At 47.8% G+C, this 71,765-nt stretch overlaps 2 protein-coding genes across 2 annotated transcripts; one reads left to right on the top strand and one right to left on the bottom strand.

The window, feature by feature from the left end:
• Positions 1-13,931: 13,931 nt before the first annotated feature.
• On the bottom strand, positions 13,932-53,451 carry Rpn9 (regulatory particle non-ATPase 9). The gene is made up of 11 exons (XM_077672869.1): positions 53,213-53,451; positions 47,968-48,046; positions 45,240-45,274; positions 43,861-43,916; positions 41,368-41,411; positions 39,367-39,453; positions 35,152-35,403; positions 29,754-29,879; positions 24,482-24,619; positions 19,163-19,279; positions 13,932-14,060 (listed from the first exon to the last, which is right to left on the bottom strand). The coding sequence occupies exons 1-11, from the start codon at positions 53,311-53,313 to the stop codon at positions 13,962-13,964; spliced, it is 1,134 nt and encodes a 377-aa protein (XP_077528995.1). The 5' UTR covers positions 53,314-53,451; the 3' UTR covers positions 13,932-13,961.
• A 646-nt stretch (positions 53,452-54,097) lies between these two features.
• On the top strand, positions 54,098-62,590 carry LOC144141291 (mitochondrial inner membrane protease subunit 2). Its single transcript, XM_077672868.1, has 3 exons — positions 54,098-54,526; positions 58,683-59,018; positions 62,450-62,590. The coding sequence occupies exons 1-2, from the start codon at positions 54,306-54,308 to the stop codon at positions 58,984-58,986; spliced, it is 525 nt and encodes a 174-aa protein (XP_077528994.1). The 5' UTR covers positions 54,098-54,305; the 3' UTR covers positions 58,987-59,018; positions 62,450-62,590.
• The last annotated feature ends 9,175 nt before the right edge of the window (positions 62,591-71,765 follow it).

Raw genomic sequence — 71,765 nt, 5'->3', positions numbered from 1 at the left:
GCAGATGGCGAACCGTGTCTCGAACAGCTCACAGATATATATATATATATATATATATATATATATATATATATATATATATATATATATATATATATATATATATATGTATATATATATATATATATATATATATATATATACGATAGAGAAGTCAAACTGAAAAGCATAACAACATTTATTCTAACGTTTCGACCGGGGGCCGGTCGACCGGCCCCCGGTCGAAACGTTAGAATAAATGTTGTTATGTTTTTCAGTTTGACTTCTCTATCGTACAGCTAACCTCATAGCCAGGAACCTTTTCTCTTAACTATATATATATATATATATATATATGTGTGTGTGTGTGTGTGTGTGTGTGTGTGTGTGTGTGTGTGTGTGTGTGTGTGTGTGTGTGTGTGTGTGTAAGAAGCTCCTGAACCGGGGTTAGAGTTCAGCACAGGAGTTCGGAATTTCTGGTTTTTAATGGCGACACCCGTAACAAATTGGTATTCGTTCAACAAGCAACAATACCGTGGATAACGAAATACAATTTTCCGGCCATATAGTTAAACGAAGGTCAGGCCTATCTAAAAAATCATGAGGAGCACTTAAGAATGAAAAGAAAAAGAAACGCCTCTACCATGAAGCACCGAAGCACCAAGCGTCGAAGTTAATGGGTCATCAATGGAGTCTTTCAGTCTATACGCTGACATGTGAGCCGTAAATTGTGGGAGGAAGGTGTGGCGAAAGTTCGAGGTGGAGGGCGGTGCGGCCGAGCAGAAGCGCAGCACGCCTGGGTGCTGCACTTGGTTCGTCGGCGTCCTCCCCGTTGCGTGGTTCATCCTAATCACGTGACATTTGCACCGGAGGTACGAACACGACTTTCAACAACATGCTCGGTGGCGGTGACGCGCTGTGGGATAACGGCAGGGTAGCGCGCGCCGCCGTGCGTTCGCTGACCACACCACGCCATGACCGAGAAGACTGCAGTTTGTGCTGCGCACAACTTTCGCATGAGGGAATATTGTGATCGTCAGCTATTATTTTAGATGCGAAGAATCTCATGGTCGGGTCTATGTCCCTCCCTTGTCGTTGTCGTTGTTGCGACGTCCACACCCCCACTGCGCATGCTCGGCTTGCTGAACGTCTGGTGGTGTCTTACCCTTCTATGGCTCCTGGAGCTACAGTGTTGCCGGTGTCTTCCTTGGCCGGCACGAGACGAGCACGCTTCACGCGCCTTCGACGTTTCATCGTCGTCGGCAGCGGCATGCGTCGGCGAGTCTCGGCGGGCCGTGATTACAAGCAGCCCACAACCATCTGGGGAACGTGCATCGCCTCATCTTCAGCAACTTTAGGGTTCATCCACAACAGCCCCTGACTTTACATTTCACAGACCATAAGGCGGTCATAATCAAAGCGGAACGCCCACCACAGCTCGACGTCACCTACGTTTAACATGATGATTATAACACTTAAATAAAGACAAACTCACACCACATACAACGTCTCTCTCTCTCTCTCTCTTTAATGCCTCTCAACTCTAACACCCCCACCCCCCTCCAATAAAATTACACCATCTTCCCGTAGGAAAACCCTGAGTAGTATGCGAAACAGCCATGGGGTTGTAGGAAACAGATCGTTAGGGTGCGGTGGCCTCCTAGATTTTATTGGAGAGAGCGTAGGCCCGGCCAGGAGCGGGAGCGGTGCAGACATGCGGCCGCCCAAGCGCTCCGTCGTGTTCGGTCGGTTGGCGCGTGTCAGTGCTGACGCCACCGGGCAAGCACCGCTGATGATTATCGTGGCGCTCATGATGATGATGGCGGTGTCGCTACAGGGTCACGCAACTTCCCATTTCGTAGTTCTGGTAAGTGAAAAGTGTGGTAGCTACCATGCAAATCAAACGGTAAATATAACGGTAGCTACGCACGTCAATCTCACGGAAACGACGAACTGAAAACTAATGGGCACTTGAATCGACCGTATGCCTGCTTCGCATACTACTCAGGGTTCCCCTAGGGGAAGATGGTGTAATTTTTTTCTTAATCTTTTTGTATTCATTTCTTTTTCTAGCGTATTATCGGTGCATAAGTTTCGTACCCCTTTCGTGCTACCTGGGCACCGAGACCTAGCGCACATGCACTTCTTCTGGCGCTATAAAAGAAAATTGCCCGTCATGAGTAAAAAAAGCCGCCCGCATCTTCCCACGGGGGGAGCTCGAGTAAATGCGTCGCATCTACTCGAGTCAAGCAAAGCGTCACGTCAAGCGTAAGCCATGCAAAGACGCCCTTGACTGAATTCCGAACGCGCGCTCCGCCGCTTATATACGTTGAGGGGACTGCGTAAGCCGGTCCCAGTCGACGACGTTGGCGTACTTGTAAAGCGGCGTGGACTCTAGGTGTTTGAGCCAACCGCGGATGTTGCTTGGCCGGAGAACGGCACACCGGTTATATGCGCAGCGCACCCGAAGGAGAGGAAACCGCGGTAGAGAGAGTACTGCACATGCGCCGGCCCAAGCGCGTCTGCCGCGGCTATGACGCAACGTGCCGCGGCTATGACGCAACACAATCCAACACAATCCACTTTAATCCAATCCAATCCAATCCAAATCCAATCCAAGCCAATCCAATCCAATCCAATCCAATCCAATCCAATCCAATCCAATGCCCCTCGCGAGAGAGTGTTCGAATCCAATCCAATGCCCCTCGCGAGAGATGTGTTCGCTTTCGCCTCGACTCGACGCGCATGCGCAGTGAGCGTGCGGACTACGGACGCCAACGCGGGTGACATCGTGAGTTACTGAAATGCTCTGCATTTAAAAAGCAGGAACACCCGGCGCTCGGCGCATAGCCCGCCTTCATGAGTGCGCACGCGTTGCTGGCCGCCTATTCCCCGGCGCATATATAGCCCGCAATCATGAGCGCTGCGCGTGTAGCGGGCCGCCTATTCGCCGGACCCCATGCCAGGCCCGGCGCTCGGCGCATAGCCCGCTTTCATCAGCGCGCGCCGCAGGGCGTCTATTCACCGGGTCGCGCGTCAGCTGCGCCCCTGGTGTTGTAGGGCGGGGCGGCCTCAGAGTCATTCAAACTGAACTCTATTGTATACTAGTCGTTTAAACGCTCCTTTTAAAGATGCGCAAATGTTGTGGTTGGGTGCCCCATTGGCCTCTGTCTCCATTGGGGGATGGGCAGAGGGATCCACATTTTTGTTGTGCCGAGAAGGGGAGGGATCCGCTACCGCTTTGAAGAGCCGATTTAGAACTCCCGTTTTCCAATCCTGCACAGCTGTCAATGATGTCGATGACGGTGGCACTCCCCGTAATATATGCATACGTGCATATACGAAAAACGTTATTCTTTTGTCTGAAGAAATAATCATGAATATATCGGATACGTCGAATGCAAAGGAAGCGCACTAGTTCGAGCAGTGGCGTAAACCATGACGGGTCAGAGGGTTTTGACCCCGGATTGTGTTAGAGAAAGGGGGGGGGGGGTGGTGGCACCCTTTGCAAATGTCCCCCCTAGTGATTTGTGTTTCACACATCGTATTTGAATTACTTGAGAGTTAAGGATTACGCACTGTCCATAGAACGAACTCTAAAATCTGAAGCCCTTCAAAGTAGCCGAAACGAAATCTGAAAGTGAAAGCTCTTTTCTCTTCAAAAGGCACTGTAAAGCAAGAGCTTTCTCAAATGCTACAGGTTATACTTCTGACGTGCCGCAAATGTTTATTAGGCTGGGCTTTCGATTGCAAAGTAAATGAAGAATCCCTGATCAGCTACCATTATTTATGTCGACGAATTTGTGAAAGCAATTCGATTTCATTATTATAAGAAAATCACCCGTGAATGCATAATATGCCTCACAAGAAGAAAGTTTCCTGAAGTTAACAAAAGCTGTACCTACACGCGTGTTAGCAGAAAATAGCTGGCATTTTTATCTGATAGTTTAACCCGAACGGCACAAAAATATCGTACAACGTCAATGAGTTACATCTTGAAACTAAGTTCACCAACGCACGTTTCTGCTATTGGCTTTTGTCAGAGCTATTATGTTAGGCTCCTCTATCGGCGCCGAGGCTACGTGCAGTGCTGATAATTATTACCGTAAGGCAAACGCGCGTGTACAAGATTGGACCAGTCAGACCTCCATAAGCCAGTCTACATACTGCAAAATACCAGGATTCTTGAAATACAAAGCGAGCGGCAACACCCCCTTCTCGACGAGGGAAATTTGATGTCGGACTCCGCTGTGAAGCTCCCCATTGCAATGGAGACCGCAAAGAATGATCCAAGCTTTTTAATGTAGACATCGATACTGGAGCAGGCTCAAGAAATTCATAAAGAAGACGCCCCAGCAACAGGCTGTGACTTGCTACCGCTCTGGAGAAGCGCAATACGCAACTGCGTGTCAGAATGCGTAGACATGAGGCAACGCATGCGGCAAGGTGGAGGCATTCAGCGAAAGTATGCCGTTCAAGGAAAGCATCTGACGCAGGCAGCAAAAATCACTCGAACAAACATCACTCGATCCGAGGATGCACGAAAAGAGGACATCCAGTGAGTACTGCAGGGAACGCGGAAATCGCTTCGCCGTGTCAGACACTGACATACAAAACGTGGTCAGTGGAAAGTTCCGGAACAGTTCTGCCGTCTTTGGCAATTGTTGAGTCCGCCACAAAATCCTTCCGGATAAAGCTCGACTATGGGGTGGAAACTCGCCTGGTGCTTCCAGGGAGCGCAAAGCCCTCCGGCGATGCTTACCGCCCCCCCCCCCCCCCCTTACACACACACACACCTACCCCACAAAGCAGCTGCATTACCAGTTCAAGTTTCTTTCGATTGCCTCTACCTTTGCACTTCAAATTTTGATGTGGCTAAAAGCCTACTTCATTGCTGTTGGCGCACACATGTACGTACGACTTACTTCCTCAATTTCAATTCATTCCTTCAGATACATATACCCTCGGAGGACACGCGCCGAAGCAGCAGCGACGGTTGCGTCATTCGTATTTTTCGACTGTGAACGCCGTGTACACACAATATACATTTAAATATACATACAGGAATAAATGTTTCAAAGAGTTATGTCACTGGCTTCAGCGTCGTTGAGTTTTGTGTTGCCGAGTGTGTGATGTCGTGAAACAGACACGCACACTATTTTTCTTCCCCTGTAGGCTACCCTGCAGCCTATAGTACATGAAATAAGCCGTATATTACAGCTATTTACACCAAGCTCATTTAAACAAGAGGCTAGTGCTTTGCATAAATGCTAGAACGACCTTTTTCTAGGGATAAAACAATAGCAGTCTTGTACTAAACTGATTTCATATAATGACCTGTATTGAGGTGGAGGAGGCCACATGGCCGTAATTGCGGAGATGGAAAGAGGGAAGAGGGCATCTATAGAAACGTTAATGTTTAGGAAGAGAAGGTGGCGATCACTCAGTCATGACTACGGCTTGTTGGGGATGATGCGTGGCATCTTGGGACGGGGAGCGCAGACCCCCCCGCCCCCTATCCCTGACGGGTTATTCTTAATAAAAAAAAAACTAATGCAGGAAACTAGTGTCCCCGTAAGGGGGACCAAAATATGAAGGAAGGAGCTACATTTACTTTGAGATGAGAAACCGCGGAGCGCCTGCAGATTGATCGTGGGGTTTAACGCGCCGACGCAACGCAGGCGATGAGGCGCGCCGTAGTGGAGGGCTCCGGATTACTTTCGACCACCTGGGGATCTTTATCGTGCGCCGAAATCTCGTACACACGGGCGTTTTTGCTTTTCGCCTCCATCAGAAAAGCGGCCGCCGCGGCCGGGAATTGAACCCGCGACCTCGTGCTCAGCAGCGCAATTGACGCCTTAGCCACTGAGCTACCGCGGCGGGTAGCGCCTGCAGATTAGCGGTACGGTACGGTACGACAACTTTATTGATAGGGCCTGTAGACGGCTGGTCGCGCTGGTCTTGTTAGGGTACTCCGCCCGCAGAGCAGCGAAGACGTGTCCCGTCCTGAGTGCCAAGGCCACGCGTTGTTGTCGATGTAGGAGCGGCCCCTGATGATGATTGTGGGCGCTTTCCGTTGACGAGGAAGTGGCCTTTACAGCCCTAAAACATTACTCTTCGCCCGCCCGGAATAACCTCCCGTTCTGCAAACGATTTTGGATGAAAGTTTCTGGTCACGCTATCTGGTTATCTATGGACACCGCATGTTTTGCTATGGTGCTCAAATCGCTCCCCAGACATTTTTAATTCTAAAACTTTAATTTATACTATTTCTTAAGTCAGTTACTCTGTTTTGTTCGTACGAGTTTCCCCAGGTGATAAGATGAATGGTACCAAAGCGGCAGCCACTGTAAAAAGAAAATTAATCATTGTGAGATTTGAACCGGGGTTGCCGGAGCAGTAGCCAAGCGCTCTCAGCGCAGCGTTAACCCCAATTTTTTTTCTAGAATACGCTCAAACAGAAAGACAGTACGAGGGTCAAGCAAAAGTGCAATACGCTATGGTTTGGGCAAGCACAAATACATCAGGCTTCCGGCAAACACACACACAAGTGCTCAAAACAGAGAACCAGTCAGGTTGTTGGTCGAAAGAATTATACGCACTATATATGTACAAACGCCACAGTCATTCAGAAATACGACTTCGTTGATCTCGGTGGCTCGGAATTGCGACACTGCCACAGACTGCATGACCAATTAAACGAACATGTCATAGCGTGGCTCACCAGGATCGACAGCTGTATGGCAAAAATCGGATGGAGAACGGCGTGGTATCCATATCTTTTCTAAATGTTCACTGCAAATGCCCCAGCAAAAGACAGCATCCCTGTGATGTACAAAACAATATCTGCAAAACAGGTCATGAACAGAGGCGGCAATCTGTCGACCAAACTATAGAAAGACCACGGGACGTCCTTCATCGAAGTTTTTACAGCGAGCACACTAGTGTGTAATGCAAAGAAAGATGTTTTAACACCACGCGGAACGCACATTTTACACACTCTATCAGTGGCGTAGCCAAGGGGGGGGGGGGTGTTGGGGGTTCAAACCCCCCCCCCCCCGAAATGTTCACTGAACCCCGCCCCCTCCTCACTCCGTAGTTTTTAAGGAATCATATTTGCCCCGCAGCGCCGCGCATAGTGCCTCCTTTTCACCAAATTGGCGAACTAGCCTCGTAGCAAGAGATAATTATGAATGACGGCGATTTTCTTGGGACTTTCGGGGCACCCGAAAAAGAGAGAAAAAAAAAAGAATGGAAGCAAAATGCTTCATTCTGCGGCGGCTCTCTACCGGGGTGTACGTGAATGAGTCACCTGAAGGCACGCGGCGTAGGCGAGAGAGGGGGGGGGGGTGCTGAGCCCTCACCCCCTCCCAGAAATTTTTCCAGCCCGCGCCGTGCTGCCTGTTATGCCTAAAGCCCTATAAATACATGCTTTAGTTATGCCTAGTACGTCGCCTGTGAACCTTCGTCGCAAAACCTTCGGATGTGCCACTATTAAAAAATTCCCTCGCACTTCCCCGAGGGGGAGAGTGTGTAATGTGCGAATGCACGGTTGTTGATTGCGCGATTACGGTGGATATCGTGATCTTGGAGTGGAGAGGAGGCGCCCAACACCCGCAGTCACTGAGCGGAGAGAGGAGGAGGAGAGTAGCGCCCGCCGTTACGGCGAGGGCTACACGAGCGCCCTCACGCGTCGCAATGCGGAGCGCCCGCTACGCGAGCGAGAGCTCTCCCGCCCGAAGTGGAGAGGAGGCGCCCAACACCCGCATTCACTGAGCGGAGAGAGGAGGAGGAGAGTAGCGCGCGCCCATCTCCCCCCGTTGCTAGGGAAGACGAGGAGGAAGACGAGGAGCGCGCGCACCCGCAGCTGTTGCTATGCGGACGACGGCGGCGGACGATTCAGGCTCGCTTAAGAAGTGCATTCGCACTTAAAACATTCACGACTCAATACCTGTCCTAACGCATTGGTGCTTACAGAAACGAAGTGCCCGCGTCAGGATAATTGCGGAGGGGTGCAGCTCCAAAAGCAATGGCGCCCTCGATTAAGCTCAGCCCATGGGACGCTAAAGGCGTGCGTTGTGTCCCTTTGTATGTGGCATATGTCACCACACAAAGAATAATTGGCCGGCTGAGTCGTTCTCAGCAGAGGAGATTTACTCGTCACGGTATGGCCGAGGAACCAAGGAGTGGTCCGCACTAACTAGAAGCGTAGAAAAAGAAAGACTAATAGCCATTGATGGGTGAAGACTGGTACGGTGAAGGCAGGTAAGAGAAAATATATTTGTGTGTGTAAGCAGAACCACGTGCAAGCCACGGTGGCAGACAAAACTGAAGAAAGCGATGGGTCAGGGGCGAAATGTGTGCTTTAGCTGGATGCGGCAAAGTATGCCTTTCTTCCGTGCGTCTTCCCTTCCCTCTTTCGTTTTCACGTTTCTGTGGAGCACGGGAGGGTGCTGACGTGGGATAATTCCTTGGTCTCAACTTGCGCGCACTGCGTGTCCCCTTCTGAAAGCGGTGTTGCAGACAGTCATTTTCTGCGGCACGCTGCAGCTCGCTGCGGCTCCCCGCCCGAGTTCCCGGCTTAATCCTAAACGTGAAGGCGCGACGATCACCAGCCCTGCAGACGACGGTCGCGACAGTAACAAATACCCGATGGTCATCTTCGACCTCAGTCACAACTAAAGCCCCTCCATTGCGTCCACGGTCGCTTTTTCCCTGAGTGGCGGGTGCCCAGAGCAGTGTATATTCAGGGGCTGGAGTCACAACGGCAATATGACAGAACGGCACAATTGACAGCAGCGCCCTGGCTTTGCGAAGTGCCAACGCACAACAGAGACCCCAATTGTAAGTCATTTTCTTCCCATGACCATTGATTTATCCTTGCGTTATCCCTGCAGTCATTTAATATTTAAATAATCACTTCCTAATATTTACACGATGTCACAGTACCTTTATGTCTGCGAGCCAAAAAAGTTGTATCTCGTTTTATTTCAAATGCAATATTTGCGTTTGAATTGGTTGTTGAAAGGAGCGCCCACGATGAAGCGGGGGAGAACGTAAATTCAACTCATTCAACTCATTCAACTTTGAACGAGGGAGAACGTAAATTCAACTCATATCCGCCTGATTATCCATGATGCACAAAGTTGGCGAGGGTTACTCAGAGCGTATCGGGACAGCGTTACGTACATGAAGAGTTACCGATGTCCATGAAGTACATGAAGAATTAAAATATATATTTGTTCTCGCTGCAGTTCTAGTAGTTTGCTTCATTTACAGGCATGCGACTCCATGTAACGTAGCCGCTGTTGCATGGTACGTGCCCGTCATCGCGACTTTTGTTGCCCCGTTACATACCGATGCGTGCATCCACTGCTACACCCAATTTTAAAATCATCACAGCAGTGTGCGCAAGTGAAGGGCCTTCGTACTGGTGGCGACGAAACGAATGTGCCTTTCTAGTAGAATTTTCCTTGCCCCCTTTATGACCTTTCTTTGAAGTTTTGTGGGCTCAAGAGCATCGTTCTGCTCAATCGATTTGGCATGATGAACGAATGTAGACATTTTAAAAAAACAGGCTACAGACCACAGGCCATCTCAAGAACACCCGCACACTTCCGCGCTCCCCTCCCCCTTCCCCCACATACGGGTGTGCGCTGATGTATTTCTGCCTGGATTTTGAGCAACAGTCAGCATTACTTAAGTAACCAAAATGACCGAGGAATCATCACCGTAAACAGGAATTATCTCCGCAAACTTTGCAATTTTTTGACTAGTATATTATGTCGTAGCCTGAAACCATGCTTTAGCATCACGGTCGCTGTCAACCAAGCGATTGCCTTAACTCTACTATTACTGTTCGTTTCGTGCTGAAACACGGTAGTCTGTAGCATTTATGTACGCGAGGCCATGCCGTTACGCATGTTTTCTTGGTGCACTGCTGGCAACAAAATGCTAACTTGTTTCGAGCATCGACCCACGCCCAAAGGTCATGCTGGCTCTGTACAACTGCCCAATGCTCCGTTTTCTGGTGGACCAAGGAGCTTCCCCAACATAGTGTCCATTTCCCGTGTCGTTAACGAAAACTACAAAATTCCTATGAGCCCTTTACATTCCCGCCCTTGCTGTTTTATCGTTTAGCTCTAAAACCGACAGTGCGTACTCGACCGAACAAAGCAGCACACGCGTCCTCTAAAAAGTATGTTCTTTCATTAATGTTTCAAACCATAATGGTAGGACCTCATTATAATTCTTTCCTCAGATCTCACAACGAAATTTCAAACGCAGCAAGATTTTGCTCAACTTGCGTAGAACATGACAACCGCAACAGTATGGTCAGACAATGCCGTCTTTGCATTATTATTTATTCTTGCTAAATTTAAAGTTCTATTAGCATTGAATAGTGAAATTTGCAGCGACTTTCTCTACTTTTACAACTAGAGGGGATGGCCGCCCCAGAAAAGTTGCTGGATAGTACCCGCCTTCAGGCAGACTATGGAGCAAATTTATTCACGAAGCATTGAAAACTTGACAAAGAATAAAGCAAGCATTTTAAAACACCAAGGAGGAGCTCATTACAGTAGAGTCTACATTTGGGCTATACCGAAATGTTAACCAGATTGATGTTGTTACAAAGCACCAGCTTCTCATGTCCGCCCTGCGTCTTTAGAAGCTAGAGGTGGACTGCGTCACAGAATCAAAACAGAAGCGAAAATTTCAACTGACAAGGCTTGACAATACCGATGGCTGAATTATTCTGCTTTGCGTGAGGGCTAATCCTACCATGTTCGTGCAATCAGACCAGCGCTACACATAACGTAAGTGCATAGATTCAATGTGGGCTGCACAAAATGAGCTCCATTGGCCTTACACTGAAAGCTGCTGTACGCGCGTAAAATGCTCATAAAAAAAAAATTTTCTTCTGCATTTTGGACAACAGTAACTAAATAAAAAAAAACTAATTCTCAAGGCCTAGCCGTTTTATTGCGGATACCACACTCATCATACCACACACGTTGAAATAAAGCAAGTAATCACATGAAACTATGGTCCTTCAATGCAATGTCTGCACAAGGTGTCCCTGCGTGCAGTATATGTCCCGTTTCACGGGCGCAGATTTGCATCACGTTGTCTGCGGATTTTTTCCCCGTTTACAACTTCACCTGGCCCTAAAATAACATCATAATCAACACCAATATCATGAGCGAGACCTTACACAGCCCACTTGAAGACAGAATACAACCTTGTTGAATTTGAAAGAACTAACCTTTGGTGACTCACTCAACTCCATTCCAGTCACAGACGTTTTTCAACCGAAGCAAGGCAACACATAAAAAAAATTTGCAAATTTCTTGCTGCAGTGACGTAATATCGGCAGCAGTGATGTAGTTTAGGCCAGCACTAAGATGTAGTTATAAGTTAGCAGCAAGGTAAAATTCACATGATAGGATCAATTGAACAGAGGTCCTTCAACAATCGCGCGATCATGTTTTGTGGCGGTGGTTTAGGTCGTTGGGCGCCAATCGTACCAACAGGACCCTGCGACGTCATAAAGAAATTGCCGGAAAGTGGCTGGCTGGGGATTCGCCACTGCTTCTTCAGTTTTCTTTAATATCTCGACTATTCCTTTGAAGCTTGCGATAAGATTGATAACATTGCTATCCGGACAATGGAGTCTATTTAATGAACCAACCATGTATTTTGTCTTAGCCTTTAGGGACGCTTACAAACTACCGCGATTTTTGTTCTGTCAGGGGGGGGGGGGGGTGCTTGAGAACAACTTTAACCCCCCCCCCCCCCCCCCGAAAAAAATCCTGGCTACGCGCCTGCACTCTATTGGACGTGTCCCAGCTGATATGAGCACTGGAGGTACGGTACACGATATGACGGCTTGGGAAAAAGCTTAGAAACAAGGGCATCGGAATTAGACTCGCACGAAGCATTAAATATGTACTCAAGGCTAAATCCAGCCTGTGAGCATGGCATCTCCACCACTTCTTTGAGAAAACTCCGTGGACTTCAAGTGCTTCCACTAACGCCGCCGACGCTACAATAGGGAGAAATTTGGGCAAGGCGTGTTTGCAGTACAGCTTTCACAAACGGATGTTAAACATCTCGAAAACAGAATAAACGAGAAACCAGATGCCAAACAAAAAGGTGAACAAGCCCAAGACGCCCTCGCACGAACAGAAGAAAAGGCAATCACGATGCATAAGCTCACTACGCAAACACTGAAACTACACGTGGTCTACGAGGTACGCCGTAGTGGAGGGCTCCGGGTTATTTTGAACACATGGAGATAGTCACCAAACTCTCGACTCGCGCGCATTTCCACTTTCCGCTCCATCTGAAAAGCAGTATAGATCTCCTGTGCTCTCTTATAAGCAGAATGAGCACTCCAAGGGAAAGAAAAGTGTTCCGAACAAGAGCCTGAGGAAGTGTCGGTGAAACCGAAGGCCATTGAAGTGATGGATGCCATCGACATTCTGCGGAGGCACGCAGGCGCACGCGAATGTTGAAGAGCAAGCCTTGTTAGCGCTGTCAGCATACGAGCGTCACGTAAAGCCCACCGTGGTCAAGAAACGCCAAGCACTGCTTACGGACTTCTTCACTACGGCTTGAACATCGAGAGCTGGTGGCAATAAATTGCTCTCCGAACGTGGTCAAAACGTGTCCACTAGACAGCTGCGATGCGGAGAAATCGGTTTCTTTAGGGCTCAGCGGGCATAAAAGTAAGTGCTTAATCAAATTTGGCCAGAAGATATTTAATGTAAGCTTTCCGCTCTAGCGGGAGCACGTATGCGCTGCTCCACAAGGTGAAGCGGTCCGTGTGTACTCCGCTGAACCCTCAATCATGGCTTTATCTCGAGTGTCACGGTTGCATCACGCCCCCACACTGCAGAGCCTTTGTGCATGAAAAAAGTCTTTCGAAAGCTTTATAGCACCCTTTCGCTGTTGGCCCGCCGCGCCCCTCAACACCGCGCCTAAGCCTACCACTGAATGGACGAAAAGAGGCGTAACTTCGAACCAGCACCTCGCCGGGGTGAAGTTCACGGGGCATGGATGCTGGTTCAATTGACTAACAGTGGCGTTTAGTAGTGACCGAAATGAAAAAAAAAAAAAAAAAAAGTGGAAACCTAGTATGCTACCATATATAATGTAGCATTGTGAAAAAAGCATCGATTTTACGACGACACAAACAACCGTCGGCTATCCGAATTCCATTGCTTTTAATTCACGCAATTTTCGCGGCCAGATTTAGTACAAATTTCGGCTATGGAGAGGTAACTACATAGCAGTTGTTTCTGAGTGACTGGCAAGGTTTTGAAACCTCAATAACTGGTTAAATTAACTGTAAAATCGAAACCTCAATTTTACGAAATTCTCGATTTAACGAAATTTTCGGCCGCAAGTACGACTTCGTTACATCGAGGTTTAACTGTATAATGGATCAAGCTTCTCGCGGTGGGTAGATGGTGACGCATTGGAAGATACATAAATACTGACCAGTTCTTGCTTTGGACCACTTATACGTCACAGTTACGACAATAGGGGGCAGTCCTTGCGAGTCGACTTGAAACGCACTCTGCCTGAAATCACTTCAACGGCAATTTTGGCACAAGCTAATTCCTCGATTGACTGTAGGGTTTAATGCACCGACATAACGCACGCGATGAGGTGCACTGTAATGGAGGGCTCCGGATTAATTTTGACCCCCTGGGGATCTTTAACGTGCGCCAAAATCTCGTACACACGAACGATTTTGCTTTTTGCCTCCAACAGAAAAGCGGCGGTGGCGGCCGGGAATCGAACCCAACAAGCTAATTCCTCATCCCAAAGGATCGATCTATCACCGCGTTGGTAGACCCAGCTTGGTAAAGTAGACCCAGACACCTCCCCGATGCACTGTGGTCGAGCAGCCAGAGTGGGTTGTACTATGAAGAAGCAGAGGCAAGAGAGAGAGAGTGTCTTTTTATTGCAAATCAGATGGCGATGATCTCGTGCGCCTTGGTCTCCAGCAGCTTCTCCATGGAGGCCACGTCGGCATTCCATGCGTCCAGTCGCTTCTTCATGGCCGCAATCTGCAACAGCGCACGTGGTGGCATCAGGGTTTGCACGTGAGGTACGGTAAACCGTAAGAGCCCTACTGTGCTCTTGCGTGAGAAGAAATCCATATCTAAACTCAGGTACACGTTAAAGGGGCTGTAAAGACAAAATACAAGCTTGGTTCATCAAAAAGGCTACTCTGATCCAATAAGAATCATACCAATACAGTCTATGCTTGATTGACTGATGGTAGGGTTTAACGTGCTGACACAACGCAGGCAATGAGGGGTGCCGTAGTGGAGGCCTCCGGATTAATTTTGACCACTTGGGGATCTTTAATGTGCACCGAAATGACGGACACGTGGGAGTTGTTGCTTTTCGCCTCCATCAGAAAAGCGGCCGCCACGGCCTACAGTCTACGCTTGTTATAGCGGATCCGGCAACAACAGACTTCCGGTTGCAACAGACCATTGTTGTTGGTTTGTCTGGTCCCCATGCTAAATTTTAAATGGAGTTCACTCTGCTCATAACGGATGATAATGATGATTGTAGGGTTTAACGCGCTGACACAACGCAGGCGATGAGGCGCGCCGTAGTGGAGGGCTCCGGATTAATTTTGACCACCGGGGATCTTTAACGTGCGCCGAAATCTCGTACACACGGGCGTTTTTGCTTTTCGCCTCCATCAGAAAAGCGGCCGCTGCGGCCGGGAATCGAACCCGCGACCTCGTGCTCAGCAGCGCAACGCCTTAGCCACTGAGCCACCGCGGCGGGTCTGCTCATAACGGACCTGGCTACAGCAGACTATCAGCTACGACAGACTAAATCTTAGGGCGAAAATTGTTTCGACTGAATGTTTATAGCGGACTTCCACGGGGGTGGCACCCGATATGCTTTTTCTTCATTTAGTTTGGCAAAAAAACCTCATGTCTGGCAACATTGCTGGAAATTGGGTTGTTTGCGCAACCAAGCCAGTGCACAGTGGCCTTGTTTATTTTTGCGTGTGTGTGCGACCAGCGGCATGAGTGGCAGGGTAGCTGATTTCACAAACATAATTAACGCTGTCGAACATGGGGGGTTCGACAGCAGGTGGTGACATGGCCAGAAGTACAGGCCTGTCTAAGCAGACGGTCCACTTGACTGTCAAGAACAAGGCCGCTGCCAATAAACGCAACTCTGGTAAGATTAAACAACAGTGCTATCGAATACGTGAACTGGCGCACCTGAAAGCGAGTCTGCCCCTCCCGCCACACCTTTTTTTTTACGTAACAAAGAACTCAAGTACAGTGAAGTTCATTCTTTATTATTCCTACGCATGCCATGCGTAAAGCAAGGGGGTTGGTTACCATCCATTGCGTGCAATCTGCCGATGGCCGTGCACAGTCCAACTGGTCTAACTTTCTATTTAACCAGAGTTACTCAATATAGACAGTTGCGAAACTCCGCTTCAGAATCCGGGCGGCGCTAGCCCCCCCACTCCGTGGGAGCTGAGGGGCAAGTCGACGCGCGTGGCACCTAGGAGATAAAAACGGAACTTTGCTAAACAATTATTATTCAAAATTCTTCTGTAAAATAAAGATTGCTTTTTAAATTAAAACGCAATAATTACGTAAAATTTATTTGTGCTTTTGCGGCTTGTCTTTTTATGACTTACGGCAGCAGCTGCAAGCACTAGAATTCTGCTTCAACGTCCTGCCGACAGACGACAGGCTAGTCAACTTGCCCCGTGCTTGCCCCGGCGCAGGGGGGCAACCGAAGACCGGCTTTCGATACATGGGGCCTATGGGGAGTTTCGCAACTGTCTATATCCAGTAACTCTGTATTTAACAGCTGTCCTTCATCAGATTATTTTGTATCAGCTGTTTCAATGACCAGGCTAAAATCATGAAAAATGTGGAAGCTGTCTTGGGGGAATGTCACGCAACGATCCAATTTGTTTGACGAACGGTTTGGGGTAAGCCTGTTTCGTCACGAAGGGATTTAATGGAGCCTAGCTAATTCTGATGGCGACGACTGATTTTTATAGCTGGTTAATAACTGCTCCCAGTTATATTCCTGCTTTACTTGCTCAGCTTATAATGCGTCTTTACACGAAGGGCATTGGGCATTGGATTGGATTCGATTGGATTGGCTTGGCTTGGCTTGGCTTGGATTGGATTAAAGTGGATTGTGTTGGATTGTGTTGCGTCATAGCCGCGCCACGTTGCGTCGTAGCCTCTCCACGTTGCGTAATAGCCGCGGCAGGGGGTTCACGGCACGTTTCACGTTTCACCATCGACTTCATCGACAATGTCTACGCTGGAAGACAACAATTACAACAACAACAGGTTTCGACTGCATGCACTAGGCCTTTTCCAAGTGCCGGTGCTAGGCTTTGGAAACGGTGTTTAGGCGATTCTTTGCCCACGCACGAACACTGTGCAGAGGTGCTGCAGGCGTGTGGAAAGAACAAAGTGTCTGTACTATGTGTAAGCAATATCGGTCAAAGTACCCACTTCTGCACTCATACCTCCCCTCCCCCACCCCCAGGTCGATACTGCATACTTTGGCTACGGTGGACGTTTTTTTCCAGATTAAGAGGGTCCGTCGTAAGGGGTGTAGACTGTACCATCACAGACTTCAAACAATTAACCGTGAGATTACGTAAACATACGCACCAGTGCAGACTCCCAAGGCACCGTTGGCAATCTCTCTATGGCGTCACAGAATCTTGTTATTGCAATGGTAGGCCACTCACCTAAGCCACCACGTAGCGCAGCCTCTGGTTTTTTTGGGCAGTATCACTTTAACAATAACATGCAGTTAATGCAATCGTAACTACGTTTTTGGTGCTGGCCTTCACTGCGCAACTCCTGCCCATATTTTGTCACTGTAGCAAGCAATCTTAGCGTTTCAATACTTGCCATGTTCTTCTCTGTTAATGCAGTTGGTGTATGTTTATCGCATGTTTTATTGTTTTTTGGACTGCAGGGGATAGCGCATGCTCATGCACGGTGACTGTAGTACAAGCTTTCCTTCCGCAACGTTTCTTTAACCCTTCATGCTCCCAACGCGCTTCCGAAGAAGTGCCCCATCATGGTCCGCAGTTATGCTTGTGCCGTGTTTTCGCGTCCTACTGTTCATACGTGCAAAGTGCTCGCTGCCGAGTTACAAGGCGCTGTATAGTCGTTGCCTATGATTGCAGTACAGCAACTCCAGTGCAAGCCTCTTTTTTTCCCACAAATCCATATCGTGCCCACTCCGGATTCCTGAAGTACCACCTGATAGTGGTTGAGAGCAACTGGACTGGTGCGAATGAGAGTTGAAAAGTGCATTTTTCCAGTTGAAAAAGAACATCACGGCTCCTGAACATGCGAAGCAACTTTTGTTTTTGCACAAAAATCTCCGAAAACTCGAGGCCTCTAAATAAATTGATATTCGACATTCGATTTGAAAGTTACTCTGCAGTATTCACACACGCATAGTTTTCTTAGATCCCCAAAAATCAGTCAATTTCCCACAGTAACGAAAGAGTTGAGGCATGTTGCGAGCCAAGCCAAGTAGGGAAGGAAGGCCTGTAGCTGCTGTTGCAGCAGCGGCCATGATGGCACACGACTGCGGTGACCAATTTCCCTCTAGTATATTGCCACGAACCATGCATTGAGTTTGTTTATTTATGTTTTGCTTTTACGGCCCGGCTGCGCCAGTCTGTGTTATCTGTGCGCCAAGAGAAGCGCGTGTTCCATTCTGTCTTTCTATGCCGCATGTGTTATCTCTTGTGATAGGGAGAGAATTCCGAACTAACACCAACAGTCTACAATAATCTTCTTTGATCTGCAGTGTTCTGCATGCAATTCGACGGTTTGAGAAACACTCGCTCCCAAAGATAAATTCCGCGGAGCTGACGCCGTGGCATTCGATTCTCCGGCACTCGCCTGCGGACGTCATTTTGTTGACTTATGCTTCACCACCTGTGCATTTTAAATGCAGAGCATTTTAGTAACTCACGATGTCACCCGCGTTGGCGTCCGTAGTCCGTATCACTACGTAGTACGCACCCTACACTATATAAAGAAATAATACCTTCCGGCGCCAGGTTTCGATCCCACGACTCTGCGGGCGGAACGCAAGGTACACGGCGCTTTACCGACTGCTCCACGGAGCCGACACAGAATGGAAGGTTACGCACGCGCTTATATCCTTGACTCATTCAACCGTCGGCCACAGGTGCGCCCTCTCCCCCGCGTCCTCCTCGCCTTCTCTACGCTCGCAACACCCAATCTCGCCGCGTTCGGTTCGCGTTCATGTGGTGGCGCGATTTCGGCGCTATAACACTCTCTAGCGAAGGGCATTGGATTGGATTCGATTGGATTGGCTTGGCTTGGCTTGGATTTGGATTGGGTTGGATTAAAGTGGATTGTGTTGGATTGTGTTGCGTCATAGCCGCGCCACGTTGCGTCGTAGCCTCTCCACGTTGCGTAATAGCCGCGGCAGGGGGTTCACGGCACGTTTCACGTTTCACCATCGACTTCATCGACAATGTCTACGCTGGAAGACAACAATTACAACAACAACAACCAATACGTAATCCATAAGACTTGCAGGCACGCCCCCCGCGGAAATGCTCTGCATTTGATCGTGCCCCTCGCGAGGGGGATGTTTTGATTTTTTATCGATACATGAGAGGTATCCTTCACCAGCTCACATTTTGAAGATCACCTACGCCCGATCCAGAGAGCAAAGTTGAGCTGTGACCCTGGGTGTCAGGAACTTCCCGTGAGCTGCCTCCTAACTTTTCACTCTAATACCCCTCCCCCCCCCCCCCCCTTTTTTTGAGTTGTTAGGGGAGCACAAGTTTGCTCCAATAAACTTGGATTTCTTTCAAGACAGCTGTGTCGTCTTTGGCTACTACGTGGCAATATACTACTCATATAGTGGTCCAAGCCACAGACAATCAAACAATGCCTGCAGCTGCATGTTTCCAGGTATTGCAATTCCAGGCAAAGATATTCGAAACCATGCACAGGGAGTTCCAGCTATCTCAGCAGTAGACAGCCGTAGAATGCTTGCGATTCAATGGTATCCGGACGCTGCCATTCGAGACATTAAAACAAAAGTGCTGCGTTCGAGAGGAAGGAGGGAGGGAGGGAGGAGGCACCTGTTCGCGGGACAGCACCCGGGGCATGACCCAGCTGATGTCCACCTGGGCGTCCACCTGGTCGATGGTGCCCTTGACCAGGCCCAGGGACAGGGCCTTCATCACCAGCAGCTCCACCTGCAGCAGCAAGGGGGGGAGGTGTCAGTGCTGGCACGGGTGCTCTCTGCCCCCCACCCATACACTACGGCACACCGCTGGCACCACCAACAAGTGGTCACCACACACTGCCAAGAGACATTTTCACGTTTCCAAAAGACAGGCACCTTAGCAAACTTTCATTTATTTATTTATTTGCAAATATTGCTATCTCTTTCACGAGACTTTTGCACAGTGGGTATGTGTGAATACAAATGCATACAAAACAAGAAAAAGCAAACAGGTGAACTTAAAAAATAATAAAAAAAAAGACGTAGCTCACTACAAGTGCTTTTTGGATGAACATAATGACTGCTGTGTAACTGCTTCGTTAGCAAGATCAATCCACTCAATGGTAGTGTGAGGGAAGAAGGGATGTGTGAAACAACCATTTCGAGGGTTCACAGGGGTTAGAAAACAAGCAGCAGTGCCTTGTGTTATAACTCGATAAGGGTGTTACATGACGAGAAATGTCGGGGAAGTGGAGTACTCTAATTTTTATCATTACACTGTAGACCCATTATAATGCCTGTCATGCGAGCCGCGAAAATCTGCAGTCAAAACAAAACATCTGCAAACCCAACCGTATAGCAAGCTACCCCTCAATCATTCTTTGCTTATCATCACTCAAACGAACGTCAATTAAGAATGCAGGTACAGTCTTTATTTCGTCTTGTTCTTCTTTTTTTTTTTCCGCATCAGACGCTGCTGCAGTCTTAAAAACCATGAAAGTGGCTTTAACTTATACTTTGCGTTTATGCTTTGAGGGATCTGCATTTTTTGGGGTCTAGAAGAATGGATGCCACACAGAGGGAATCAGCTTGGCTTATGCCCGCGAGACAACGTGATAAAAACGCAAGTCGGATTTTTTTTTTTAAACTTCCCGCCACGACTCAGCTAGCTATCTCCAGATGTTTGAAAAGGAAAGGGGGCGGTCGGGTGGTTGCTTATCTTCACAAGCTTCTAATCGCAACACAGCTTACCGTGCCCAGAGGGCGGGAGTGGGGGGCTCCTTATCTTCAGAGGTGTGCTAAGAGCATAGTTGTCGTTATCCCGTGAGTGCAAACAGAACACGCCAACTCAAGGGTTCCTATTTTCATATTTTCTGCGTCTAAGAGCAGAGAAGGAAGTGAGTGCTGTGTCAGACGGCTGAATCCATCTTTTTTTTTTTTTTTTTTTCCTTTTTTGCAACCCTAAAATGACGCTGCACGTGCACCGGTCGATCAGCAGACGCACCGAAAACTGCACTATAAACGGTATTGGGCTTCGGGTAACCACATAATAAAGTGCTACACTTATACACTGAGTTCTACGGCAAGCCTACCGGTGACCAGAAAAACCCGCATTATACGCGGTACTGCACTTTTAAGCGGTTACGTTATAAATGGTCTACACTGTATTTAGGTATTATTTCTAATATCTGATCTACAGCCCTGAGATCTGCCTTATGTGTCCTACCATGCTTCTACTATGTGCCCTACCATGTTTCATGTCCTAGAATGAAACAGTATGAATACATACATGCAATTTTTTTAGAACCCCCCACAAAACAAAGGAGATACTCAGAGTGCTCTCACTTTTGTTGCACGCATATCCCACAAGAACTGAGAAGTAGGGGTGTGCGAATATTCGAAAGTTCGAATATTCGATTCGAATTTTTTGGTATTCGATTCGATTCGAACGACACTTTTATTGTTCGAAATATTCGAACAACCGAAAATTAAAAAAAAAAAAAAAAATCAGAGCGTGTCTGTATCGGTGTTTATTTACAGTGGACTCTCGATGATACGATTCTGGGGGTGCGAATTTCGGGATGATACGAATTTCCGAAAAGTCCCGGCGAAATTGCATCGTTTGCAATGGGAAAAATTTCGGCTGTTACGAACGGACCTGCGCGGCCCGGCGGAAGATACGAACGAGCCGGCGAGGCACCCGACTGCCGAACGAGCAAGTGACGGCTCTCGCTCCCCAGTTTGTCACTCTTTCTCCAGAAACGGCCGGGCTGTTGTTTCCTGCTCGCGAAAACGCTCTGCGCACGCCCAACGCGCTGACACCGCCGCGAAACCACCCCCACGCTGCGCGCGGCGCGGCCGGCAGCGTCAACATGGCGTCGGCTCCAGCCGCGAAGTGGCGCGGGCGCTCGAGCGACCGCTTCTAACAGCTCTTTAAAATGCGGCTCAAGGGAGACACGAAGTTGCTTGTGCGGTAAAGGAGCTGATAATGCATGCGAAAACGGTACTATAAAACATCATCCGCGCCGCTAGTGAAAGCGCCCATAAAATATTTGCCGGGGTGCTAAGCCTAACCATCTCCGGCGGAGCCAAGCTGGCTGTCTCGATCTCATCGCAAGTAGTCAGGCTCCTCCATTCTGCCGCGCGCGTCGTGCGTCATTTTCTGACCGAGGTAGGCGCTACCGCGGGCGCGAAATCGTCGATGTGGGCGTGAAAATACAGCGCTCGCAGAGCCGAGGCGAGCGAATCGCGTGCAAAAACGCACCATGCGGTTCACGCTTGGCTGTTGCGGCGTGTAGCGAGCTTGGGCACAGCGAGTGAGGAGACGAGCGCGAAGCTTTACGTGCTCCAGAAAGGACTGCTTTGCGACACGGGGGTTAAAAAAGGCAGAAAAAATCACGAATTTCTTCTCGCGAAAGTAGGAAAAGAAATAAACGAAAACTTTTTTCAGCGCTAAATTTTTTGGTCTGTGTTGGTTCATACGAATTTCGGATGATACGAATATTTTTCGCAGTCTCGCGAGATTAGTATCATCAAGATTTTACTGTATCAGCGCGCGGCAATGTGCACGGGCTCGGGCATGCCAGCTACTAGTGTCTCAAGTGAGCGGCTGTTTTCGGTATCTGGTAAAGTCGTGACGAGCAGGAGGTTGTCACTGCTCCCCGAACATGTCGAGCAGTTAACCTTTCTCCATGTTAACATTTAAGCGAGTGCAGACCTTAACCTGTTGAGTGCAATGGTATTGTGTAATTCCTAATTTTACTTTGTGTGATTTGTTGTGCAATAAAGTTGCAGTTTTTGTGTCTCTAGATGGTGAAAACATTAATTTTACAAAAAACAGTAAGTATTCGTATTCGAAAAATATTCGAAAAATATTCGATTCGATTCGAACTTTGTTTTTATTATTCGAATTCGCTTCGAAATTGAAAAATTGATATTCGCACACCCCTACTGAGAAGTGAAACAGAAGTTACCGCAGTGTTTCCTTATTTAGTGCAGTTCTACATGCTGCGCCTGCTTTTAAAGCTTGGAAGAATCGAAAAGGCAGCAGCTGTTTCCCGTACCCACGATAACGATGACCCAGCAAGGATCTCAATTGTTGTTCAATGGCACTATTCCAGTCCCTGAAACTCTAAATGCAGAAGCCGACCAATTTTTTGCACCTGGAGGGGAACAAAAAATAGTCCAAATAAAACAGCAGTCTGAAAAATCCATCGGTCATTACTTTACTAGACAACTGGCGGTTCCGCGGTAAAGTCCGAAATATCCAGCAAGTTTGAAGCTAATGCTAACTTTGTTTTTGGCTCAGGCACAGTCCACACTGGATAAGAATCCTTGCTATAACATGAAGCACCGTGAATGTGGGGGCATTCTGCCACAGCCAACGGCACACCCACAACGAGATCGCTACAAGAGAAATGGCACTTTCAGTGCTCATCTTTTGTAATACCAAAAATAAGATGCAAATTGGTTAACAAGAACCACAGCATGGGCAACATACCTAAAAACATTACATGAAAAAGCCAGTGCAAAGCAGACACCACTGAAGCTTAGTAAAGCATGTTGTTAGGCTAGTTGGTGTTGCATAGTTACAGGAAAAAAAACTGCGTAAATGGATGGGACAGATTAAGGACAACTGCGCCTGCCTTGTTGTCCTTCTTCATCCGTCCCGTTCATTTGCGCAGTTTTTTTTCCTGTAACTAGACACAACTGCCATCAGTGCCCTTTTAAAAACCTGAAGAAACAGTGCCGCCGACATGACAAAGAAAAACAAGACTGACAAAATACGAGCATTTCTGCTGCAGTGCAGAAAGTGCTGTCCTTAGTGCTGTATTTTAAACTGGCAAAACGCAGCAGCCATTATACTCACTTCCGGTCTCTTATTGCAATAATGCAATTATGCATGCAATTACGCAGTTAAGCATGAACAATGCGATTATGCACAAAGAGTGAACAGCAGTCCAATTCATGCAGGGAGCAGGATGAAGCTAGGCAAACAAGCGCCCGCCAAATGTCTTATTTAATCGTTTCCCCATGCCATGCTCCTGCCCATCCAACAAGACAAATTCCTACACTCAACATACGTGAGCTAACTGCTTGCAAAGCGAGAGAGAGAGAAATAAAGTTGCAGCACCACTGCCAACCTTCCTGAGCTTTAGTACAGAGGCAACATTTGCAGCAAGCAGCCTCTCGCAAGAGAACACGCCCATATCAGCTGGGAAGGAATGTTACTGGGGTTCCCTGGCCTTGTTTCTAGCCAGAGAAACAGAAAACCAGCCAACTCATCACTTTTGATGCGCAAAGCTATCCCAGTACCCGCTGCATCTCGTGCGCACAACAAGGGGCCCCAAACAACCACATCATGATCCTCACTAAATGGTACCACGCATCAAATTACACGCCTTTATACATGCCTACTGATCACACCACCCACCTTATTTGTGCAGTTACACTCCTTGCTGCTGTAGCTCTATCCTAAAAATCCCAGGCTATCTCTACTAACATGAAACCAGAGGATCATGCCAGAAGCATGCAGTGTATAAGTGTATTCTTGGCACTTTGGCGTTTTTGCCAACGGAGATGAAACCGTTGGGGGGTAGGAGTATACACCCGTGCTATAAAAGTCTTGCGTCTTTGAAGCACGCAGGAAGCTCTCTAGCACGAGGCACAAACGAGTTTCCCAGTGTTTCATTACTTAACTACATGAGATGACGATTACAACGACGATTACGACAGGAGACGCCAACAGCCCCACCCCTAAGGGGCTTCACGCCTAAAAGATGAAAGAGATCAGGGCTTAAAAGAAATGGGAAAGAGAGGACTCCGGTCCCCCAAGTTCCGATACTAGCACGTCTCCAAAAGATGCTTTGAACCCAGACTCATTGACACTCCAATGGAGATCTCCAGCAACAAGAGAAACATACGGTTCAATGCTCCCCCCTAACCCACGTACCTCGTTGAGGGGCAGCCGCGTCTGGGTGGCGATGTCCTGGAAGGAGAGGCGCTTGGCCGGCTGCTGGAAGGCCATCTCCATCAGGCACAGCAGGCACATCTTCTGCCTCAAGACGAGCTCCTTGGCCGCCAGGTCAGCCTGGACAGTCAGGGGCAGGGGGCATGGACACACTGTCCTCTCACTCCCCTGGCCTATTATAGACTACCACGATCCACCACTATCAAGAGTTACATAACCGGAGGGGAGGGGACGATTAGCATTGGTGAGGTGTGCCGCAGGGGTTCCTCCTCTCTACTACGCTCTTCCCTGTGGCATCACTACCTTTGATGATCCACCAGATGACATCATCCGCATATGTGAAATCAAAGAATAGAGACACAAATGCTTTTTTTTCCCAGTCTTTTCGGGATTTTAAAGACCTGCAGACTACACAGGAGAGAGGAAGGAAGGGCTTAGTTTAAAGCGTTCAACACTGTTTAATTTTCAGTCCAAATTACAGCAATTTTTCCCTAGCATGTGTGTTATCCACCAAGCTGAAAATGATTTCTGCCTGAATTTAGACATCAACAAGGGTTAAAAACATCACTGAAATACTCTCATTTGCCAAGTTCTCAACAAAGCAAACCCAGGACATGTTATGCCAGGCCTGTTGTAGCATATTCAAAATGATTTCAAAGTGGGATCCACCCACACATTTGCTCAGGAGCAAGACTGCAGGACGTTACAGCATACCAACTAATTCTGCATTACATGCACCTAGACTCCACCTACAGAGTCTTGTGAATAGTGCGTCTGCAGCCTAACTTAGGCAAATACGCATGTGGAACGCTAACTCCATCATCTTGTGACCTTGCCGACTAGGTCTTACTTGTAATGCGGCTCTTTCTGTATTGCACTATGACCCTTTGACAACCACAAAAAGCTACAGGCATTACACGTGCTGTGATGCCAAATGTTTGGAGTGCAGTGCACGTGAAATGTGCGGCAGCCCTGCGCCCATGTTGTTGTTTTGGTGATGCCCAATCAGGAGAGCCGTTTCAGCAAACGTGGCCGGATAACCAATAACGCGTTTGAATCTATCGGGTGCTTCGTTTCACTGTCTTTCTTCTTCTGTCATGTGCATTTGTGGGTGAGTGACAAAAGGACCGACCACAAAACAGAAGTTAAAAAGAGTCAGCCGATCTAACCAGACCAAGATGGCGACACCCGGTGGTGTCGTTCCGGAGATACACTGCTCCGAAAATCGCTGTGTTTTTGTCAGTTTGCAGAAATATTTTGTCACTGTGATGAGGTGTGTCTGCAGCGATTCCAGAGCGGCCAATCTACTAAATACTATGGGTGCGACCCACGAGAAAGAAGGGGAAGCTGTTTGTTCTCGGAGGCAGCAAGGCGGCCACCCTCGCGGTGTAGGCCTGAGGACCGTCACTGGCTCTCCCGTCCGAGCCACTGCCGGGGCTGTCAACGAGATGACGGCTGACGAGACGACCAGAAGCTGTTGCGCCTGTTGGAGTGAGCGGTGTTCCGGTGGCGTGTACGTGGGCAGCGAGGCCTCGCTGCGGACCAGGCCTCAGCTCTTCACGCCCGCCACTAGCCACCGGCCACCGTTACGTGGTTGTCCAGCGAGACACGACTCCAGTAACCTGCCCTGTGGCCAGCCAGACAAGTGCGTCTCCGAGTCTGCTGCCTGTGATGGTATGACTCCCTTCATTACTTTGTCCGCCGTCATCCGCACCTTTGTGTTTCCGCGTGCAGTCCGTCTGTGAGCTGTTGTGTCTATTCCGGCTCTGTACATCAATGCAGTTATTATAGTTGGTGTGTGTGCATTTGCGAAAGCGTAGTCCAGGCGCGTGACTCTCTATGCGGTCCGGCCCAACATTCATCACAGTCACCTCAGTTGACAATTATTTTTCTTTGGGACTTCCTAAACGTTTTCAGAGGGAAAAGGCGACTTCTAAAAAAATTATTCTTTGGTCACTTTTTGCAATCTGATCCCCGCGTTAGAGCACTGCACGGGCCCGGGCCGGCCCGAAAACCCGGGCCCGGCCGGGCCAGGCCGCCCGAAGTCGATTATTGGCGGGCACGGGCCGGGCCCGGGCTCAGTGCCACGGGCCCGGGCCGGGCTCGGGCTCGACGCCACGGGCCCGGGCCAGGCTTGAATTCATAGCCCCGGCCATTAATAGCTCCAACGTAAAGTATAGAAAAGAGCATAAAATTGAATATTCTGAGTTTACTTTTACGTGCATCTTGATGTTAGTTGTACACATTGTTTTAAAAACATGTTTTGCTAGGTCTGATAGTCCCTATACTGTAATTTTAATCACATTTCATGTACTGCATACACGTTTTATATTTGGGTGTATAACATATCAAAGATACAGTTAGAAGGAATGCCCTGGCGGGGAAGGAATTAAGACACCCTGGAGCTGTACACCTATGTCTATGTACGTGTGTTTTACGATGTCGAACCAACCTAAATGCGGCTGCCATGGCTGGAAATCAAACTCGCGTGCCAGAGAAGCGCCACCGCTTAACAACCACTGCAGGGAAAATATTTCAACGCACGCACGTACTCATAGATTCAAATGGGGAGCAAGAAATCTCAGCAATACCAACTTGTGACCGAGACAACCCCTTGAAATTTGCAAGAGTCTGGTCATCAAAGGTGATGGTGCCTCTCGTTTAAGAATACGAGCTATTATTATGCTGATGTGGCATGAATTGCAGACGGTGTAAGTTAAACTACGTGCACTTTTAAACCCTTATTTTTTGCGTTTCAATTCAGGACGTGCTTGTACAGACTAGATGCTCCGTCTGATTTCTTGCTACGAAAACACTGGTCCAAATATAATAAACAAATTTTCTTCAGCGTCTAAGACCGGGCCTGGTCACACACACGCGGCCCTCCCTAGGCTCAAAAATAAATGACCGGGCCCGGGCCGGGCCTGGGCTTGAGACAACGGGCCCGCCGGGCCCGGGCTCAGTGTCACGGGCCTGGGTCGGGCTCAGGCTTCACAAAGCGGGCCCGGGCCGGGCTCGGGCCTTAAAATCAGGCCCGTGCAGTGCTCTACCCCGCGTCCCCCCTCAAACGTGCCATCTGCTCCAAAATTAATGTTATTGGCGCACATATCTGCTCCGAAACGCGGACGACTTGAATGATCCTATCTGTTACAATAGAGGCCCAACAGTGATAAAACTATGACGGGAAGACTTGCAAATACAGTCAAACCCCGCAATAACAAAATCCCATGAACGCAAAATTCCCGCAGCAACACAATATTTCTGGATTTCCGGCAGACGTCCATTGAAGCCCACATATTTCATATTGCTCGGCAACAAAATGTTTTTGGAAAGAAATTCGGTGCAAGTAGGGTTGGAATTTTATTTACCCATTTGAGGCTAACAGTGTCCAAAACATGCCCATATGCATTTTTCATGGACTCAAATTGCGTAAACTGATGCCTCAGCGTGCTTGCATGGCTACCGCCATATTTGTTTACAAAACAGAACAAAGATCACGCAGGAGGTGGCCTTAGAGGCAGCTTGCAGCGACACCACCAGGAGGCGACACATGGTGGCTCATGGCTTGGCTTGGGGCTTGGGCTAGGCTAGCCGGCTACTGCCCTACAACTAAGCTGCACAAGTGTGTTTGTTGTGTGTGTGGTGATTGGCATGTTTTCTCTCGATATGATGCCTCCGCCAGCTCAAAAGGGAGCTTTTATCGCTGCAAGATAAAGCAGCCTTCATTGCCCAAGTAGAGGAAAGGAGGATAGCGCCGACAAGTTTAGAACCGCACGCAGCTCACTCTCTACCATTTTTAAAAGCAAGGTTGCCATTCTTGAGCGCAAAACAAAACAGTGACGGCTGTGGCTTTTTCAGACTTCAACAAAGTGATTCTCACTTGGTTTACCGTAAAGTTCAGGAAGAACACCCACCCAAAGTACAGAGATATCAAGGGGTAAAAATATGGGATGGCCGATCTTTTGGGTCAGGTGCGAAAAAATAAAAAAAAGGTGGCCGCACCGCCAACCAAAACTGCGGAGATATCACGAAAGAATACCAGATGGGCAAACTTTCCGCTCAAGTATGGAAAAAACAAATGAGTGATCGCATCAACACATGAATAAATGATCCGCATTTATTTTGTTCACTCATCAGCGCTAAAGCCATCGATTTCAGGGGTGGGCGAACTTAGGGGTCTCTTAGTAAATTGAATATTTCACCCCTAAAGGGGAGTGGGCAATGTTTCCGGGGTGGGCGTTCGTTCGTTTGGAACTTTACGGTAGTGAAAGGTATTGGAACAATCAGGTGCCACTCTCTGGCAAAGTTTATCAACACAGAAAGCTGTACTTCGCTTCCATGCTCAATGCCAAAGACCAAGGTGAAAAACACGCAGAAAGGCCAAACCCACAGGATGTTTTGTATGCACTTGACATGATTCGGTTGTTCTTAGGTGTTGAAAACAGCAACCAGCAATGAACCATTTGCAGTAATGTAAAAGCTCTGCTGTGAAGTTGCTGCAAGGTAAGGCTCGCGAAGTCATATAACCGACTTTCGGAAATAAATATTCGGACTGTGGGTGACTTTTTTTGTCGTTCATGCTTCATTCTCGCAGCAACGAAATTATCGCAAATGTGTATTTCTTGGCTTTCCGCACCGGTTTCGTTATTGCAGGGTTCGACTGCACTGCTGCATTCCTTCTGATACCCAGCACAACACATGCATTCTGCACTGGTACTCACACAAGCCTCAATACTACACAGAGTCACGCTCTGATGCCGAAGAGACATTTTCCCGTGAAGAGGAACAAGCTTCTGCTTCCTCAATATCTCAACTATTTGTCTGAAGTCTGCAATGAAGTCGCCATCACTGCTCTCAAGTCAAAGCAGTCTTGTGAATGAACCAAACTTGTATTTGTATTCTGCCTTCATAGCAACTTCAAACAAGCTGAACCATAGTACATAGTGCAAGCTTATATGCTTCCTTTCTCCATGTTTGTGTTGGCACTGACCCCACATGGCTAAGCAAGCAAGGCAATCCACCTTGGTGTTCAAAGTGCTCACAACATTCATCCCTGTGTTGTGAGCACTTTGAGCACCAAGATGAACAGCTACCAGCTAGCCCGGCTGTCCATTCTGCCACAGAGAGCACAGTGCTCCCTCCAGCATCACGACTCTATCGATGAATATTAAGGGTCCCTTTCCGCCATGCCCATCAAACAGGGGTGCAACTGAGAAAGCAGGAAGGAAGCGAGGAAGGCACAGCGGTGACGTACCTGCTGCGACCAGGCCCCCCGGAGGGCCTCGTACTTGTCCAGGCATCCGCTGTTGAAGGCCCCCAGCAGGTCCACCAACCACTGCTCCCCCGTGCCCTGCAGGCTCTCCAGGATCGGGTGGGCCAGCTGCACCACAAGAGGGGAGGGGTAGGAACAAGGGGGGTGCAAGAAGACCAACGGAGGAACAGACCCCTCACTACGACTCCCACACTCTATCACACTGGGGCTTTATACGCAGGGGTTATACACAGGGTGTCTAACAAATTGCCTAATTTAATTTCCCTGACTTTTCCATGTTTTCCATGACCATTTTAAACGAAATTCAATCACCTATACAACAGGTGCCGTTCTGTGGAAATGGTCCGTGAAGCATATAAAAAGCATATACAAAACACATTAACTTCAGTTTGTTCAGTTTGAGGTTTGCTTGCCTTCTGTTACGGCTTCAGAGAGTTTATTTCGTCTTGCGGGATAGAAGCTGCAAGTTGCGCTTCAGCGAGCACCTTTTGTTTTTTTTTATTGTCATGGCTCAACATGCAACGTGAACCACATGGTGCGTTTTTGCACGCGATTCGTGCGCGCGGCAGCCTCTGCCTCGCTCAGAAAATGACATGCGTCACGCGAGGCAGTGGGAGAAGCCTGCCGACTTGCGCCAATGGAGAGCCGCACGCCTCATGGCAGCAGTTTCGAAGCTCTCGAGATGTTTAGGCTTACCACCCCGGCAGGTATTGCATGGGCGCTTTTACTAGGGCGCGGATGATGTTTTATAGTACCGTTTTTGCCCACATTATAAGCTCCTTTACCTCACAAGCAACTTCGTGCGTGCCTTGTGTGGCATTTTAGAGAGCGTTTAGAAGCGGTCGCTCAAGCTCCCGTCACCAGTTCGCGGTCGAAGCCGCCGCCATGTTTCCGCTGCCGGCAGCACCCCGTGCAGCGTGCAGGCGGTTCCGCGGCAGCGTCAGAGCGGCTGCGACGTGCGCGGCGCATTTTCGCGAGCAGAAAACGCCCCACGCGGTTCACGCTAAACCATGTCAAGTTCGTTTTTGATTAGGTAATTCTGGCTCCTGATGTCATAAGAAAGAAGTTCATTCAAGATTAGCTCCAAAAAAGCGCCGACTTTTAAAATTCGCTGAAAAAAAAAAGCGCGTTGTGCGTGCGATTTGGGCACCACTTACATCGACCCTCAGCGCAAGTGCAACCAGCAACCTAAGCCAGCTGCGGGCTGCGTGAGCCGCACGGCGAGTTTCTGCACGCGATTCGTCTGCAGTATTTTCACGGCCGCGTCGACGATTTCGTGCCTGCGGTGGCTCCTTTCCTGCCCAAGCAAATGCGTTTGTGCCTTGAGTAGCATTTTAAAGAGCGGTTAGAAGTGGTCGTTGGAGCTACCGCACTACTCCGCGACCGGTGCAGCCGCCATGTTGCCGGCGCCTGCCGCTCGTCACGCACCGTGCAGGTGGTTTTCGCGGCAGCGTCAGCGCGCCCCGTGCGCGGCGCATTTTTGCTTGCAGAAAAACCAGAAAACGTTTCATGTGGTTCACGCTTTCGTCGCGCCCGAACGTGTTGCGTTCGGTAACTTCTTGGGGGCCCCCAACACAAACTGTGGGCAGGCCCCGAAGTGGTTTTCCCTGACTGGTACTACTTGATTGAAAAATTCCCTGATAATTTCCTGACTTTTCCCGGTGGCGCGAAATTCCCTGACTTTTCCCAGTTTTCCCGGTTTCCCCGGTCGCTAGACACCCTGATACACCAGAGGGGAGATTCTGAGTTGTGCCCTTTTCGAAAAGGTCCACTTTGCGCCACTTTTCAGTAATGGCGCACCATGTTTTGTTTTTATTCTAACGCGCACATCCCCCCCAAATATGTTCCGAAACGGCACACACATTAGAATTGAGTAGCAGCCGAAAAAGATGTAGCACTTTCTTATCATCACCAACATAGCTGGGCAACCAAAATCGCACAATTGTGCAAGCAAAACATCAGATTGGATTGCTGGGAAAAATGTATATATATAAAAAAAATCTAACCGAGGTTTATCTTTTCACACATGAACACACACGCACACAAAAAACGATGCGAAAGCAGGAGGTAACTGTTGCCTCCCGGTGGGTTATTTTCCGAGGGCACAAAGGTCACATGCAGCCAGTGTGATGGGCTGCGCACGGCTTTGCGAGTGCATCTTGTATGAAAGAAGCTCTAGCAGATAGCAAGTGCCACTTTATAAATATCATGCCCACACTTTCCCCTTTTTTTGCAGATACAGTGTGTGCCCATCTGCAGAGGATTGCGGCTGAGTGGCAGTGTTTTGCTGAACATTTTTTAAAGTTTTTTTTTCTTTCCCAGTTCAAGCTGGAAAGGTCATCGTAGCACAATAACAAATGAAACCCTCACACCCATAAATAGCTTGTCCTGTGCACAGAACTTTGACGATTTCTGTATTTCCTGGTTGCAAAAACCACGTGCATGTAGAATCAAGATCCTGTTAGATTTGAGTTAAAGGCCAACAGCACTCAAATTTCATCTCAACCAAATTTATTTTTAATGCGTAGTGAGTACCCCCAAATCAGCTGGGACACAAGTGGTAGCCCCGTGAAATGCCTTTTTAATCAGTCAGAAGCGTCTAAAAAAGCTCCGCCACAGACCACGCTGCACCTGCCGGCGGATCGCGTAAACAGCCATGACGCGCCTGTGATGTTCCAGCCAACGGGGGGTTCTTCCTCTGGCCAGCCACGCAGCTGGAGAACTGGTCAAGCTCTGCTGCGCACGCTTCCCCATTTGCTGCCCCATGCGCGCGTAGAGCTTGCGCGCAGACTTTCGCCCGAGGTGGTGACCGTTTGGCCACTCTCTGGACGGCTACAACGTCACTGCAACGGCCGCACTCTGCTCGGTTTCTGTTTCAAAATCGCCGATTTTTGCTGGCCGGTTGCATCGTTCACGTGCGTATTTCAGCTGTTGTATTTTGCATGTTGCTTTCTTTTTAAGCACCCTATACGGAAATAGGGTTTTCAAGAGGTTTAAATTTTCAGTGCAGTTCGCTTTTAATATGGTACTTGCACTAGCAAGGCTTCTGACCAAATGGACGTGCCACGTCACATCTGGTCGCCTTCCTTCAGCCAATCAAAGCTGACTCAAAGAAACGGACACTTTAACATGGATGCGAAAGGGACAAATCTGAGAAATCTTTTTTCATCACAGATGCCGTCGCCCCTTGTGGGTACAAGCAGGCCCCTTCTTGCATGCATCGCGCACCACCTCCTGGTTCGCTTGGAACAATCAACAAGTTACCACAATACCATCATTAGACCAGAGGTAAGTTTATCCAAGGGACAGTCGACATCTATTCACGATGACGACCTTCCTTTTCACAGTTTATGGCTGCCTTCAGGGTGAATGCGAAGAGGGACTTTTCGTCATTAAAACTATTTGGCAAACAACAGGGGAGGCCTGCGATTGTCATTCCAAAATCAGCTAAAAAAATGTACCAGGGCAACTTCTTACTGCACACAGCCATCCAAAAGAGTGAGCGGCCCCCACGAAACCGAACGGGGTTGTACCATCCTTTTCCAACACATCCCAGACTAAAAGGAAAGGTCGTCGAAGTTCTCTTGCGGGCCCAGACACTTGCGTCCACGTGAGTTTAGTACTAACAATTATGGGAAAGCTGATGGTGTTGCGAGGGGGTGGGGGTAGGGGCTGTCTCTCCCATCTCATCAACCTGTAAGCTCACATGGGGCCTCCCTCAGAAATTTGCAAGCATGCACTACACCATCTATGATGAGAGCTGCCTGACACTGCAGCCAAACTTTAACTCCGTCCTTGCTGCCATAATACAGTGCAAAAGCATTCCTGGAGAACTCGGCACCTAGGATTCTACTGTGCCTTGACACTACGCAAGATTGCGAGTGTCTCGAAAGATAAAGCTTGTAATTTGTGCACATCTGAAAAAAACAGCCTTAATTTCACCTTAGTTCTTTTTTTGTCTCATCAGTCCTGCTTGGAAACTGCCTCATCAGAGAGCAACTTTTTTCATCCCAGAGTACGTCACAGGCTTTTTCTTTTAGAAAAATTACTCCGGTTAGACTCCCCTGACAGTGCAACCTGCACTCTCACCCATTAAAGCTCGATACTAGCCCGTTTTTGACGACTCTCCTGCTACAACACCCAGCCTTCCTGTATCAAATCACTACAACGAAAGGCCCATGCAAAGCACATCAAAACTCAAAACTGGAGTACTACAAGTGTGCCGCGAAAGGGACTCCGCTTTGAGCAACCGCAGTGCGAGAGAAATTTCCCAAGCCAAAGAATGGGCGCAAGCTGTGCTGCACTCATGGATTAAGAACAGGACAGGGGGGGGAAACGGCGCTTCCTAAGGCAGCCAGATAACGTCACAAACGCTAGTTGGCCTACGTTGAGCAGCCAGATAACGTCACAAACGCTAGTTGGCCTACGTTGAGCTAGCTGTATTTGTAGTGGGGGAAGAAACTGCGCAGGTCACCGCAATTGGCATTTCTCTGTACAGCCCCCGGAATGAATTGTTGCCACTGCCTTCTCCTTCCCTATTACAGCTACAAAGCTTCGTAGTCTGCATTGCCTTTCATTGTGACATTATCTTGTCGCTCGCATGCTGCAAATGGCTGTTTCGCCTCCTATAGGTTGTATTCACTGGTGTGGCATGCATGCGGGCAACCAAGTGTGTGCGCCGACACTGGTTACGTCGGGCTCCACGAGATGGCGCTACTTGTCCGTACTAAGCGCACGACTTGTGTTTTGTGTTCCAAACTGTCCCCCACCGGACGCAAAGTAATGCCTAAACTTTAACATGAGTGTGATTAATAACATCTCTGTTGACACCACCATTGAGAATCGTGTTGAAACTGGGCAGACAATGCACGCCGGTGCTTTTCTTTTTTTTTTTTTGCGAGGCGCGGGCACCAACATGGCCTTTTCTAGTGTTGCCAAGCAAAGAAATTGACAGCTAAACTTTTCAGTGAATACCATCTATACATATTCTTGCTCCATAGCTCCACTTGAAACTCAGCAGCCAGCCTGTAAAGACACATTGAGCCAATGGTCCCTCAAATCAGCCTGCCAAGCTCTTTGGTGATAACCATTTTCACTTTAACTAATTTTCAGAAAGCATAACGGTGGCTCAGTGGCTATGGCGTTGTGCTGCTGAGCCCAAGAATGAGGGTTCCATCCCGGCTGTGGTGGCTGCTTTTATGATGAAGGCAAAAAGCACAAATGCCCGTGTGCTGAGATTTCGGCACAAGTTAAAGATTGCCAGATGGCGAAAATTGACGAAGGGACATACCCTATGGTGCACCTCATGGTGTGGGTGCCGCTTCAGCGCGTTAAACCCCCCAACCAATCAATCAGGCAAATAATTTCCAGATCAACCCACCAGCTCGCCGAAGTTGTAGACGTTCTCGCCGAGCAGGGCGGCGAGGCAGAGGGCGAAGGCGCGCTGGCGCCGCTCCTTGTCCGGGATGCTGGCCAGCGGGGTGCAGCCGAGGAAGCGCAGGGCGTCCCGGTAGTAGCCCTGGTGGTCGCCCATCAGCTGGTGGTAGTCGCTGCACAGCTGGTAGTAGCGGCCGTGCACCTCCGTCACCCCGGGAAGGGCCTCCACCAGGGGCTCCGTCTCCTCCAGCACCTTCTGAAGACGGGGAGCAAAGGAAAGGAGGGGGGGTACGGTTGGTAGTACAGTGAGGGCTAGCTGGGGCTAGTCTGCACATGGGCCAGTTGCCACAAAGCACTTATTTAAAGCAATGTTAGAATTTGGGGCAGTTAACCCCTTAATGCCGGTATTATGAAATAGGCCGCAAAAAAATTTCGTTTTTCGTGTTTCGGCTTTAAACAGACACCGTGATTACATTCCACAGTTGTATTATCTGGGATGCAACTTAATCGCCAAATTTTAGGTTCGTCGCAAATTCGCGACAACAGGCACTTAGGCCAATATCTGGAATGCAAATTTATCGCCTACTTAGTCCTTATCGCCTACTTGAGCCATCCCTTTCTTTGCGTTTTTGTGTTGCAAAAAGATTGGTCTGCTGTACGATTTGATGCATTAAGCTGTCATCAAAAAACCCTTTGAAATATTCAGTAGGTGCTCGCACAGTGTCTCTTTCAGGAAGAGTGGTATTCCAGGATGGGATTTCCCGCTGTTCTTGACAGTATGTTTTTTCACTTCACTGTCTGCTTGGCAGAGGCAGCTGGCAAAGGCACCACATCACCGTTTTCATCTTCACTGCTTTGACGGAGGCTTTCCCAAGGGTGCAGCTCGTGCTTGTGCATGAGGATCGTAGTCAACATCGTCGTAATCACTGTCACTAAGTCAGCTATCATCACTGTTATCCTCAGGTGGCAGGCGTGTGCGAAGCCCTTTTCTTCCATACAACGATCTAACATCCATCCTCTGCCATAAAATAAAAAAAACCCATCATACCTGCACTCCCCGCAAACTGCCTAAATTGCCGAGTGTCGCGAATTCGCGACATACCACGAAAGCAAGAAGCATGCAACAAAAAAAGCATTTTTCGACAATGTAACACCTCATGGGCAGTCTCCTGAATGTGTGCAAATAGAAGAAAAATTGGAGGACCTTGTACTCATTATGGTTAGACAGAAAACGACGAAGAAGTGAGAGCTGTCGCACGTGGCGCGCGCAGTCTGCCAACCTATGGACATACTGAGTTTATTTTCAACACCTTATACGAGATGGCGCTACCTGTCTGGAGCGCAACCACCACCTCTTTGCCGCAAACACATCACAGCCGCCGCTGAAGGCAGCAAAGGTTTCACGAGTTGGTTGGCCAGCTTTATTCAGTATGTTGCGAATTCGCGACGACCGGCATTAAAGGGTTAATACGATACAGGCTAGGAGGTAGCACACGAGCCAGCTGCCATAAAGGGGTTTTATTTAGTGCAATGTGGGCAAGTTGGTACTATTCGAGCCAGTCAGTCAGTTGCCACAAAAGCTATTATTTACAGCAATTTGGGCCAGTTGGTGATCATCAGGCTGTTGCTACGACAAGCTTTCATAGGAAGTACAACATGGGCCAGTTGGTTGCCACCAAGGGCTCTTATTAGAGTAGTGTTAGAATTCCAGCCAGATGGTTATCATTCCTGCTATTGATAGAACAAGGGCTAGTTGCAAGGGCTAGTTGGTAGAACATGGGCCAGTTGCTACAAACTGCTTGTTAGAGCAACATTAGAATTTGATACGTAGGAAATATGTCACAGATAGCTGATATAAAATAAGCCCATTGGTACAATTTGGGCTAGTAGGAAGAATGTGGGCCAGCTGCCACGAAGGGCTTAATTGGAGCAATGGCAGAAATTTAGGCTACTTGGTACAATGTGGGCTTGATTGCTCAGCATCGGCTAGTTGCCCCAAAGGCCTCTTGTTTACAGCAACATCGAAATTTGGGCTAGTTCGTCAATGTGAGCTAGATTGTAGATCACAGGCTAGTGCTACAAAGGGCTTTTATTTAAAATGATGGCACAACATGGACACGTTGCTAGACATAGGGCTATTTTGTAGAGCATGGGCTGGCTGCCACAAAGAGCATTTACTACCGCCAATTTGGGCTAGATGGCAGAACATAGGGCAGTTGCCACAACATGCCTTTGTTTAGAGCAATTTGGGCTAGCTGGTAGAATGTTGGCTAGTTGCTAAAAGGGAGGGTTTATTTAGAACTATGTCAAATTCACAATTTAATACAATTTGCACTAGTTGACAGAACATGCATCAGTCACCCCAAAGGGCTATAATTCAGCGCAATTTGGGCTAGTTCGCAAAGCATAAGCCAGTGGCCACAGATGGCTCTTATTAAGAGCAACTGTAGAATCGGGAAGAGTTTGTACAATTTTGGTTAGTTGCAGAACATCAGCCAGTTTCCACAAGAGCCTTGGAGTAATGCCACAATTCAGGTAAGCTCGTACATGGGGCCAATTCACAGAACGCAGACCAGTTGCCACCAAGTTGCCACCAAGACCAGTTGCCACAAAGTGAACATGGGCTACCTGGCACCAAGAGCTCTTATTCCATTATTATGATACATTTTTATTGCTTTTATCTATGCTTAATGGTATGGCGAACCAGACACAGCACTTTAAATACTTCAGCGCGCGATAATTAATTACGGTGGACGGCCTGAAAATCGTTCGTTTCAATTTCCCGCGCTTTCAGCCCGAAAGGCGCATATGACAGAATCCTCCCGGCATGACCTCACTGCTTTGTGCGGACGTCAAAACACTGCGGAGGCCAGTGGGGGTGTTGTTTCGACCGTGCTGCTGCCAGAGCTGAAAGGCTGAGCTGTCTGAAGGTGCTAGGCCTACCATTGCGGCGGAAATTCGATGACCGGTTTCAATAAAAGTCCTGATGGCGACTTCTATTGTGATTTCGGGCTGTATTATCGCTTCCTTTCCCGTGTGTGGAACTTTATTTTTGCCAACAGTGCCTTTCTGCGATTCCGGGCTATATTATTGCTTCCTTTCCCGTGTGTGGAACTTTATTTTCGCCAACAGTGCCTTTCTGGGTAGCGGTTATGCCTGTAGCTCTGGCTACGTGCACCCGATTGTGAATGCACCAGCGCCCAGTCGCTGCTCGCGAGGCCGCGCAAGTGAAGTGACGTCACGAGTTTTTGACGAGCAGTGTCTGCGTCACTTCTTTTGGCTACCACGGGATGATGTCCCACTGATGTCCATTTGCTGAGTGCCGCTCCGCGTGCTGTTCCGTCGGCGCGATAAATGAGATCCCACTAAAGTATGTTCTTCGCGTCACAGGCCGCTCATATTTCAGCCAGGGTATTCTGTTGAGCAAAGGAAGCAAACTGTGCAATAACATTTATGTCGAAAATTGGTGTCAGTACTCCTTTAAAGAATGAACAGGAAACTGAAAACAGAACAAAACAAAAAAGGATGACAATTACGATACTCCCTCATGTGAAATTTGAGCACAGCCATTTTCCCTGACCATTGCTCAGAAAGAACTGGCTGAGACTATGCTCTCTTGTGATTATAAAGGCAGACAGTTTATATTAGAAAGAATATGCCATGAGTGGTGTGGCTGGCGTGGACAACCCCTCTCGTGCGGGACATTTAACATCCGCCACTGCAAACGGAACGTAGTGCGGTGTTGCTGTCATGCAAATCGTGACATCACGGGAGGCAGCAAGGCGAGTGGGCGCGGTGTTACCATATATGGAAACAAAGCGCTGCATGAGAGAAGGGCAGACAGGCCTTCTGTAATTGAGTGCTTTGTTTCCATACATGGTATCAGTAGAGGCACTGGCTGCATGCTTTAGTGATCGCATTATTTGCTGACACACGATGGTGTGTGCTGCTCTGGTGCCAATTCATGTGGGCCGCTGCCGTGGAGCCTGCCTTGCGTGGCACCCTCGCACTTCTGCGTTTTTTTTCCACACTTTTTTCCTTACACTTTTGCCTGTTTGTACATTTTCCTCACACTTTTGCCACACTTTCCTCATCCGCTTTCCCCCTCACTATCTTTACGGTGTCCTCCTCGTTTGCTCGGTCATATCGAGGGATGACAATGAGAGATGCCACGAAACCACAGGAGCGGCCGCATAAGAGCTGTGCTATAAAAACCCACCTTGACATCAGCCAGGTCGGGGACGGCCAGTTTGTGTTGGCCATACAGGACGTTGCACAGGACCACTGCTTCGGGATCTGCCTTCACCTGCACAGTAAGCAAGCCACACACATCACCACAGGCCCTGACATGCACTACGGCAGGATCGCATTAAACGCAAGCTAAAGAGACCAGGAAAATACGTTCCGTTCACCAGAAGTTTTGCTTACAAAGAGAATAGGTACAGCACTGCCCGATGCAGAATCTTTTATTTTTGCCTTTTTTGGCCAAACAAGCTTTACCCAAAATTTATTCTGTTGCAGCCGATAGCCCTCCATAGCTGCATCCATTATGAGCAGACTACATTCCATTGAAAAGGCGTGGTGACACCAAACAAAGCAACACCAATGTTCTAAGTGGTCTGCACTCCACAGTTCAACTTGTAGCTGTAAGCTAAATTCTAATAGCATTGAGTATAAACTAGGCCTTTGAAATTAATACAGTAAAACATAGTTACAAGAGACACTCAAGGGTACCAAAAACGTGTCTCTTGTAACCGAGGTCTCTTGTATGCAATGTTGCTAACATGGTGAACATGGGAAAACCAACCAAACTGCCTTCATTCAAATGTCTCTTATAACCAAGTGTCTCTTGTAACAGTGTCTCTTGTAACGAGGCTTTACTGTAATTTCAAATCACAAGCTGACATGCCTGCCCCTGTCCAACTCAATCAGTACCAGGTTAATAACACTGACCACCTGCCCCAAGTTTTCATGGTGCGGTGTTTTACCCTAGACATATACACGTAGCATTTGCAGCGTTTACTTCATGACCCCTATAATCATGCCTCTGACCTCTCACAATTGCACACCTGCCAGGTTCGCCGCGATGGCATTAGGGAAATCTGGCAGGGAGGATCACAAGTAACACAATGGAATACTTTAAATGCATTTTTAACTTAGTTACAACAGAGCAGGTGCCGAACTGTGTCCTCCAAATTACGAACAACCTCCATGACTGGTCACTTGCTAAATCTTCCAACACGGCTGACGTCGCCCTTTTCAAAAAGTCTTGGGAATTACTGTAGAGGCTAACAGTAGAGAGTTTTAGCACTCCGTACGCTCCGTGTTGTACGCAGTTACCCTGTTGATCAGGACCCATTCTGGGCACTTGTACATTCGTACCGGTAGGGGGATTAGTTTTGCTGGCCGGCCCCCGCCATGTCCGCACATTCATCAGGGTGGGGTGCGCCTCATCGCCCTCCCCGTGCGCGCAGGCACAGTCGGGTCGAGGCCAACACGGTAACTACGTAAAGGATGAAACAGACGGACTGCTACAATTCTCTATTGTTCGCCTCTGCAACACTTCACCAAAAGAACGTGAACAGGGTGCGATTTTTTCTGCTCTGCTGAACTGCCTCTCGCATTCAACGCTGCTACGGTGCTGACCAGTTCAATCTCTGCGCACGGCCGACTACGCTTTTTATTCTCTTCGCTGATAACGATGTCAGGTAGCGTAGGATTGCACTGCATTGTCAGGTAGCTCCGGCGCAATGTGGCCATACTTGGAGAAAGATTTAGCAAAACACGGGTAGATTTTCGGAAGATTTTTGTTCTCCTCGTACAATTGTACAAAACCATCAAAAGAATTGTACAAAACCATCAAAATTAGGGAGTGTACCGGATAATTCGGAAACCTGGCAGCTATGCAATTGCCACAACTTTCTGGCCCCACTCAGTAACCTGTTCCCGTTGAACATCTGTTATCAGCAAACCCATGTGACTTTGACCTTCTCTAGACATTAAAATATCCAATAGATTTCACTTCGCATCATCACCACAAAGCTTGCGTCTTATGGGAGCCCATATCAGCATGCATACAAATTCCGCAATGAACCCCGGCGCTGAATGCCCAGCGATCAGGAAAGGCCCCGCAAGGCGGTGGGATTTAGTGGGCAGTGCATCCCCTTGCAACGCCAGGAAAACCGCGCAATCGGCAAAAAAGAAAAAGAGAGACCCCCACCTTCTCTTTGGTCTTGGTGACAAACTCGATCCGCTCTGTCACACCTGCAAGGAAGTTTAACAGTTCACCTCTCTTCTTCCAACCTCTTCCCCCTCAGAATTAACTGTGCTGTGAGCTCAGGCAAAGTGCACCAGACATTTACCACTCTCAGCTCAAGATACCAGAAGTCCGCTTCAAATAAAGGAAAGGAACAAAGGCTACAAAGAAAAATAAGAAACACGCCTTTTTTTAAGGGCAAATGGACAGATAGCCAGCTTTAAGCCAGAACCAATAGTACCAGCCATTGCTGTCAAGGATCCTTTCGAGGAAATGCTGTTTGAGCACCTACGGTCCTGTAAATGCAATTTTTCTTGACTGCATTGGTGAGGAGCAATTGATTGGTCAGAGATTACTTCCTGACTTGTGCTATTCCCCCCCCCCCTTCCCAAAAAAAATCTGCTTTCTTTTATTCATGCAGGAATTTCATTTAGGAAATTTCGAATGAGCAAAAAAAATAAAAAAAGGAAATGTTAAGTGAAGCTGAGACACTCAAAGGCCTGAATTTTTTTTTTCTGAAATTGGAAAAATGGTTTTGCACACACTTTTTTACACAAGAGCTTTTTGTTATAAAGAGACACGTCAATGTTTTTATATTTTAGACCTGGCTGCGCTCTGTAGCTAACCCAATGTAACCTCGTATTCCCCTATGTAACCTACAACCATAGTTTATGCGTAAAGCTCAGGGAAAAAAAAAATTGAATGGCCCCTACCATATAACTGACAATGCGTGCAAAGTGACTGGAAGCCCCATTTCAGCCCATTCAAATGTTCACCGACATTACAATAGCCACTATTGGCTTTCTTTTCTTTGTCATTGGGAGGAACTTGCAAACACTTGCACCAAATCTTTCTTCACGCTCCTACAAGCTAGGCCTACCGAGAGAGAGAGAGAGAAAACATTTTTATTGAGCTTTATGTGGCTCAGGGGGTGGTTGTGGCCGCCGGCTTGTGCTGGGTGGCAACATCGGCAGCTCTGGTGACCAAGGAGGTTTGTACCTCTAGATCTGAGCTCCCTAGCGCCTCCTCCCACTGCTCATCAGACGAAATTAGGGGAAAGAGATCTTTCGGGCACCCGCAGAAGATGTGGGGAAGGGTAGTGAGAGCGCCACATGCAAGGCATTCTGGGGAAGGCTACAATGACGGGTGGAATCGGTGAAGTATAGCGGGATTAGGGAACGTGTTCGTCTGAAGGAGACGCCATGTGTGTTCTTCCGAATTACTACGGTTGGCGTGAGCCGGGGGGTACCTACGGCGGTCGAGGCGGTAATGAGCGGTTATTTCTTTGAACATAAGGAGTCTATCTCTGGCGGATCTGGCCCCGTGATAGGGTTCGAGGCTGGCCCCGGCTCGGATTGTGAGCCCTCGAGCTGTATTGTGGGCAGCCTCATTACCAGCGAGGCCAGCGTGCGCCGGAGCCCAGACAATTTCTACCGGGGAGTCAGGTGGGTGGCGTCGGAGAATTTTGGAGGCCTGTGGCGAAACATGGCCGTTGGCAAAATTTTGAATGGCCGCTTTGGAAGGCCTACCGATCAAAGGACGAGTATGAGGCAGCTAGGTACACAATCTTTGCAGCATTTCCTTCACACTGTTACCCCCTTTAAGCTTCAATCTGCTGTGGAGATACTGACATGGTGAACTTACACAATCTGTACCGTGCAGTGCTTGCTCAAGCAATGCATTTTTTCATCATATATATATATATATATAAAAAAAACACCCCTCGACTCTGTGAAGAAGGATGACCAGCGGATCTGGGCACAGTCAACGGAGCGCACAAAATAAAACACATTTCTTTGTAATTTCTGAGTGAACGTGAACCCCTGGTGAACCACATGAATAAAACTTGCAAGGACCAGAGTTTTGACTGCCCTCCCGTAGAAGCCTATGTATTGAGAGCAGACGGTAATTCCACAATATGTATACCTTTACTCTGAACTACATATCTAAAAACACTAGATGAAACTCGGTGTAACCTCAAAACGACTTAGTGCCAATTGTCATATAGTTGGCTTTGGGATATTATCCGAAAAAACCTGCCATTTTTTGGTAACCGTGCTTTCTCCATAGAGGGCCATGCATCGACAGCAGACGGCGATTCTGTAACATTAGCTACGCCAGTACAAACTGACTAACTGTGACAAGTAAATAAAACTTGGCGTAATAATACAGTTGGTTTAGCAGCCAATTTCAGTATGAATTTTTTTCGAGATACCCACACACATTAAATTAGGAGCTACGGAGCATCCACCAGAAAGTTGGCTTGACCGCAAGACTCAGCCTTGTCTATGCAACTGTTCTCAACACACCCTGCCGTCACATGCAGTTTTGGTCAGAACCTAGCGTATAACAGCTTCGCTTCAAAAGAAGAAATGGGAAAGAAACACAGACATGGATTGGAAGAAAAAAAAAGAAAAAAAAAGAAAGAAACAAAGTTTATGACAATGCCCAACATACCTGGGATGCGGTCAGCCACTTTGGAAGCAATCTGCACCAGCGACAGCGGCTTCATCCTGCGAGCCAAGTCAATCCAATTGTCAATTCATAAGTCACAGCCATTCCACCTTATGAAGCGCTCAAGGTGGTGTTGAAAGCTTTTTCTTTTGTAGAGAAAACTGCGGCTATAATTGCCTGCCTGTATGGCAATTATGGATTGAGTGATGATCAAATTGCCTATAGCTTTACATTTGGCTCAGCTTTGATAGGCCTAATGGTAGCGAAAGTACGTCAAGTGCAGCAAAAACAGAGAAAAGAGTGTTCATATCAATAGGAGAGACAAACTGTAGAAATAAAAGACTAAAATAAACCAGTGTTTTTTGGGGTTTTTTTTAGGAGGAGGAGTACACAAGCATTCTTCAGCTGCCCTGCTACTGGACAAAGCTGGGCATTGCTTGGAACTTTCGAACTTTAGCTATGCCAAGACACCCTAAAACCCCATTTGTAACTCTGTCGACGATGTATGATTGAAGGACTTCAGCAGCAGTCCCAGTGTACAACGATGGCCAGAATCCCAAGTAGCTGATCAATCAGTTCAAACCTTTGACATTTGACTGGCTTTGCTCCATTTTCCTCAGGAGCTGATTTGGCTCCGTTTCCCCAATTAAACAAACTTTAGTTATTTAAATATTTTCGAAGCAGTCAACATCCTTTGGGCCGCATTTGATGCTGCCTGCCTGCCAGGGAACTTAATATTTTTCATAGGGTAATGTGCATTAAAGGAATCTTCTCTGTACAACAAAACTTTAAGCCACAGCATCAATTTTTGTTGACCTCCTTCCTAATACATGTGGAAACATGTACACTTACAAATTATCTTGAATGTTCTTTTTAAACTGGATATGAGGTCACCTTTGTAATTTTTCCTCAAAGGTACAGAAGAACCTTTGCATTTGGCAACTTATATTCTCTGCCTAAACCCTGTTACTTTGCATTAACAATTATATTCCAAGTGCATTTATATTGCTTCGTTTTGGTACGTCATCTTACAGTTTCAGCACAGCCGCCCTTGCACAGAAATTAATTTACAGAAACCTGCACAAAAAGAAACTTGTTTATTCACGGCTTGCAGAAAGTTAAGCAATACGCCCTGTCCAGTACCCCCACTCACTAAAATTCGCTGACACTTTGTGACACTTTGTAGCGCAGCAGCACCTGTGTTTCCAGTCAAAGATTTCTAGGGGATCGAAAATAAACCCTAATGTCGTACTACGGCATACCAAGGCATCGACCAGGAGAAGCTTCGGCATGCGAAACCCCCCCAAATTTGAAAAATAAAAAACAAGACCTACTCAACAATACTACTGTCCAAAAACTGAGCTTTCAAAGCAGCCACTCACTTGTTCTCGAAGTCTGAAATGAAATTCTCGTACAGCTGTGGAAGGGGAAAAAAGAAAAAAAACAAGCGCTCCATTAGCCAAGCAATGCAGAGTCTGCGCGACTACAATACTAAGCACCCTTGACAAGAACATCCACAAGACTCTCAGCCAAACTTCAATGTTCCTTGAAAGAGTATCACGGAGCATTTATGCATGCATTTCAGCGAGAATACCAGCAGCATCAGGTTCAACTGGTTCCTTCTCTTTTCAATCCATCACTGACCATAGGGAACACAGACCACTCAAATAAAGTCCTCGTAAGCCAGGCGATAATGTTGCTACAGCAATGTCTTGCCGATGCTGCCGTGCTCAGCCCAGTGCGTTCGGCCTTGCTATGGCCCCATGCGGCGAGAAATGTTGCCAAAACTTGTGAACAAAGTTACTGCAGTGACAGCAGACAAACTACATCAGACAGAGCCAAAGACACCGCCCATTAAGCCTAGTTGCCTTTAAAAACGTACGAGCACGTTAACATCCGGTTGCATGGTTTCAGTGGAGCAATACAGTTGAACCTCGTTATAAGAGACATGGATGTAAGAGACAAATGGGTATAAGAGACTATTCACCCACATGGTTGGCTGCCCTATCTTTCCCATTAAATTGACTTCTTTTATAACAGACATCGGATGTAGAAGATTGGTTATAAGGGACAAGTCATTCTTGGACTTTAATCGATAATCTCGCTTGTAACAGACATTTTAACTTCAGATGCAGTGCCACCAGTCACTAATTACAGTTGCTTCCATTCTGGAAACACAGGTGGACGACAGACGCCTGCAGTCGCTATTTATTATAACTTCAGAAAACACACAGTGGTTCAGTCAGCTATGAAATGACGATGAGAAGCCCTGCCAATGGAAATGCAACTTACAGAAGTGGTTGAAGCTTACTGCCATCCATTGGAGCGCGACCACACATGCGGGCTCTCCCACTCACGTAGCTCCCAATCAAGAAGCATCGTAGATGTTGAATCCTGCAAGCGTAACGAATAGCCTGAGCACACAGCGGAAGAAGCTGTGCACTCTGGCTATTCATCAGGCTTGTGAACTCAACATCTACGACTCATCTGCCACAAACAGTGAAAGGAAAGTGTAGAATCGGTTGTAAAAAACAGCGTAAATACAGTCATAAAGCACACAAAGATTCAGAACTGTTTCATAAATTCTGGGGGCCAAACATAAATTAGAATGAATCTTCTGCAACATGCTGTAGCGTTCTTTTGAGCTTATTTTATTCATACGGTGCCCACATTGAACTAGGGTCTGATCAGTTAGTGAAAACATGGTACCCTGCTTATAAGAGACATCTCGTATAAGAGACACAAACTGCTCCCCGGTAAGTGTCTCTTATAAAGGGGTTCAACTGTACATCACATGAGCTATTGCCATTCTTAACTTGTACCAGAGTGTAGTAAATACACACAGCATCCAAAATAAATTTAACCGGTTTGCTGAAAAACGCTGCGAGCGATATGAAACCTTACAAACTATGCTGAGCACAACGTGTGTAAGACGAACATTTCAGTACGCCTGCCTGTCAACATGCTCATGCTGGACCAATCGTCAATCAGTACACCATGGAATGGGTTCAACACGGAACCTAGAAAATCGCGCCTGCCTTGTCTGTCTTGACCCTCGTATAAATATTTATTGACCAGCCCAGAAGTGACCCACTGCAGCAACATGCTGCAAAACGTACAGCAGATGGCGCTTCAAAGAAGCCGATTTACCAAGATTGCACAAATTATTTTTTTCAATTCGTACTGAAAATAAATGTTTTAGAGATAGGGAGAAAAAGATATCCAAACATAAGATGAACCTTGATTTACTGCTGCTGTTAACAGAGGATATTTTATGCCAGATGTATCTGTTCGGTGTGTGTGCTGCTTGAACCCATTGTAAAAAAAATTTTCAGCGATGTAACAATTTTTTTTCTTTCGCTGTTCTCACTCAAATAAATTTTTTGAATTTTGGTGCTGTCATGCTTTTTCCCAGTTCAATTGTACTTGAACTGGGAACCCAGTTCGATAACTTGAAGTCACTTAATTGAAAATTTTGGTTCACTGGAAGTGATGTGCTGGTCCCAGCAATTTTATACGCAATCCAGTAGAAGAAATAGTTTGATAATTCAAAACTAAAACCCATTACATTCGTTAATTTGAAGTTATTTCAAATCAAAAGCATCAAGGTGACCATGCTTTCTCGATAAAATTCAAAATTTTCAAGTGCAAAAACAGTGCAGTGTTCTCTACTGATTCACAATTCATTGCAACTACTGAGGCAGCACAAACTTGATAAAGTGGCAAGCCAACTGAGACTTGTGCAAGTGTGTGCATCTCTCTCTTTTGATGCTCTCTATGTTTTTTTTTGTTGTTGTTGTACACTGGTGTGTGAGCAGTCTGTGCGGTGAACACTTCAGGCTTCGATTTTATGGATAAGTTTCAACTACCATGGCAGCCCGTGTCGTACGTTCAACTTGGGGACAAAACTCAAGATTCTCAAAAGAACCAAGAAAAGAGACGTGTTGCAGACTAATGACACTTCTGTCCTAGTGCTTTCTGCTTGGCTGTTTGGTTAAATCGAAGTTTTTTCGTGGTCTCCGAGGACTTTTTGTTAACAGCAGTCAACTGCATACGGAAGAACTCCGACTCAACCCTTGTCGGCAAGGCGAAGGGAGACATACCACCCACCTTGAGCAGGGCGTCCCCCTCCTGCATGGCGGGGCTGTTCACAAAGGCCAGCATCTTCAGGGTCACCTGGTGCCACAGCCTGCACACAACACCACCAATCAATCGACCCCACACTACCTCAAACATGAAACAATCACGGAGGGGCAAAAAATAACATCAAGTGTCCCTTTCCTAAACGAAAACTTAAAACACGCCAAGCTTGACGGTACACCCATAATGCATACCACACCGGAGGCCGAGCTTTATCCCACACACCTTATATGTACATCTGTGTTTAATGTTGTTTCCGTCTATACAACTTGCTCTTTTAAAATAATTTTACGTATGAATTTAATTTGGGTATTTAATGTTGCTTCCATTTATGTAACCTTTTGTTAAATTTTAACTTTTGTTTTTTTTTCAATTAATTTTGTTCTAATTTCTTTTGAGTTTTTTTTTTATGCTCATGAACACGTGCCCACATAACTGCCCGCTTTTCGACCAAACAAACCACCGTGGCCTCCCTGCAACGTGATTTCAGAGCCTCTTAAGGCAGGCTTTACTGTATGGCATTCACCATACACACATTGCAAGTTGCTAGCGCTTCCGCATGCAATGTACAGTCTTTGTCAAAATTTTGTGGGCCCCGGCGACCGTGGCAGGAGCAGGCGCACGGCCGAGCAGGGGCGCTGCGCTTGCCGCTGGCGGCTGGTTACGCAGCTAAAGAGAGTGAAGAGAACTTTCGCACTTCTTTTCCTCATATGGCTGGCACGATAAGCGCAGCGGGGCCGCTTTCTCAGAGCAGGTGCATTTCGCTTCAGCGCAGCAACTTTCCGCAGCACTTGTTGCACCAGACACACTACAAAGCAAGAGCAAAAGTCCCCCTCGCTCTCTTTAGCCACGTAACCAGCTGCCAGTGCAGCGCCCCTGCTCGGCCACGGTTGCCATGGCCCACAAAATTTTGACAAAGACTGTACTTTCTCACCGAACCGCCATAACATTTTAGCACAGTGCACAAGACATGCCCATGTCGATGTTAAACTTTGACCATAGATATGCATTAAGCTGCAAGCCATCCTGCCACACTGCTTCTCACTAGAGGCGGTGCTAGGGCATCGTAATAGCAGGAGACCAAGGTTGGGATAAGCCTCTGCAGTTTTGGAGGAGGAGGTTGGGGGCGTGATATCATGATCTCTCTAAAGCACAAACATGTTAGTATCACAAGGCACTGCTTACTACCAGAACCCCAACCAACACCTCACATGCACAGGTGACATGCAACGGGACTACTACTCACTGCCTGTCTACAAATGTTGCCATATTTCAAACTCTACGCAAGCACCAAGTTCACCAGGTTGTCGCAACGCTGCTCCGACTGCACATCCTGCCACACGCTTGCCTGTCCTCGCTCAGAGATCAACACAGCACTTTGGCACAGCTAGGAGAGGCAACCCAATCTTTTTGAATTTGCCTATGCAAAGGGAATAGTGAACATTTATTTCATTCAGGTAAGTGCAATGAGTTTGATCATTGATTTTATATTCAAAGCTGATTCCCTAATTATGTCCCACGTTAAGAGTAAAACCAAGCCAAAGAAAAAAAATTGGCTGCAATCGGCGCTGTGATGGTGGTTGCGGCAAAACTGTAAACGGCACCCACAACTATTACCCATGCGACGTGCGGCTATGGCGTCATCTCTCTCACTGCCTCCCGACCTCACTCGTTTCATGCATCGCCGCAAAGAAGTGCCCTCATCCGCCCTCCCCCTTTCCAGGCACTGTTCAGTTCGTTCGCTGCTAATCCAAACTGCCTTAACATCGTTATCACACATTATGCGGTTTGCACTTCACACGAGGAGGTGAAGGAAAAGGAAAAACTATTTGGCTGAAGAGCTGGTAGGTCGGCAGGGTCCTTAGTCCAGGAACCCGTTGCTTCTATCCGTCGTTTTCACCCTTTTGGTCAGCCATAACTGCCTATTTGGGTCAGAGCTGGCAAGTTCACTCTCCCACTGCTCGTGGGGACTATGAATTGGTTCCAAGTGTGGGTTATTCTAGCATCCCCAGCCGATATGATATAGAGTGGCGCGTTGGTCGCAGTAATTGCCCAGAGGGTATAGGATGTGGGGTGAATGGCGTGTAGTCTTCTGGGGTGTGGGAAAGTGTTTGTTCGTAGACGGCGGAAGGTCACTTCTCATTCTTTGGACAGCGAGTGAGCTACTGGCGGGTAAGGGTGCCGAGATCGCCTGTAGGGTTGCGTTATGTTGCTGAAAGTAGTGAGAGGCTGATCTGCCCTGTCATCATCCTCCAACGGTGCCCGGTTTTCAAAACCTCGGGCAAACGAACGCATGGGCTGCTTGATTGCTGCGGAGTAACGAATGGGAAGGCACCCAAATTATTGATAGGTATCTTTTAGCGCAGGACCGGGGTAGTTGGAGATTAATGGGAGAGTCCTTTGCCCTGCAGCGGGCGTAGATAGGCTGGTGATGGTGATGATCTTTTGGGGGAATTCTGGGCTAGAATCTGCATTGCTTTTTTGGAAATTCGTCCCATCCTGTACGTACGACAACCTGCTTTGGAGTAAGTGATGATGGTACCGGCTTGAGTCTGCGCAATGGCTATTGCGATCACTGTCTCTTCCGCTTGGAGGGTAGTGCACTGCTTTACACTTATGCTCGTGATGAGGGAAGTGGGCGTTGCGACAATTGCAGCTTCGGTGTTCGTGCGCGCGTAGTCCACTGCATCTGTGTACACCGTGGTGGTAGCTTCTCCGTATAGTTTTTTGAAGGCTTAGGCTCTGGTTTGTCGTCTCCCTTCATGGTGTTGAGGGTTCATCATGTTCCGTGGAAGAAGGGGGAGGGGGTCCTCGCAACATTGACCGAATGTTCAGTGGGCTGTCCGACGTCCGTTCGATGGTTTGTGGAAGTGTGCAGCCTAGGCGTTGAAGTATGTGGTGTCCGTTGGGGGTAGTGGCTAGGTGTGTTCTCTGCGCGGTGAGGTGGGCTTCAGTCAGTTCTTCGAGTGTTATGCAGTCCAAGTGCTTGCAATCGAGCAGTTGATGTACTTGTGGGCAACACTAGGGCTTGTTTGTACGCTTTGCGGATAATTGTGTCTATCTTCTGTTTTTCTTGCACCTCAAAGATAGAGTAGGGGGCGACATAGGTGATTCGAGAAACAATGAACGCTTCGACCAAACGTAGCATGTCTTGCCCTTTCATGCCGTGGTTCTGATTCGCAATTTTTCGGAGCATCCTAATTATTTGTGCCGTGGTTGCTTCTAGTTTTCAGATTAGCTGGTTGTTTTTGCAATTTTCTTGATAGGTCATGCCCAATATCTTAATTGTTGAGGAAGGAAGGTTACTATGTGCATCCAGCGATATGTTTATATCCATGGCTGTGTCGTGTCGCCTCTTTTGCACGAGTAAGAGCTCGCATTTTTGGGGGGTGCAGGTTAGTCCGCAACCTTTTGCATAGGCCTGAACTACGTTGGCGGCGGTCTTGCATTATTACGGCTGATCCTTTGTTGATCCATATCGTGAACTTCACACGAGGGCTCTGAATGAGTGCAGGTTGTAGACCCGGTGCTATGCTTGTTGAGCGCACCGTCTGTCTCTTTGTCCCCTCGTGTGGCCGTAGCTTAGTCGGTACGACGGCAGGCTGTTGATCTGCTACTCTTATTCGGGTCCAGGTTCGATTCCTGGTGGTGCCAGTAACTTCTTTTATTTGTTCACAGGAGTTTTCTGTTGACGGCAACGGTCGCGAAAGAACCCTTGGAGGGTAGAGGTATACTGCTTTGCAGTAAAATCGGCGTAGAATAATGGTGTGCCCCCGTATACACCATGACACACCAGTGCACCTTTTCGTTCTCAATAAACAGCCTCAGTGCACACTGGACATCCACGAAAAGGCAGGGTGCACTCTTGCAGTGCAGTTGTGGGCTGCCCAGCATGCACCATTGCTGCTCTCTGGCAAAAAAAAAACACGTAAATGCCGTTGGTGCTCTCAGCGAGTCCGTAGTGATGAGCTCAAAAACAAGCACAAGTGGCAACCACAATCGTTAATAAGTGTGTGAATACAAATCATTACGTACGAACTCCTGTTGCGTCTAAAAACACCCCGTAACCAGATTATCGAGGATTCTACCTGTTGTTTTTTTTCTTCTTTCGAGCAAGCTAGCACGTAAGCATTAGCATAATAACAGCCACTAGGCCCCTGTGGAGGGTGTACTGTGTAAACGTAGGTTGGGGACAATGATTTATGAATATACCAATTTTTTTTCACAAGACCCGGGCACGAATCGCATGCTGCAACAAACGAGAAGAACCTTTCAGGTGATTAATTTGATTGGACATGGTGTCAGTCAAGCATACATAAGTGAGCACGTTGTTTGAATGTCTGGTCCATCGCTTTCAATTAATATCAGTTTGAAGTGGCAGCATGACCGTTGTTGTACCAGTCTCCTCTCGTCTGCGCTTCGCATACTTTCTGGTGAGATGTCCCAGTGGTGCCCACAACTGTCCCGGTTAAGCAACTAAACGACACCATTAGTTGACCAGCATGTGGTCCGCGCGCTGCAAGCTAAATCGCAACCGCCGATTGATTGATTGAAAACACGTTTATTCCATTTTCTTGCGCTTGAGCGCTGCTATGGATAGATGGGTCGGTAGGGGATTGGTCGTCGTGCGCCGAGACCGCCTCTACCTACGACAAAACCTCACCATGTGAACCAATCAGTTCCGGTTTGTTTATGATCCGGTTCATTTAGGCGAGACCTCTGACCACCCTAAATTACCAGGACGTCAAAAAATGCACCCCGTTCATTACTGAGGGTCCAGCAAACAGGCAAATTAAAACACTGTTAAATGAACACGATTCAATGAGCGGAGGTAATGAACGAACATGCGCTGAGCGCCGACTCGGAGTCGTCGGCACGACAACGCTCCCGCTTGTGGTAGAGCTCCTCGAACTCGACCTAATAGTGTTAGATGAATATAATTAAATTGTGTGAAATTAATTCTGTTAAATGAACAGGATTCAATGCTTGGCTTGGCAAACATGTACAGTGACGGAGTCACCGGCACGACCCCGCTTGTTGAATGAACACACCGCTTCAACGCACCGCTTGTTGAAGAGCGTCTCATACACGCCAAATTGCTGTTAAATAAGCGGGATTAAAGCATGCTCAATGAATTCCGTTAAAATAACAGGGATCAAGGCTCGGAACTAATGAACAAACATGCACAGTAACGGAGTTGCCGGCACAACGTTACCGCTTGTTGTAGAGCTCCTCGAATTCGGCCCATTGCTGCGACAGCTCCGGCGGGCTCTTCTCCTTCTGCTCGGACAGGTACGCTCCCACGTCCCTCGCCATCGTCACGGTAGTAAGGTTTAAACTCCGAGTCACCGATCCGCCTTCTTCTCCAAAGAGCCGGGTCACTCCACGGCTTTTCTGACAAGTCACGCTCGCACAGCACAAGGAACGGCACAGGGAACGGCGAACTGAGCGCCTAGCATTGCTAGCATCGACATCGACAGCATCGCTCGGTGACCCTCTCTTATCTATAAGCCTGTCGCTGCACTTTAACTGACGCTTCCTCTCTCTCTTCTTTCATACAATGTAATTTCATTTTTATTTTCAAAGCCTTTGTCCTAACACTCTGTCCTCTTAATGCCCTTCCACCAGCAAGCATAGTTTCAAACTAATATATATTAGTATAAAACGAAACGCCAACGTTGACGCCAGCAGGGCTGAGCCGCTGACCCCATCAGTTCACATGAGTTGGCCCCTCTCTCTCTGTATGGCCCTCACGGTTAATCGAGGATGAGTTGTAAAGCGGCACCACACAGCATCATCAATGGCATTTTATTGGCAACTAATTATCCTTAAATTACAAAAACCGTACATTTTGTATTGTTTAAATTTGTAGTTTTTGTACAATTCAGACTGCTTGAATTTTTTATGCCATTGTTTATGCCAAGGACCATGTTTGTCAACGGTTTGTAAAGGTATTAGGTTTTTAATGTGTATAATAAATATTTTTATAAAAACACCGTCTAACCGTCAGTAATAAGGAGTGCTTATACAAATTAATTGGAGACCGCGAAATAAAGAGTCTCACAATGCCTGGCTTAGAGATTTCCTGAAAACGGAGTTGGTAACAATGATGACTCTTTGGAGCAAGATGGCAGCTCGCATGTGAAACGACATCCACCGCTGCGGTCGTCGTCGACTGCTCTTCGAAGATCGGGCCGCGCAGCGGTTCGGACCGCGTTCTCAAATCACGCCGCCGGCGCAAACACGAGCCTGAGATGGCGGCGAGCCGCTAGGCCTATTTTGATGCTCTGCACAGCAGCCGGCGAGCCATGTGGCGGCAACGCGCAGCGGTCGTGCTTCGGCGCGCGGCGTTCGGCGTGCCCGTGGCGGTGGCGTTCGTCGACTGCATCGCGTACGTCGCCAAGGTCGAGGGCGTGTCCATGCAGCCCGAGCTGAACCCCGAGCCCGAGGCGTTCTCAGACTACGTGCTGCTCAACCGGTGGGCGTCGCGGAGCTGCGACGTGCAGCGCGGCGAAGTGGTCGCCATCAAGTGAGCCGATGCGCTGTGATTAGTACCGCAGAGATCAGATAGCAGATCGGAAAAACGGTTCCGGTACGGTGACGTCTACCGTCTGGACGCCACCGCGCATGCGCAGAACCGTACCGTATACCGGAGCGACTTGGCCGGACGGTACCGAGACGCACCGTGTCCGTCGTTCGAAAGCGGGCGGCCGCTTTGGAAGAGTTTGCGAGACGTACGATTAGCTCGCGCCTAGTCGAACGGATTGTATATATGAGATCGTTTAAAAAAAATGAGGTTGCAACAAGTGAAATCCGCGCGATTCTGACAGCCCAAGCAGCAAGCGAAACACGGTCCCGGCCCAACTGCCGTGGCTTGTGTCGTCGAGCGACGGATGTCCGATAACTTATTTTTGGTTAAATAAGGGCGATACTGCTACATAACTAGTATTAACAGCAACATGGGGCCCGTCTACAAATTGGCGAGTGAGGAACAGGCGGTATCAGTGCGAGGGACTCTCAAATACAATGAAAAACTAGAAACAGCCAGCCGTATGTACTGATAGCCCAGCTTGACCTGCTGGCGCCACCTGTTGAGATGGTGTAGAGGTAACATGCCCATTTCATGTTCACGCAGTTGCTAGTTCGAATCTCCATAGGGGCGTTGGATATATATATTTTTTTAATACTGCCTTTAGCGCTTTTGAGCACCAAAACTAATATTTCAGCACAGGAAGCGCCACAGACTCACGAAGAATTGCCTAACTACATACAACCCAAGTCGCTCCCAGTCGCACACGGTAGCATGCATCCGGTAGTTACGGTCTGCTATAACTCTTAAAACGAGCCTTCCCGGCACAGTCCGGTAACGGGAACTGCGTACCGTACTGGAACCGATTTTTCGATCTGCTATAACTCTTTAATGTGTATCGTGATCGCAACTAATTCTACCGCCTGGTAAAATTAGTTCTCACACACAGGCAGTCCGCTGTACAGGGTGTTACGACAATGAGCGTCCTTAAACAGTTTCCCCGAGCACACCGCTTCAACATTCGCGCTCAAAGTTTGCACCAAGGTCGCAAATTGTGGTATTGTTTGTTTAACACCAAAAGCAGCGCGGAGAAAATGAATAAAAATTTTTGCGCGTAAGAGAGCCGGTGTCCTCTTGGACAAGATGACCACTTTGGAACTGCGGCGCCACCTGGGCTGTCCAAAACAAAACACGCGATGCTGGTTTGCAGGTGAATCGCGTTTTTTTTAAATTCTGGATACATTACGTGGCACGATCGTTATGAGGTGGTTGTCTTGTCCAAGCAGGCCACCGGCTCTTTTACGCGTGAAAATAATTTTTATTCGTTTTCTAAATACGCCCACAAGCGTCAGTGCCGTTCTTGGTGATATTAAACAAAATAGACCACAATGTGCGACCTTGGTGCAAAGTTTGAGCGCGAATGTTGAAGCGGTTTGCCCAGGGCAACCGTTCGAGAACGTTCGTTTATTAGTGTAACACCCTATAGTTTAGTGTGTTTTTTCTGCGCCAGTTAATTGCTCAGTAGAATTAGTTACCAAATACGGGTAATCTGATGTTCAGACTTTTTCGCATAAAACGGAGGACCTGGGTGAGCCACCAGCCATGTACATGTCGGTGACGAGACAATTTTATTCTAGGTGTATACACGCCAAGCTGCCCCATCAGCACAGGGCCAGAATGGTGTCACCATCAGTAGGTGATGTTGCAAAAGTGGCCCAGTCATGCATGAGATGGTGTCGCCATCTGTAGACGACTGCATGAAGAAGCGGCAGGTTGCTCGTCCTGCTTCGAAAACCAGCCCCTCTTGATGAGAGTGTGAAGTACGAGAACTTGTTGGTGAAGTTGTCTTGCAGACGTATCGCAAAATAGGGACAAGGGCCAAGGAGGGACGAGCGCTAACTTCCAACAAATTTTGGAGAGCGTGTGGGTGTATATGCCCCTAAACAGTGAAAACACACACAAGAGAGACCATTTAGAGACAGTGCTCTTGCCATGCGCGAAAACTGTTACAGCAGCAGGAATCCTAGCTCTTCTTCACTAAGCCCAGTAGGGGGCGGTGAGGTCCCAAAAAATATCTTGTCAGCGTCAAAATCTTGGGGCCTTGGAAATCTTTAGCAAAGATGGGATGGTGAAAAAGATAAAAACGAGTGTCTTTGCACTGTTTCTAGTACCGTATTTTCCGGTGTATAAGTCGCAGTTTCTTTCTGAAATTTTCGTTGGTGCGTCTTATCCAGCGGTGCGACTTATGTATGGAATAAATCCAGTATGTGGTGGCCGCGTGTAGTCTGTGCTCGAAAAGGTGCCTGTGTGCTGCATGATGTCAGTGCACGTTAAGAGACACAGCTCTATGCTCTAAATGAATGAATTATTTGTTAGCGAGTTGGAGGAAGAAGGCTTCGTTGATTTTGCCTAAATGCCATCTGTGTGTATCAATAAACCATTTTTGAGAAGTTAGTTATGTCTAGACTTTGGATGGTAGATGCACGCGTAGAGATGGCACTGCTTATTGGGGGATGCATTCAGAGGCGGCGCCATGTACTTTTGCCGCAATTTCTAACGAACTGATCCTCTATGAGTTTACCTGATTAACAAGTGCATTTTGTGCACTGGTGCGTCTTATACACCGGTGCGACTTATATACATTTTTTGGGGGGGAAAACTGTCGTTTTGACTTATACAAAAGTGCAAATTATAGACCGGAAAATATGGTACATGATTCATTCGATACCAACTTGCCCAACATGGTGCTCTCGTGTTAGCCTCCATCAAATGCTCCCATCTAGCAACACCTGTCACATGTGTGTACTTATAATAATAATACTGTTTATTTCCATCAATACAAGTGGCGAGGGGAGGTATGGGTTCGCCAGGCACCAATAGCGTGGCATTTTGGTGGGCACATTCTGACATTCTACTACACGCTGCATAGTGAAAGAAACAGCAAGAAAAAAAGGAAAAGGAAAACACGCATACAAAGTAATCAAGACAGAAAAAAACTTTTTTTTGTTGCATTGTTTATTTGTTTACTTTACCCTGAAGGCCAGAGGCATTACAGAGGGTAGTGGGAACATATGTATGGGGAGCCGTACAGCAACAATAAACAATTGGCTCCAATCCACGCTGTGAAGGTGATTGGAAAGCAAAGCTTTGAATGACACCCACAACGATTGACCATTCAACGTCACTTGAATTCACACATGTGGCTCTATAAAGCGTGAAACCAGAAATTCTGCCAGCTGTTACCTGGGACTCGCGGGGGTGGCGTCCCAAACACAGCAGAGTCAGCCACGGCTGGGCTAGAGCAACGGACACCGCTGCAGTGGCCCGGCCTTGCGTCGGAAGAAAGAAAGCGGAGCGGGTTTCGAAGGCTGAGACGGCGGAACCTAGCCGTCGTGATGTGCTAGCTCGGGGCTAGACCAAAGCGTGACACAAGCGCAGACACCCAAACACTTCAGCATGTGAGCTTAGTGATTCCCATTTATACCGATTAAGACCAGTTAGTTTAGTAAGTTTAAGAATTGCGAGAAAGCTGAGGGAACTTTTATAATCACTGTTTATCAGGACTAGTTGCTCCTTCTGCCTTTTGTAATGCCTGTTAAAACACAGCCGAATCGGTCATCACCAATTTAGAAAACGGAGTTCCAGTTGTGGCAAGCAGTGTGCGAAAGGTAGTGTTTCTCTAGCGGCCAGATGTCTGTATGTGGTTTGTACATTTTGTTTTCCTGCCCTGCAAACCAAACCTTAACGTATCTTTGCAATACGACCACTTAATTCCGTCGGGTGCGGGTCACCCAGGAGGTGCAGTCGAACAAGTTAATCAAGCCGTGTGAAGGAAGCGCGCAATAGATGCGAAGCTGCGGCAAAACAGGCCCAAAACAACCGTCGTTAAAGCAGACGACAAAGCCGTCCCTCCAACGCGCCCGCCAGTTCGAGCAGGCACCACCGCACGGGGAACTGTAGGTAAATTTGCCGTGCCATCTACAGTGTGCTCCGTGGGTGAAACCCTCTCTCCACCCCCCTTTGCATTGGGAGTTTATTGTCCCGCATGCCGCGAAAAAACAGTTGGCTGGTACGTAGTGGTAGAAAGCTTTGCTTAAAAAGACAAAAGTGCAGCAGCAGCAACTTGAATTGTTTTGTTAAAATTTTCTGCGTGCAGGTCCCCGCGTGACCCCCAGCAGAAGCTGATCAAGCGGGTGGTGGCCCTCGAGGGGGACACGGTGCGGACGCTGGGCTACCGGGAGCGGCTGGTGACGGTTCCGCGGGGCCACTTCTGGCTAGAGGGGGACAACCACGCCCACTCGCTGGACAGCAACCGCTTCGGGCCCGTCGCCGTGGGCCTGCTCGTGGCCAGGGCCTCGCACCGCGTCTGGCCCCCCAGCCGGTGGGGGCGCCTCGAGGCGCGGGAGCCCGAGGGACACCGGCTCCTCAGGACGGCCTACGAGGACGGGGAACAGCCCTGATAGGAAACGCGATCATCGTCATCATCATCGGGGTGCGTCCTTTGCACTTTGGTTAAAAGTTGGGAAAGTTTCGTGTGGGTCGAACATTCTTGTGCAAGCACAGAGAAAAGACGAAGAAACAAACGCTCATCTTTTGTAGATTGTTGCTATGTTTCTATCGCACTGTTTAAGGAGCACTAGCACCAAATTCAGATTCCTAAAAGATGATATTATTGGCTTTAGTAGTCTGTGGAAATGCCTTCCAGCAATTTCGGCGGCCAGTCACGTCAGGAGACGCATTGAAAACCAATTTTAATTGGCCCGGCAACGCGCTACCTCAGATTGTTATTACCAGCGAAATCACTATCACCGTGACAAAAGACAGTCTGCAAACTGGGAACCACTATTTTTTCAGTGCCGTAGGGTAAACCTTTCCGGAAGCAGAAACTCTCTTCTCCACAGTTGTTGTTGGTGGCCTTGTTTCGTCAGGCTGGGTGTATCAACGGCATCGCCAACATTGGCAATGTGGCAAAAAATGAACGCTTTGTCTTCAAAAACCAATGAAAAACCAAGATCATGAACAGAAATGAAATAAAATGGGATCAATTAAAAGTTGAACCCATTAAACAATGTCTAATTACACGAATTTTCAAATTACTTTTTAAGTTTTCCGCGTCTTAGTTGCCGCCACTAGGTCGGGCGGGCAAGTGCAGACCACTCGTGACCATCGCAGACGATGCAGAAAACGCTTGTGACGGCACAGGTTTTTGATTAACGTCACAACTTGCAGTTTTGAGGCCCGAACAGTGTGACGTAATAGCATCTGGCATTGCCCAGAACTTCCGTCTACGCTGCCAGTAACCGAAACCAAAACTGGTTGAAAGCAATGGATTGTACCTATTTCTACGCTAACTGATGACCGGTTTTTGTTCGATTTTTATTATTAGTGTGTGAAGAGGTATTGTTTGCAGCATAAAAACGAAAAGGCTAAAATTTGGTGTCAGCACTCCTTTAACCCTTTCAGAAGCTATGTACACAAATGTGTACATTTCAATATGCATTTTCTTACAGAAACAAATACCAAAACTCAAAGTTTTCGCTGGTTCAGCATAATTTTGTACCCTTCGTCTAACAATGAAGATTTTAGGGCCATCTGGCAGCTAGTAAGATTACTGCAACCGTAAACAAACATGGTGACGTACGCGACGGCTTTAGCGGCTGAGCTTTTTCAAGTCTTTCTCCTCATTTTCTCAAAAGACCTGCGGCCCCCCAAAAAGACCTGCGGCCCCCCAAACATACACGTATGTAGAAATATTCAGCGCTACCTGACGCTCCTGACCTCTGTGATGCTATGTACACAATTGTGTACATGACTGGGGAAAAAAAAAACTAAGACTGTGTTGGGGTCAGTAACCTGCCAATTCATCTTATTTGGCGAGATAAACAGCATAGAAACAAAAAAAATATTTTGTAGGGGGAAATAGTGAGCACCGTCTGAAAGGGTTAAAGGGGCATGAAGACAGAATACAGCGTTGTTGAGTGTGAAAGAACTGGCCTTTGGTACATATTTCAACACGAAGATAGACGAAGCCTTTTTTTTTTTTGCAAAAAGAACAGAAGGCTATTGGTCTTCATCTATCTCTGCAGCAAAATGGGGTTCACAGCTCAGCACCAAGTTGCCTAACAGCATATTCTTCTGCACCCTTCGGCAACTCACTCTGCTGCATTCTGGCCATGAAAGACGCCTTTTCAACCGAAAGAAAAAATGCAGGAAATATTAAAACAACTACAGTGATGTGATATGGACCAACAGTAAAGACATAGTTAGGATTGTAGTAAATGCAGTTGAGCATTCAAGTAATACGGTCAAACAAAACCAGAGGCCCCACTGCAATCACCCAGGCATGCTTCTTGGCGGTCGCTTAAGTCGGTAGGAGTAATCGCACAAACAGGACTTTGTGATGTCATACAGACTTTGCCGGAAAGCGGCTGGGGAGTTGCCACTGCGTCGTCTGTTTTCATCAGTGCCTCTATTGTTTGTTTTTAAGTTTGCGATAAAAGTTGTGCCATTTTTATTGGTGCAAAGCAGTGCTTTGAATGAAGCAAACTTGTGTTTCGTCTTCACAGCCCCTTTAAATCATTAAAATTAACCAACTTGCTTAGTTGTTGATACTTCTTAAAGGGGCAATGCAGCAGACAATACAGGCCACACAAGTTTGGTTCATTTGAAAAATTGCGTTGTTAGAACCCTACTGACCCCAATTTTAACGTAAACTTCGCTCAAATAAGCTCTATAATTTGGAAAAAAGGCAATGGCCATGTGATCCACTACCTTATTTCCTGCAACAGAACCTATGATGTCATATGTGCCCAGCTGTGCGGTTGGCTAAGGCCGGCAGTAGCAAACACAAATTAGGCAGGGCTTTAAGCTTGCTGAACAACTATTTGTGCTTAAATGTAATGCATACTCATTCTGCGGCAGCAAGAATGGTGGGGTAAACAATGGAAGTTATGAAAATACATTTAAACATGGAAGTACTGATGCATACTGCTGTTAGTACTGGGTGCACTATGCTTGTTTTAGCTGCACAGCACTGCGGCGCTTTGGAGCTGTCTAACACAACACTGGCCAACTGGCGCAAGCGACGGTGTCTTACATGACCATATTTGTCAAGCAAACACCATGTTTCAGGAAACAATTATTATCTACCTGAACAAAAACAAGCCAGGTACGAATAAATCAAAAACAAAGCAAAAGCAGAAAACAGCCTGTCACAGTATGGTGGCACCATCTAGGTTGACTAACTCTAAGTAAGGCTCCGCAGTAACCAAGTTAAGCTTGAAGACCTGTTCTTGGGATGTCATTGCACCATCACGAAAACACACAATTTGGCAGGCGATCCGAAATTTTAACCTAAATTGATTAATTCCTCAGTCAATATTCCTCAGGACATATGCTGGGGGCACTATAAAACATGAAATTTTTCAAATAAAACAAACCTGTATTTTGTCTGCGTGGCCCCTCTAACGTTCGCCCACCCGTGCTCACGTGGGGAACGCACAAAAGTTCTTTGTATGCATCATTTGTTCTGGTAATGGACACAAGAAGTGCTATTATGTATACAAAAGGTGCAGCAGCAGCTTTACAAGACATCGCTGGATACCTCCTTTCTAGTGGCAGCTGTAACTGGATTGCACTCGCTACGTTTCAGGGAAAAAAAAAACCCTGAGGAAGTCAGTTTAGAAATGTAAGCGAAAATAGTGATTTATGGGGATCTCAAAGCCAACAGCTCAGTGAATATTTATGATAGGACTGCAATATTTTGCATGTGTTGTCTTCAGGAGTCGTAGACTCTAAACAAAAATAATGGGCACGTAAAATTTCTTTTTTGGCAATTTATAGGCTGTGTTTTACAAGATCCGTATCGGCAGCCTTGGAGGTTAGCATCCTTCTAATGTCACGTCTCTCTTGGTCTTCTTGCAGGTGCCTGCAGCAAACAACCTCTTACTCTGAAGTCATCATCACCACGCTGCCTTCAATATTATCAAGTGGTCTACGTTCATGCACACTGACCAGGCTCATAGAGCGAGCTGAAATTAAACAAAAATTCATTTATATTGTTCATTTGGGATCAGCGTGATTGCTGGCAACAGCTGTTGCTCTCGATGAACCAATTACTGATGTGACTCAAATGCTTAACGAGATGGCGTTGTGGCTGGGGCATTGAGCATCCATGGTCAACGCGATTGAAATGGGCCGTTGGCAGTCTCTTAAAGCAGAGTCCTTCAATGCTTCTCTGGTCATGAAACTCCCGGCCAAGTTTCGTACGGGGACAAAGGCTACCGCGAGTGGCGCCACCGCAGATCGTAGGGCATCGGGTGGCCGCCGCTACTCTGCAGCCAGACCGGCAGGCAGGAACGCAGTAGCAGCATGCCCATTCGCACCAAATTTTTTCGCCACTCACAAAATGATAAGTCCATTTGAGCGGCCCACGACACGTAAACCGAAAGTGCAATGCTGAGAAGGCGGCGAGCGTCTGTTTTATCTTAGTCTGTGGTCCATTCCCTGCCAAACGCGCTCTGACCACGCCCCCGGCTGCCCTCCGATCAACACCAGCGCCGCGGCACGGCAGCACACGAAGCTCTCCCATAGCGTGGCGACGAAGTTTCATGACCAGAAAGGCATTGAAGGACTCTGCTTATAGTGATCATCATACACATCGCCACAAAGCGATGTGTGTGTTCGCTCAGCATTCAAACTAGGCAACAATTCACTAATGCAGATGCTTCCCCGTTATCACACGCACGTGAGTGCTTCTCTTTGGCTTTTTCCTTTGACATCCAACATGAAGGAACTAGCCTATTTACATCACGTGTGATTCCAGGCTAACGAATCTTTTATAAGACGTTTCGAGTCTCCTTCCAACTCGCATGAGAAACCAGTGACCTGTCCTGCAGATTAGCTGGCTGCTGCAGCGTTGGCACTACCAGCTGACGTAATACTTGGCCTGACGTCTCCGTTAACGCAAGGACACCCGCTCTGACGGCTGAACTCTCAAAACTCTCAATATGCTGGGCATTGGGGCACGTGAGCTCATGCTGTGCAAAGCATGCTTGCGGCAATGCATTGGCACATTACCAGTAAAAAGTAGCAGTGTTGCAGTTAGTTACGTAAGCCAAAAAATTAACTCGGTTGTTACAGTTCGGAGTTTTCAAAAATAGCTTGTTACAGTTACAGTGACTGCAAAAAAGTAACATCGTAATTTTTCCGTTACTCTATAAAGTTAAGTAATGGATCGGAGAGCAAATGACAGAGTTGATTTATCAGAAATGTATGAAGGCACACAGGTAGTCAAAATTGCACGTTGTAGAGCCCCATACAAAGGTAACCTAGAAGGGGGTGCATCAAGCCCAACACCAATAGATGTATGTGTGTCAGCTTGTTGCACCAACATTTTTGTCAGTGCACCCTTGGTCTGGGGGAATTTATTTGCAAAACGCATTGTAAATTTCGGTGAGCTGTTTGCGAATCTGAAAGCTGCCCTCTTTTCACAGGTCTAATTGCCAGTATCTAATTATGTAATTACCGAAGCTGCTTAGCAAATTGTAATTTTTTGTGTCCGCAGTTAAAAACGCCAAGAAATTGCTGAGCACGTTAGGGCAGGCGTGGCGCCGACCACCTGGCAGATAAACCAAGAAAATGCCGAGCGCTCGTGTGTGCGTGCTTTGCGATGACCGCCCAGTGTCCCTGGCGCACATTTGCGAATGAAACATACCCACTTAGGGAGATTGGCCAAGATTGGCCAAAAAAAAAAAACTCCAGCGTTCGGCGTAATCATGGCAACATTTGCTTGGAACGAGAAAGACGCGTCATACCGTACACCCCTCCAAGGTGATGTCCAGTGATTGTCACTTCCAAAAAAATGAAGAAAGCTCATAGTTTTAGGAACAATGATGGAATAGAGGTCGTTGCAACAGCGTAGAAGCAAATCGGCTGCAATTGTGGACTTAACCGTCGTGAAGGTTGTGTATAGCTTCGCTACCGTTACGTCTTGCGCGTTAGTGTGAGCTTCCTTTATTTTTTTCGTTTCCACTTCACTCAAGACGAAGGGAATGTTTTAAGAAATCAGCTTAAGGACCAACTTCCAACCTTGGAAAGCTGCAATATTCCTATACTTTTCTGTTACCTTTATGTAAAATTTTGATATTTGGTGTATCTTTGTGTTTGGAGCTAGTCTTATCCAGCTCCCACACAAAATGTTTGGCCCGACACTGTTAGCACTGTTCTACGGACCGTACTCAACTGATAGCCTATTATTTGCCTGCTCAGAGCAGCTCTGAGCACTTCCGGGGCAGCCAAAAACGGCACCATGACACAGGAAAAAAAATACAAATAGTAAGTGAACGTGTACATCCCGAGTGGCGCTCGGTCTCAAACAGTCATCAGCACCATCATCACTCTCTGATATTACGCCCCTTTCACACTTCACATCAACGCACACGCGCGGGTTTCAGAGCCATCTGAAATACAATCCCCATCACTGTACGTGGAGCTTAATGTTGATTGCTTATATTCTCGTTTTTCTTTCTGCTGCCTTTCCTCTCCATCTCTCACTCCCACTCTTCCATTTTCCTCCTCCTCTCCTGTTTCTCCTCCGTCGCTCTGGCAAAGCAGGCCTCCTCTTCCTGCATATCCTGGAGCATTTTTTTCGTGTGCCTGCGTGGCTTGGCTTAGGTTTGTCTTCATTGCTTCAACAGTGTCGGTGTGGATCCTGTTCACCTGCGTTTCCCTCTCGTCCAAGTTGCGCAAGGTGTCCTCTAGTATTTCATCCCTTTTTGCTTGTCCCCTTTGCCATAGAAAAAAACAATTTGAGTCAATTTTGCATTAGATGGTAAGAACGGCGTTTTCCAATTCGTTGAATTAGGGCCGAGGCCCCTTAGGGGCTGGGGCTAGTGGCATCTCCTGACGTCGTAACCATCGTCTCATGTAGTCGCGGTACTAAAATACAGGGAAACTCGTTTACGCCTCGCGCTAGAGAGCTTTGTGCTTCAAAGACAAGATACTTCTACAGCAAAAAGATGTATACCTCTACCCCGCAACAATTTCATCTCCGTTGGGAAAAACGCGAAGGTGCCAAGAATACACTTGCACACTGGATGCTTCGCCCCTCCCCAGGTTTCACGTTAGTGGACATGGCTCGAGATTTTTTTCCAGGCTTTTCTTGAGCGTTTCATGGGAGAATTTTTCGAGTTGAGCAACATCTCACAAAATGTGGAGTGGTAGCTAGTGCACGCAGAAGATTTCCAGTACCTTGTTTCGTGTTTTTTCCAACTAGAAGTTTCGATTCGGCCATTTGTAACTTCAACTTGAGCACTGCCAGCTTTGGAATGTGGAATTTTAAGGTGCCATTTCGACAAATACAACTTTGTTCAATTTGAAATAAGTGGCGTTCGGTAAATTCCTCAGCTACATTTCAGTTGGGAAACATGTTTGTTTACTAAAAAATGCAGGGAATATTAAAAAAAATTCATATTTTGTGCTACAGGGGCATATTATGGGCAGGAGAGACAAAAATCAACTACTCATCTGTCTAAACGACAACGACGGGGGAATGCAAAGCTTTCCAAAACCAAGTCCAACACCAAACAAACCAACCCAGAAGCGAGCACCTGTTTCTTATCGAGGTAGTTTACTGCAGTGCAATTGTGCTCTCTTGTACTTTACTGATACAGGCATTCCGTGGCTTTCCCTACCATTCGAAAATCATTGTTGCAGGATGGAGGGATACATTTTCTGTTTAATTTTGCCTGTCCATACACCCATCTCCAAATTCAATCTGGTTGAAGAATAGCACAATCGGATAGGCGTCGGCTTCATAACGCAAGAGACCCAGCATGGATTCCGACCACGGGGAGCTTTTTAAGTTTCCTTCACTTTACCTGCGATCATCATCATAGGTGTCAGAGAAAGTTGGCTTTCCTGCAATGCATTTTGGGGATACTGCGGACGACATCAGTGGGAGGCTAAAGGCTTCGCTTTAATATGGGCTAGCTGCAAAAGCATAGGTAATAGCACGTTAACTATACGTTAGCATTCAGGTTGTATGACCAAATGGAACTAGAGGCCCGGCTACACTCGTCCAGTTATGTTTCTCAGCGGTGGCTTAATTCGGTGGAGAGAGAGAGAGAAATAACTTTATTGAACCGATTTTACGACGTCTTCTCCCGGCGTCGTCGATGGGAGTGGTTCCCTATTCTTGAGACCCATATGCCTCTCTGGCCTCTTGTCCCCTGGCAACCAGCTTGATTTGGTCTTCCAGAGAGGGGCTGATCAGCAAGGTCTTCCATCGCTCGGTGAGGGAGGGGGTAGTGGGGGAATGGTTGAGGGGTGGAGGGCTGTTTTTGGTAAAATCACATTCTCCGATTATGTGGCGGAGCGTGCCGAGTTCTTTTTTACAAAAGGGGTAATTTCGGGCGTAGCATTCAGGAAACATCTTATTTAGAAGGAGAGGGTGTGGAAAGGACCTAGCCTGTATCTGCCTGTATATTGATTGTTGGTCTCTGTTCAGTGACTTGTGTGGGTCAGGGAACCGCTTTCTTTGTTCTTTATAGTATTGCGTTATGTCGCTATAGCTGGTGATGGCGCGTGGCTCTGACTAATTCGGTGGCCACCAGTCGCGCAAACAAGATTCTATGCCGCAGATAAATTGCCGGACACAGGCTGGGGAGTTACCGCTGTTTCATCTGTTTCCATAGATATCTCCATTATTTTTTTGCAGATTGTGATTAAACTGGTATCCTTGTCATCGGGAGAAAGCATTCTTTTGAAGAACTAAACCTGTAGTTTATTGTCGTGGCTGCTTTTATCTGTCGCAGATATTTGTACTACACATAAGAAGACATTAACACATGAGGAATTTCCTAAATGTCAAAATGCAAAAGGTCAACACAACTACGACTGCTTTAGTGTGGAAAACACTTCGTGAGAAAAATTACCCTGTTCTCTGATTCAGGATTATGACAGAACTTAACATTAGCCTCTAAATGTCCCATTGAATGCAACAACAGGCAGGAGCAGGTATTGAAATAACTTTGACCTTGCTACCCAAAATAACCCCCTTGTATCCAGACTTCCTGGAATAAAAGAAAGGTAACCTAATAAACACTTCTGCACTGAAGTGTCGCAGAGGCAAGCATTGTCTTCAAAAATTATTTTTCCACTTATAATGAAATACAACTTTAGAGCTACAGTTGGGAAAATTAAAAGCTGCATTGCCCTAGCAGGCGAAGGCCCCTCGATAAAACTACTACAATCACATAACTTCTATTCATAAAAAAAGCCAATCCAACGAAAATGAAGCATAACAATATAGCTGCTGCTGAAAGTGTTGTGTTTCATATTCAACGCAAGTGCGAGCTAGAAATTATGACTGGTTTTTCACTTACATTTTCCTTCAAGCAGCAGACATTTGTGGCTCGGCATCCACCATTGCCTGTAGCAGTGCCATGCACCATTCAGACGTCCTGAGGCAATGCACATAACAAATAAAAAAGGCAGTTATTGCAGTTAGGAGTGTTGTTGCATCTCCTATATGTGAGAACGCAAAAGAAACAAATGCCTAGTAATTAGTAAAATGAAATATTTTGGGAACCATACATTGTTCATACGCACAATGTTAATTGTTGTTTCTCTACTAAGTTATCTAATGCTACAAAATGTATTTTCTCAATCTGTCTGCCACAGCATTTAGAGTACATTTTTGAACAGTGCTGCTACGAGGGAATAAAGTGACACTTTTTCTGATGTCCCAAATTAAAACCAATATCACACCTTATTAACAATAAAATACTCTAAGGAGTATTTCGGTGAAAAATGAAATCTACAGAAGAGTATGTTTTATTGCCAGAGTTCAATCGGCACGGGAGGCTGCGCGTGAGGTGACGTGCTCAACATCGGCTCCGCAGTTAGTGGCAAATTAACAGTGCCAATTCGTGTGAAGAGCTAATCTGTTATTCCCAGCGTGTTCGGGATGACGAAAGGCATCGACTGACACCAATATCGACCAAGGCAAGTGCGATTTCGTCGATTTGTGGAACTTTGAAGCCATCGAACGGCGCTAGGCCTAGGCGTGGTCGCCGAGGTTAGGCCCTGTGCCGCGCCGGTCGGGGTTGGCTCAACCTTCGAAGATGACAAGTTTAGACGCAGAAATGGAGCCGCCCATTCCGTCTACTAGCAATTTCGGCAAGATGAGCGTGCAAGTGGAGGGCGAAGGCATTTCGCCGGAGACAATGAATGAGGCAGGATGGAAAGTTGCCGGTGACCGACTCGCCCGTAGCGGCAGCAACGAGAGACCGCGTCGATAACAGACAAGAACGCTACCGCGGCTAGGAAAGCGGCAAATATTGCAAGAAGAACAAACAAGGTCATCAGCTATCAAAGCGGCGAGAATGCCAGCGTTACCCAGGGATAATATGAAAATCGTCATGCGGCCGAGAGGCGGAATCAACGTGGCCAAGTTAGGCCTGGTCGAAGTGACCGCGGCCGTTCACGCGGCGGCAGGAACCTCCAAGGAAGCCGAATACGAAGACACCCTGTGCGTAAACGCGCAGCAGAATATCATCGTGATCTGCACGGCACAAGAAGAAAGAGCCAACCGCTACAGCCAAGTCAAAGAGATCGCGGTGAGAAGGCAGAAGTACGAGGTGATGGCCTACAGAACCGCCCCACACGAAATGGCCAAGGGAATCATCCGAGGAATCTCGACAACCGAAACTCCCGAGGACATCGACGAAAGGGTGGTCAACCGACGCAACCCGCTGGCGCTAGGAACCAAGAAAATAGGAGAGACGACGACGGTCATAGTCGTCTTCAAGGGAACGAAGGTGCCAAACTACGTGAGGTACGGATCGGCGCTGCTGCGATGCTCTTTGTACTGCTAGAAGGTGGACGTGTGCTACCAATGCGGTCTAGTAGGCCACCGAAAAGACGTGTGCCCAAACCCGAGCGAAAAACGATGTCCGGGCTGCGACAAGCTTGCCCCGGGGGAAGAACACCCGTGTAAGCCGAAATGCAAGCTATGCAGCGGGGAACACATGACGGGCGACAGGGCCTGCAAGGCACGCTTCAAAACGTCCTACGTGGTCAGGAAAAGACAATGGGAGCGGCGCCTAGAAGAGGAGCGGCTGCCGCTGGAGCTAGATTTCCCGGAACTGAACCCCGCAAGAAAGGCGAGGTCCCCATCCAGGGGGCCCTCGGAATCGAGGCAGATCGCCCTCCAGCGGCGGCATTCTACGGAGGTAGAGTCGGAGTCCCAGCGTCACGCGAAAGGGAAGGTCTCCGTCGAGGGAGCGCGTGAGCTGGGCGGACAAGGCCAAGAGTACAAGGAGGACCGGCGAAAAAGAGCGCAAGAAGCAGCAACAAAAGCAGAGCATAGAGAACGAAGCCATGGAGACCCTTCGAGAAGAGAACAGGAAACTGCGTAGAATGCTGGAAGAGATGAAAAAGACCATACAGAGCGTGACGGAAACCAAGAACCTGGTTGCTACCCCGAGCCCCCCGGTCGCGGCGACGGCGGAACCCCCGCCGAAAGCGCAGCCGATGACGAGCGACGTCCCGGAACCCAGAGAGCCGGCCATAAAGAAGAGAACGATTGAAAAGCGCGGCACCCAGGAGATTAGTAGCATCGACGCCGGCATGGAAGAAAGACTGAGCGCCATCGAGGCGCTCATGGACGACAGGTTGAACAAGCTGGAAGCGAAAATGGAGCGGATGTTCGAGACGATAAAGGCGGCCATCGCAGAGAAGAGCAGGCTGGACCACGAGCGGTTCGTAAAAATAGAGGGGGCCGTCCAACAGCTACAGAGCCACATGCAAGCAGTTATCCAATATCAGGACCCGCGCAGCGCACCGCAGGGAGGCATCGCTAGAACGGAACAAGCATGGACCCAGAACCAACAGTGATCATCTGGCAGTGGAACTGCCGCGGCCTGGAAAGGAAGTGGCCGTTACTACTGCAGCACGTCGAGAACAGCAAGAAGAAACTGGACGTGATATTACTGCAGGAAACACTGGCGCCGCATCGGCCACTCCACGGCTACAGAGCGATCTGGTTCGACGAGGAAGACAGCAGGGGACTGTGCATCATGACCAAAAGAAGCACACTATGCTGGAAATTCAACTAAAAAATGTCGCAGTCGACCACGTACTGGCCGAGGTGGTAATTGGCAAGAAGAGGAAGGAGAGCGTCTACGTCCTCGACGTGTATAGAAACCCGAGCAAGCGCAAACAACGCTTCAGGGCACTCCTGCACAGGGCGAGCTCGCAGGCAAACGGCTCCAAGATGCTGGTCTGTGGCGACTTCAACGCCGCTGACCAGTCCTGGGGGTACGCCGAGAGCACCGCCAAGGGCAGGAACCTGTAGCAAGACGCGATCGACAGCGGATACGTCCTCGTCACGGACCCCGCCAACCCGACGAGAACGGGAAACTCGGTATCCAGGGACACTACTCCCGACCTCACTTCCGTCAAGAACGTTGCAGCGGAAGACGTCGTGTGGAGAAACACTGGGACGGACTTGGGCAATGACCACATGATCGTGGAAACTACGATTCGAATGAACGGAGTCCAAGCGGTGCAGACGCGAAAACACACGTGGATCGATTGGGAAGCGTTCAGAAAGCAGAGAATTGAAAGTGCGGAGGGAGATCAACAGATAGAAGACATCGGGGCCTGGATGGAAAGAATCACCGGGGACGTCAAGGCAGCCACGAGAGAGATCGAAACGGACGACCAGGTAGACGGCATGGACAGCAGATGGCCCATCTTATCGAAGCTAAGAAGTCCATACAGGAGAGGTGGATGAAGCAAAGGCTGAATAGGAGGCTGCGAAAGAAGGTCGCTGAAATTAACCGCAAGATAAAGGAGCATTGCCTCACGCTCGGCAGCCAAAAATGGGACGAGATGTGCAACGCGGCAGACGGACAACTGCACAACGGAAAGACCTGGAATCGATTGATTAATTGTGGGGGTTTAACGCGCCGACGCAACGCAGGCGATGAGGCGCGCCGTAGTGGAGGGCTCCGGATTAATTTTGACCACCTCGGGATCTTTAACGTGCGCCGAAATCTCGTACACACGGGCGTTTTTGCTTTTCGCCTCCATAGACCTGGAATCTGTTCCGGCATCTTCTGGACGAGACTAAGTCTCACGAGAGGGTCAGGCTGGCGAAGATCATACACGCGGAAATCAAGGAGAAGGGAACGGTGGCGGTGGAAAAGAAGCTTCTGGAGAAGTACATCCC

This window comes from Haemaphysalis longicornis, unplaced genomic scaffold, assembly GCF_048455015.1.
Source record: "Haemaphysalis longicornis isolate Haplotype H1 unplaced genomic scaffold, Haemaphysalis longicornis Haplotype H1 scaffold_6, whole genome shotgun sequence".
NCBI classification, from domain to species: domain Eukaryota; kingdom Metazoa; phylum Arthropoda; class Arachnida; order Ixodida; family Ixodidae; genus Haemaphysalis; species Haemaphysalis longicornis.
Note: the sequence above shows the minus strand (reverse complement) of the source record. Positions and strands in the feature narration are given on the sequence as shown.

What these genes read in the sequence shown, in the direction of transcription:
- Rpn9 (XM_077672869.1), bottom strand. Translation starts at nt 53,313, where the DNA reads ATGGCGAGGGACGTGGGAGCGTACCTGTCCGAGCAGAAGGAGAAGAGC. An exon ending in AGGGGGACGCCCTGCTCAAG is followed by an intron (nt 45,275 to 47,967) that starts GTGGGTGGTATG and finishes CCCCTTCCACAG; the next exon opens with CTGTACGAGAATTTCATTTC. An exon ending in TCACCAAGACCAAAGAGAAG is followed by an intron (nt 39,454 to 41,367) that starts GTGGGGGTCTCT and finishes CTTACTGTGCAG; the next exon opens with GTGAAGGCAGATCCCGAAGC.
- LOC144141291 (XM_077672868.1), top strand. Translation starts at nt 54,306, where the DNA reads ATGTGGCGGCAACGCGCAGCGGTCGTGCTTCGGCGCGCGGCGTTCGGC. An exon ending in GGCGAAGTGGTCGCCATCAA is followed by an intron (nt 54,527 to 58,682) that starts GTGAGCCGATGC and finishes TTCTGCGTGCAG; the next exon opens with GTCCCCGCGTGACCCCCAGC.